General features: G+C 47.0%; 3 protein-coding genes; 1 reads left to right on the top strand and 2 right to left on the bottom strand.

Moving 5' to 3' along the window:
* Positions 1-27205: 27205 nt before the first annotated feature.
* Positions 27206-28985, bottom strand: GSTUM_00012129001 (uncharacterized protein). XM_002842369.2 has 7 exons: positions 28849-28985; positions 28720-28782; positions 28597-28668; positions 28358-28534; positions 27783-28278; positions 27637-27719; positions 27206-27581 (listed from the first exon to the last, which is right to left on the bottom strand). Exons 1-7 carry the CDS (start codon positions 28938-28940, stop codon positions 27527-27529), a joined length of 1038 nt encoding a protein of 345 aa, XP_002842415.1. The 5' UTR covers positions 28941-28985; the 3' UTR covers positions 27206-27526.
* A 7915-nt stretch (positions 28986-36900) lies between these two features.
* GSTUM_00012128001 (uncharacterized protein) lies at positions 36901-38736 on the bottom strand. XM_002842368.2 has 2 exons: positions 37596-38736; positions 36901-37525 (listed from the first exon to the last, which is right to left on the bottom strand). Exons 1-2 carry the CDS (start codon positions 37804-37806, stop codon positions 37326-37328), a joined length of 411 nt encoding a protein of 136 aa, XP_002842414.1. The 5' UTR covers positions 37807-38736; the 3' UTR covers positions 36901-37325.
* A 3336-nt stretch (positions 38737-42072) lies between these two features.
* Positions 42073-43987, top strand: GSTUM_00012127001 (uncharacterized protein). XM_002842367.2 has 2 exons: positions 42073-42365; positions 42427-43987. The coding sequence occupies exons 1-2, from the start codon at positions 42105-42107 to the stop codon at positions 43660-43662; spliced, it is 1497 nt and encodes a 498-aa protein (XP_002842413.1). The 5' UTR covers positions 42073-42104; the 3' UTR covers positions 43663-43987.
* Positions 43988-71848: the final 27861 nt, after the last annotated feature.

The following is a 71848-nucleotide window of genomic DNA, read 5'->3' as shown; positions in this document are numbered from 1 at the left end:
TTCTCTCTCTGGAATGAAATGGTGTAAGATTGGGACCCAAGTAAATCATCTCTTATATCCTGAAAGGCCTTTTCCTGTTCCAGTCTCTACTGAAACCTCTTGAGGTCACCCTTCAATGTTTCTGTACTTGGAGTGAAAAAATCTTGGAGAAGTTTTCTATAAAATGCCTGTAGAGGTTCATGAATCCTTAGAATATTTGAACCTCCTTGACCAACATTGCTGACTTCCAGTTTAATACTGAATCCACCATTCAGGTACTCATAGATACCTTATCGACTGCTATCATATAGCCTTAGAATTCCACGTCTTTAACATGCAAGAAAGATTTCTTTATCGAAATTGTGAGCTGAAAATCTGCTAATCTTTGTAATTCTTTTGTTCTTAGCTCGATATGTTCCTTCTCATTTTTAAAACAGATGAGAATGTTGTCCAAATAACATACGACTCGCTGGTCTAGAAATTCTGAAACGACCTCATTCATCATGTCCTGAAATGTAGCTGAAGGGTTACCTAATCGGAAAGGCATTAATTTATATTCGTAATGTCCATAACATAATCAGAAGGCCATTTTCCATTCATCTTCTTCCTTGATTCTGACCAGGTTGTAACTATCTTTTAAATAAATTTTGGAAAAGATGCTAGCTCCTGCTACGTGATTACATAATTCCAACATTAGTAGTAGTGAATACTTCTTTAAGATCATTATCTTATTTAGGTTTCTGTAGTCTACTACCAGTCATAGTCTTCTATCTGCTTTTAGTGTAAAAAGAATCAGAGCACCAGAAGGCAATTGACTTCTCGTGATATTTCCTTCTCATAGTATATTGTCAAGGTATAATAACTAGATGTATTTGTAAATCTTGGTGCACATCTACTACATGCCCTACAGCTCAATACCAGATTCACCTCAATGCCAGTTTTTTGATTAACACTAACAAAAATATCAATACCAATCAATCCAACTCTTCCAAAATCAGTGAGCACTATGTGGAGATTGAAGCTAGGATTGAACTCACCTGTCAGAAACTTTTAGAAAGTAAAAAGCCAAACATTGTAGCTATGGCACATGAACTTGAAATGCTGAATATACAGCTTCATAGAAGATGGAAGAGACATCAAGTAAGGACTAAATGTCTTCCTGTAATCAGAAAGCTCATAGAGAATGAGGGACTTACTGTTAGTCTATATCTACAATGCTTAGATGAAATTGGAACCTCTACTCGACTTTCTCTAATTACCAACTATGCAAACAGTATTCTCTATCAAAATTACACAGACGCTACACTCAACATTCTACCTCCTACTGTTAGCTTTGTTTGGACTAGTCGCTTTCTTCAACAACCTCGCAAATTTCATGTAAGAAAACAAAAAACTCTTGATCAAGAAAGAAAAAGTGTCCACAATCCTGCAGACATTTTGGATTAGTTTCTGCACTTTAAAGCATTGTTTGAAAATAACAGTATCTAAATGAAGAACATCTATAACTTCGATGACATTGGCTTTTATATCAACATCAGAAGAGATCAACAGATTGTAACTCTTAATCCTGATCGGGAATTATATTTGGCAAGTTTGACAAGCTGTCAGCTCGTTATCTCTATTGTTATTATCAGTGGTAACAGTTTTGTACTTTCTCCAATTGTCATACTTCCAGGAGACTTACACATAGAGGATTTAGCTACTAAAACAGATCTCGAGGATAATGTTTTGACGACTGTATCTGATACAGGCTACTCAAATGATGTGCTATGTTTGGAATAGCTATACCACTTCAACACTTTTTCTGCATAATATCAGGTTGGGTATATCGGCTTCTCCTCCATGATGGCTATGGCTGTCACTATACCCAGGATTTTATTTCCTTCTATGATGAGAAGAAAATCAAAGCCTTGTGCCTCTCCCCGCACACCATGCATCTGCTCTAAGCTTTTGATATGTAAATTGACTCCACGGAGTACTATTACAGTTGACCAAACCTATACCCATACCGGTATCATGAGAGGACTGTGGTAGGAATAGTGGTAGACTAGTCTCTACCGGCTAGAGGTACTGTTGGTTAGCTACCTCGGTTGGACATACTATACTATACTAAGAAGTATATAGGTACTAGTAAGGAGCGGTAGTTACCCTACTCAGTAGGGTAACCTAAGTAGTCAATTTGGGAGTTACCCTGAATTACTCAATGGTGAGTCCGGGTAGAGTTACCCTATCTTTGGACTAAAGTTATCCTGCCTTGAACTATGGTTTACCATGGTATGGAGCCAAGTTACCCTACCTTGAAAGTAACTTGTTACACAGAACTTTGGGAGAAGTTACTAGATTGTTTGTCACGCAAAACTAGATAGGGTGTTCGAATCTCAGGTTGTGCGGATTACTCCCACACAACAAGTTGAGCTCCGAACAAGCTGTAACTTCGAGGTGTGGAGGCTAACATCCCCCTCCAGCCCCGTTATAAGTCCCTGGCATCATGGGCTACAGCCTGGAGAGTTGCTGTAAGCCTAGTCAATATCTTCAGGTGGAGATACTCCTGTAATACCGGATACGTTCCCGCCGTCAATTGGACTGAAAGCTGTCCGCAGGATATATAAGGGGGTAGAGGTGAACCTGGAGAATAGTCTCCAAGTGGCTTTGTGTAACGATCCCCTTCTAGATAGTTAGTTCTTGGCGATGGGGAACGATACTTATCTTTTCTATCTTCTTCTTTCTTTATCTAACAATAGCTATAGGCCTCTTCCTACGTTACCGATAGTACAAGACCTTTGTCTTCTATCGGAAACACCTATCGTAAGCTTTCTCTAACTTGTTTTCTTGAAGGACTTCCTTGGCGCAACGATAACGTTGCAATAAAGATAAAGATTGTAAAGATGTTTTATATTCGTTAAAGTAATAAGTAGGAAAAGTACTTAGAATTCAATCTAATTTTATTTATACTAGTACCGCCGACACCGGCATACGCCCAGTCTCCTCCTCGCCCCATAAAACAAACTATCTAAAATACACTACTGCGAACCATTTCGCCTCGCAACCACTCCCCCCAAGCATAAATCCAAAACTCACTACCTAAGTGGGCTCACGGGTACTCACAGCAACTAGTACTGCCCCAGATTAACGCGTCTTCCTACCTCACTTCCCAGCCACCGTCTCATACCATCACCCCTATTCGCTTCCAACACAATCTGTCCCACGTACTCTACAAAGGAAACATACAGTCTATTCCAACATCCCTCCGTCCTCTTATAATGTAGTCCCAGGTCCACGTACCCCTCGGCTAGAACCATCCCCTAAAATGAACAACGCACCTCTTTTAACAACCCTTTTGTCTTAGCCCACTGCAAAACCACCGACGCCCAAGTCGCAAGGTCCAGCTCGTCCCATTGCTGGTGCCGAGAATGCCAAAACCAATTGTGACACGTTCGTAAACAGCGGGGCTTTTTTTCTAAGTGTTCGGCGAAGGTGACTCGTTTCTGGGTGGCCGTCGCTGAAATCGCAGTCCCACAGCAGGGACAGTCACAGCCTCGTTGGTCGGGCAAGAAAAACCATTTCTTCGGCATGGTTAACAATCCTGGTAGAATGCATCCACTGCCATCGTGTCTTTTCTTGCACCGGGTGCAGGTCGTAGGATCCCCCACTGTCGTCAACCGACCACTTCTTTCCACCATCAGTGTGCCGTCAAAGGGGTTACCTGCCACTACCAACTCCCCATCCACCGTTTCAATATGCCGGGGAATCCCTAGGCCTAACCACCTGTAACTCACCCACCAGGACTTCCACCGCAATATCGCGGAATCCTTGTACAAGTCCTCATCAGCAGGGCGTCCTATAGCATAGCGGGGGCACTTAGTCCAGTAGTGTCTGTCATCCTTCCCTTCACAGCTGTCATGCCTGACCAAACCGGTCCCGCTGCGAATTCTCAGTAAAACATAGGAGTCTATACGGGTAAGGCCTCGAAGATGTCGAGGTGCCCTAGGTTCGCAAGCATAATACCCGTGTCCCTCCCTGTCGTGCCATGAACCCCACTCTGCTTTTTACAATTCTCGGGCCAATGCCGCATGCCTGATCCCAAAGCTAACCCCTTCCCAAAGCAGAGGCCGCAATGGACGACCTACGCAGGCCTTAGCCTTTTGGTCCACCGTCTCATTGCCGCTAATGCCCATGTGCCCCAGAACCCAGCTGATGTTGACCTGGCTAAACGTATTAAGCAATGGTGCCAAAACTTCCCACATTTCAGCCGAATCGCCTTCCGAAAACATTCCGTCTACCCGGGTGAGGGCAGGAATGCAGTCCAGAAACACATGGACCGGACGCCTCTTGGCCATCCCTTGGGCATATCGGAGTGCACCGACAACTGCAAACAGCTCGCATTCAACAATCCTCCACGACTGGGGAACCGAGCACCCGTCAACACAGGTCAGGGCCCCTTTCTCAAATACTGCACATGCCACACCAGCCCCTTCAGAGGTATTGGACCCGTCCGTGTATATGACCACGCCCGAGGAATTGCACAGATCTGCGTACAGCGAATAGTGGCGTGCAGCCATTATCGCCTTGCCTTTTCCGATCGTAATCGTGGGGCGGCAGGTGATTCCTTTGTCGGAGTTCTGCCGGTGTGCCACCATCCCCTCCTCCTTCCAATCGTGCCGTATCTCGCCGAACTACGGATGTCGATCACAGTACCGGTAGTTAATAAATCGGCTGTAGCACCTCCTCTGCAGATACCTTCCTTGGATGGTAACAGGCGGTGTTCCGAACTCAGCCAGCAGTATATTGTTTGCCAGCCTCAAAGGGGTCCGAAAGACCGATCGAAGGCAGTCGTTGATGTGGACCTGAATCTGTTTCACATACGACCCATGGTCGGTTACAAACTCAAGCCCATAATACACGGTCGGAAGGTAGGCTACCTGCACCAAGCAGTAAGTCTCCCATGCCCCAAGCCCTCCAACACTCCCAAACCTCCTCCCCAACGCCGAAATCCTTCTCCTAACACCCAACCCCCTGTCCAACTAATACTTTACATGAGAAGAAAAGTTAAGAAATACATTAAACCTATAACCAAGAACCCGCAAATCCTCAGAAGGTAAAACCATTTCTCCTAACAACTCCATTCCTCCCCACGCCCTGTCCCCAAACCCGATCCACTGGGTCTTGAGGGCACTAAACCCCATCTCCTGAGCCCTTGCTATGCGATCGCAGTCTGCAAAGATTTCTCTCGCATGGTACCAGGCAGCGTTGCAAGAATCTGCAGCCACCATGATGACCCCATCATCAAAGGATGAGATCACCAATTGTCGGACCCCGGGGGAGTAACATATTCGCGGCGTGAATATATCCGCTACGTAGGCCCCGAAGAGAAACGGGGAGAGAGGCGAGCCCTGAGGCACCCCTTTGCTGACATAGTAGGTCTTAGAGATGCATCCATTAAACCGGAAGCGAATTGACTGACAGGAAGTCCACCTTCGCACCCACTGACACAGGTTCGATGGACACCCCCGGGCGACCAGGAAGTCTGACAGGAGGTCAACATCAATGTTATCGAATCCTCCTTCGACGTCCATGGACAAAATCAGCCGTATATACCCCTCATTATGCCGTAGGAACTCAAAGACCACTGCCATGGCGTCGTGAACTCCCCTCTTCCGGCGAGAACCAAACTGTGTCTCCCCCAGATCAAGACACACAGCCAGTCTCAGCAGGACCACGCGTTTTGCCACCTTTGCAGGTGTGAGGAGGAGGTGTATTATTCTCCATGACTTGACGATACCGTATCTGGGTTTGTCAATTTTCTGTATGAGCACTACCTCTGCCTGATGCCAATCCTGAATATCGTGACTTAACCCATAGTCAATCAAACATCTCAGAGTTGTTGTATCCCTTCGCTTTCAGAATCGTATGAAAGGATACCCAACATCCTCCTCAGCTGGAGCGGTATTCGTAGGGGACCTAGCAAGGGCGATCTCCATTTTCTGAGTACTGTCCACATCAATCATGGAGTCCTTCCAAGGGGCAGCATCGCCAGGGGATAGCTGTTGTGCAACCAGGTCGCTGATGTCAGAATGTGTTGTAGCGTAGGACCCGTCTAGTCTGGCCATGGAGGGAAGCGTTCGCTTGGCTTCCAATTTTTGCGCTAGCCGAAAAATGTCCGGGTCCTTGCTCTCAGCTATCTTGGTCCTGATGTGTTCGAACATGGCCCTCAACAGGCAAGCCCGGTAAATGCTCCTGACCAGTTTGTAGTCCTCCATCCGCTCCGCCATGTGCTTGAAGTATCGTCGTAGCCGAGCCACATCTAACCTCATCATTTCCAGTTTCAGTGTCCACCACTCGCACTCACCTCTGCCAATAGAGGCTTGCGGGAGGGCGTCCACTACACACCTCACCCCTTCCCATAACCTCTCATCTCCCACGTCTTTAAGGGCATCCAGCTGCTTCCCAACTTTTTCCCAAACTGCTTTCTTCCAAGCCGGCCTCCGAGGCATAATGTTGTCAGGAAGGTCCACCTTCAGCTTACGGGCTAGAGCACTATGCTCACAGCCAGCAGCATCGATGTATCGATGTCGGACATACGGTGTAATGTGTTCGCAAGGTGCTAATCATGTTAACGGTAATAGGTTCGATAGTTGGCATGAGGCCTGCTCTTCCAGAGAGGAGGCGAGAGCTGAGAACTAAAGGAGGCTTCGAGGGTGTACTGAGGAACAAAGAAGTAACCGTTCAACCAAGTATATTGATATACTGTCTGTCGAAGTCTGTCCTTTCTATCGTAGAAACAGGCGGTCTTTAAATACACAAATCTGTTCATGTCTTAACATGAATGAAACTAATCAAAGGTATCAATTGATACACTTTAGTAAAACTCCTTAAGTATCAAAGCGATACTTAAAATAAAACATAAAACAAAACCAAGTATCAAACAATACTTAAAACTAATCAAGTATCAAAGCGATACTTAAAACAAAACGTAAAACAAAACCAAGTATCAAACGATACTTAAAACTAACCAAGTATCAAAGCGATACTTAAAACAAAACATAAAACAAAACCAAGTATCAAAGCGATACTTAAAACAAAACGTAAAACAAAACCAAGTATCAAACGATACTTAAAACTAACCAAGTATCAAAGCGATGCTTAAAACAAAACATAAAACAAAACCAAGTATCAAACGATACTTAAAACTAACCAAGTATCCGTACCGGTTACATTCCCCAAAACAAAACAACTGTTTAAACAAACAAAACCTAATAATCATCAAAAGCGGAGTCTGAGAAACTTAAGGCTTCAGTTTCCACTAAAAGCTCTTCATCATAAGTGTCACACCAGGGACAAGAGGAAACTCTAAGGAAACACTTAGACTGGAAGAAATCTAAATCACAGTAGTCATGAATACCAGATTCGTGCTGTACATCAACCCAAGCATGATCGCAATCAGGACAGTAGTCTATCCAGAGGATTTAGAAGTTGTCTTCAAGTTGGATAATATCGCAGTTCAACAACAGTGCAACAATCTGTTGTCGCAGCCTCACATTGAGTTCCACATAGTCTAACATCGTTATGGTATTCGGATGGTGATCGGGATCAGATAAGGTTGTCGAGAACCTGCTCTATAGTATGATTTTCATCATCACTACTTTCGAATTCCGACTCAAAGTATGGTGCCCAAAATCCATCTCTAGTTTCGAGTTCTGCATGCCATCGCTCAGTTTCAGGCATTGTGGGTGTCCAGCACATAGTGATGTAGTTGATTGTTGGGGGAAGGGGTCCATTTGGCATATTGTCTTTCCACCATTCATTCACCATATCCATAGCGTGCTCTAGTCCTTCCAGTGGTTCCCAACTGTTTTCGCTCGTTGGGTATCCTTTCCATTTGACTAAGAACTGATCATTTCCATGCCAAAGGCAGTGGTCTCGGATTTCTTCAACTTTCCATTCATCTTTCTTCTCAATGATGATAGGTGCAGGTCGAGAGTGGGTTTTTCCAGGGAACTTAGAGTCGTCATTTGGGTGGAATCGTTTGACAGCAGAGGCGTGGAATACTGCAGTACTGCGGCGGTACATGCATCGATCCATCTGGACAGTGTAGTTCTCTGTATGTTCGTCAAAGGATAAGACCTTGAAAGGTCCTCACCATCAGGGTTGCAGTTTCTTGCTGCGTCCAACATTGGTGATGAACATGTTTCCAAGTACCATGAGCATATCACCTGGTGAAATAGGGACATGTTTGCGTCGTCGCTTCTGAGCAGTAGTGGCGCTTCGGAATTGGGCAGCCTTAACAGCTTGGAAAGCGTCATTCCAAATCGCTTGATGGTGGTTTAAGTGGTCATCGGAGGCAGGGACTGCGGAGTTCTTGAATAGAGTTGTAGGTAGGAGAGGGTATTGGCGGCCAAAGACTGCCTTGTATGGCGACATCCCCAAGGTGTCTGAAAATCCGGCATTGATATATGAAGCGAGTTCGACAAGGGCTGGTTCCCAGTTGGTTTGTCGTTCATTGATCATGTTTCTAATTCCAGTCTTAACCTCGCAGATTTTTCATTCTGCTTGGCCATTAGTCTCATGGTGTCCTGGAGCAGCCATAATGTGGTTTATTCCGAGGGAGGTCCAGGTTTGCTTCCAGAATCTGGCGGTAAAGCGGCGATCAGCATCACTGACAATAGATAAGGGGTACCCGTGGGGGGTAAACAAGTATCGTTGGAGGTTATTCCAGGTGTCTTTGGAGGAATCGGTAACCTTCATTGGTATTAGCCAGGTGTATCCGGAAAGTCGATCCACAGCTACCAGGATGGTGTCATATCTGGCGGACTTGTTCAATGGTCCTGCGAAATCGATGGCATAGGATTCAAATATTTCACATGGTAGTTGGAGGGTCTGAGCTTTTCCTTCAGGAAGTTGTGTTCGCTCCTTATTTGCCAGACAGAGTTCGCATTGCTTGACAAAATCGGGGAGGTCCTTTTGCATTTCAGGCCAGTAAACATATTCTGAGGCATATTGGAGGTTGCGATCCGCACTATGGTGTCCTTTGTTGTGGATTTCGGTAATAACATATTCCCTAATAGTCATTCCATTGAACATATGGCCTTTCGGGATATATAGGCAATGTTCACCATAACGGGTGCTAGTGTAGACCATTCCATTGGATATGTTGTAGGGGGCGAGGTCTCCATGCGTGGAGCTATCCATGGCTTTGAAGTAAACCGGGTCATGGCGGTATCCTGTTATCATTTCACTTCGGAATGAGGAGGTTAATTCTGCTGTAGTTGATCTAACATCTCGTGCAACCTCGATTAGGGATCCTCTTGTTGGTTCGATAGGGGTTTCCTCTTCCGCTAAGGTTTCATAAAGTTGTCGACAGTGTTCGGGAATAGTAGGGGTTATGACCGAGACGATGGTTTCATTGTTGTATACTCGTAAGGGTCCACTATACAGTGGTCGTGAATCAATTATGGAAGCAGAGGATGGCGGGGCTGACTGTGGGGGGTGTAGATAGGTTATTGCATCCACGTAGGCTGCTGCTTGTTCGAGTTCTTCAAGACCTTGGTATCGTGTTGGAACAGGATTGAGGGTATGATGGAGAGTTGGGTCGATTCATCTTCATCGATCATCTCTTCTGCTCCTTCTACGGTGTCGAAGCTGGTGTCTTTGGAATCGTCAGCAGGCATAGAGTACGGTCGCTGGTATCTGTTGCCGAACTTGATCTCAGTCTGGTGAAAAGGGCAGGTGTCATGATAACAGTGGGACCAGTGGAGTCTGCTTTGTTCAAGTTCATGAGGAGGTGTTCTGCGGAGCGTGTAATTGTCTTTCCATTCTTCATCAAAGTCCTTTCCTCATTCTGTTTCGGCAGCACTGTACATGGTGTAAGAGAAAGGATTGGAGGGAGTGGCAGAGCCGGTGGTAGCCATCGATGGTTCTTGTTCATAGGAGGTGTCGTCAAGGCTGTCCCCGCTTTGTCTTGTATGGTCGTGAACAAGAGGAGGATTTGCAAGGTTTTGATTCTCATATAGGCGGGAGAGAGTATCAGCTAAATAGTTCGTTCTTCCAGGGGTGTAGATGATTTTTGCATCGTATTTGCTGATTTCGCCTATCCATCTTGTTCTTGTTCTTCCAGGTATTCTGTCAGTTTTAAGATTAGTGAGAGGTTGGTGGTCGGTAACAATAGTGAAAGTATTGCCCATGAGGATGTGGTTGAAAGCGGCGAGGGCATCAATCACAGCAAGGGCTTCTTTGTCTGTTGTTCCATAGTTCATCTGTGAATTAGTGAACTTTCTGCTGTGTAAAGCGGCCGGTCTTGCCGTTTCATGGGAGGCTCCTGGTCCAACCCATGCTCCAACTCCAATATCCGATGCATCAGTAATCAGCCGTATTGGTTCTGGTCTACTGTAGTCGATAGGTTGTATAACGTTGGCGTTTTTTATCACTTCCTTGATGTTGGTAAAGGCTTGGTCATGAGTGTGGGTCCTGACAAATTCTGCACTGCCGGTAAGGTCTGTGAGCGGCACTGTCACAGTGGCATGGTGTGGTAGGAACGGGGCAATATAGTTGACTAGTCCTAGGAATCGCATGAGTTCCTTTTGATTCCGGGGTGTTGACCATTCCGTTAAACAGGCTATTTTTCCTGGGGCTCCATGTATTCCTTCATCATCTATACCATGTCCTAGAATATCGAGTCTGTCGGCAAACAGGATTGATTTGTTTCTGCTAGCGTAGAATTTAGCTTCTCTAAGTTTGGTACAAACCAAACCTATGTGGTAGGCGTGTTCTGTTGCAGTATTCGAGAAGATGAGAATATCATCAATGTAGACCCAAACAAAATGGTGGAGGTATTCGCTCAGGAGGTTTTCCATAATTCGCATAAAGGTGGTGGGGGCATTCATATCACCTTGTAACATAACTTGGCTAATGAAACTTCCGAAGGGTGTTTTGAAACTGTTGTAGCGTTCGCTTTCTGGATCTAACCTTGTTTGGAAGTAGGCATCGCTTAGGTCAATCTTACTTCAGAATCTAGCCTGTCCAACTGCATTTAGAATCTGGGTTTGCTTTGAGATAGTGGAGCTGTCCATGACTGTGTTTTCGTTCCATAGTTTAAGGTCAACCAAGGGGCGGATTCTTTTGCCATCTGCTTTGGGTTGAACAAACATAGGAGTGACACCTGGGGCCTTTCTGCCTTCGGTAGTATGACTCCTCTTCTTTGTTGTTGGTTTATCCAATCACAAAGTGGGCTTTTGTATGCGTCAGGAATAGAGTAAGTAGATTGGTTCTTGAGATTGGAGGGGTCTCGGAGGCGGATGTGGTGGTTTACCTCTCTCATAGGCGGTAGTTCTTCGGGTATTTGATCAGGGAAAACATCAGAGTATTCATCCAATAGTTTTTGGGTAGTTGCTTCACAGACTGCGGCTCGGTACTCTCCGCTTGTTGGCTTGCATGAGACTCTGACCTTCTGATCTGGGAAATCGATGGTTGATTCCCCACACCTGATTATAGCTTTGTGGCGGTTCAAGAATGGCATGCCTATTAGGGCATCGTATTTGCCTAAGTTTCCAACCAGCATTTCCTGGGGGGGTAGGACTGCAGAACCAAGTCGAATGGTCGCACTACAGGTTTTATAGCTTGTGGATCGTGATCCTTTTACTGCCATATTGACTGGTATGGGTTGGTTAAGGTCTCCAGTTGGGAGTCCATGGACAGAGACAAAGGCATTACTGATCATATCTCTTCCGATTGCGCCAGTGTCGAATAGGACTCGAGCCCTTTTGTCATTGATCAGGATAGTACCTTCCAGGGCGTTGTGTGCTTTGAATGTAGCCGGAGGTCGAACACTGTTGCATTCCACATCGATATACCCGATATGGATTTCTTCATATTCACTGGATTGGGTATTATCGCTTTCCACATTGTTGGCCGATGCCTCTTGCTTAATTGCCTTTCCTTTCCCTTTCTTCATAGGACAGTTCTTTGCCATGTGTCCTGTTTTTCCATATTCAAAACACTCTCCTTTCTGCCGTCTTGATTCTTTGGAGTATTTTGTTGTCCTTTTGAAAACCCGTGGGGTATCTTCTTCAGAGTTGCTGTAGGCTTTGTGCCGTGGCTGGCTATTCCTACTAGAGGATGTCTGTGTTTTGTAGGCCTTGGTTTCATGGAGAATGGCGTCCTTTCGTTCTGCTCTTGCACTTATTACTGCAATATCATCCCTGCCTTCCTCGATTGGTTCTACTTCTCTCCGGAGTGTAGGGTGCATAGTGTCAGAGAATCATCACTTCAGGATGTATTTGGAGATACTTCCTCTCTCCATTCGGTCCTTGTACATCATCAGGTCCGTAGCCACATCGGTGATTCGCTTGACGTACGTTCCGTTAACTTGCTGGAGCTAGTTCAATTTGTTGTATAGGAGGTCGTTGGTTATAGCGGATTGGAATCGTCCTTTCAGGTAATCGAGAACTGTAGTTCCTCTTAATCTTACATTTCCGCCGAAATCCTTATAGCATTGGTGGTATGCGTCGGTTGCCTTTCCTTCGCAAAATGATCCAATGATAAGTCCGGTTGTAGGATCTTCCACATCTTTTTCTTGTAAGAGTAGGAAGTGTGAGAGTTCTGTCGCCCATCGTTCAAAGGCTTCAGGTTTGAGGTCTTTTCCTTCTCCTGTGAACTTTGCTGGGAGGTGGAGTTTAAATTTAGGGGGTTCAAATACTGCAGGTACCTCCTCTTCTTCAGGCCTAGCCCGAGATTTTCCTCCTCCAGAAGGCCCTCCTCCTGTGCTAGCCATATCTGATTCGCTACTGGTTTCAGGGTCGATTGGAGGATCAAAGGAAGGTTTCTTTGCTGGAGTAGAAGGGAAGTCTCCTGGAGGTTGTGTATCTTCCGTGTTTGCAGGATTGCCTGGCTCTTTAGCAGAGCGCCGGAGTTGTTTCTTTCTTGTAAGGTCTTGCCGTGGAATTTGCTTCCCACTCCTGGTCGTCAAAGACTCTATCTTGGGTTTGAGATGAAGCCGAATATGCCGTGATTCTGCGGCTTCTCTCCACTAGCGTTCTGAGGTGGATATCGATAGGTGGATCAGGCCTAAATCTGGGGACAGGTTCTTAACCACTTGCTAAGGTTAAAAAAATGTAACGTGTTCGCAAGGTGCTAATCACGTTAACGGTAATAGGTACGATAGTTGGCATGTGGCCTGCTCTTCCAGAGTGGAGGCGAGAGCTGAGAGCTAAAGGAGGCTTCGAGGGTGTACTGAGGAACAAAGAAGTAACCGTTCAACCAAGTATATTGATATACTGTCTGTCGAAGTCTGCCCTTTCTATCGTAGAAACAGGCTGTCTTTAAATACACAAATCTGTTCATGTCTTAACATGAACGAAACTAATCAAAGGTATCAATCGATACACTTTGGTAAAACTCCTTAAGTATCAAAGCGATACTTAAAATAAAACATAAAACAAAACCAAGTATCAAACAATACTTAAAACTAACCAAGTATCAAAGCGATACTTAAAACAAAACATAAAACAAAACCAAGTATCAAACGATACTTAAAACTAACCAAGTATCAAAGCGATACTTAAAACAAAACATAAAACAAAACCATGTATTAAACGATACTTAAAACTAACCAAGTATCAAAGCGATACTTAAAACAAAACGTAAAGCAAAACCAAGTATCAAACGATACTTAAAACTAACCAAGTATCAAAGCGATACTTAAAACAAAACATAAAACAAAACCAAGTATCAAATGATACTTAAAACTAATCAAGTATCCGTACCAGTTACATACAGTGCCCGGTGCAGGCAAAGGTCGATTCTGAAAATATCTCGAAAGGTTGGCACTGTTGGCGGTACCATATTCATATCCTGAGCCAGTGCCGTGAACCACTGTTTCAGCCACCCTCCGCCTGTATTATTATGGTCCGCATTGGGGTCCCAGTCTTCATGTCTGGCGTTGAAATCTCCAAACGCGATGTCAGGTTCCCCAAGCTCATCTAACCATCGGAGAAACTGGTCTTTGGTATAGCCAGGTCGGAAGTAAACTCCAGCGAGTACCTTCTTTGTCCCTTTCTCCCAATACCCAATCTGAGCACTGCCTTCCCCATGCCCCACCACCTCAAACAGCCCACAAATGTGAGACCGAACAAATACCTCCACACCTGACCCCTTAACAAAGGAAAACAAATCCCATCCATTAACATCCACTGGTACATGTTGTCCCTCTCAATCAACAGGAGGTTCAATAATAAAAAACAAATCAACAAAGGAAAACAAATCAAACGCCAGCACCCTATTCTGACTACTCCTCCCAACATTTAATGCCATTATCATAATAAGCATTAAAAGGGGGCTTCGACTGATCCACTCGGGCCACAAGGGCCAGAGGCATAGGTGGAGCCAGTATCCCGATTCCGGGCAACCCAACTCATTTCCTCATTACGGGGCTTGGTGGCGGTACCAGCCTTAGTTTTTAGAATCCCATGTGCCAGGGTGGGAGAAGGCCATTCCAATTCCTTACCTTTAGCCTTTTCCGACTTACGGCGGGGAGTTTCCTCTTCCTCGTCGCTGCTGATCTCGGCCAGCCTGGGTGTCGGGGACCTTCCACGGCTGCGGCCTTTTCCCCTTCTATTTCTTTCTGCCCTCTTGCCCTGCTGTTCCAGTTTTCTGATGGGTTCCTTCACGGGTCTTGTCGGTGTGGCTGTTCCTTGTCCAGCAGGCGAGGAAGGTGGAGTCGGCGATGACGATTTGATACCTGGGCATCGCTCGTATCCTGTGAAGTGGTCCATCTGGTCGCACAACCAGCACTGTCTCCTGGTATGTCTACACACCTGACCCACACCTCCGGGACAAGCTACTTTGCTACACATGTGCTCCCAAGAGAGGTGTTCTCTGATGCAGAATCGGCACCGAGGGGGGCTGCCACATGTCCCCTCGAAGTGGCCAGTTTCCAGGCACCTACCACATACCTTAAGAGGGCGATGCTCTTTAAAGACTCTGACATTGCGGGCTCCTCCTTGCAACCAAATCTTTCCCTCTGCCAGTCTTTCCTTGATGGCCTCATTGTTCTCCACCATGAAGCGAATGCCACAACTTGCAGCATTGGCCTGCCTCATGGCATGTATGGACCCCATAATATCAGGCCGGGAAACAGTAACTACACCAGTATTGGATTGCTCCAGATCAGTGCGAAGGCCATCAAAGGCCGCGCTTCGAGTCCATCCTTTCACCCTCCAAATCGATCCCCGTCCTGTGTCAGCAAGCGGAACACCAGAAACAAAAATCTTCACCTTTTCCAGATTCCTCTGGAATTCAAACTCCGGGAGTGACAATTCCCTAAGCAGATCGAGCCTGGCCTTGTCCAACCTGTTGCCTAGCTCTGTCACGGAGTGTGCCGCCAAAGGCAGGAAGATGCATCCAATTTCCGGCCGGACATGCCCTGCATGAATATAAGAAGCATTTCCCCGAATCTTTCCCTGATTGGAAAAGGTCGTATTAATCCGATTTCGGATTGCCTCAATATCGACACCCTCTGGCAGGGCAACCTTCTTTCAAGTGGCGAAGCACATGGTGATGTGCCTCCCTCTAGCATTTGGGGTTGGCGACGAGCGCGGTGGTAGTGGTACCGAGTTTAGTGGGTCTGGGGGTCCCATTGGTACCCGTCGGTATTCCTGTTGTGTCTAAGCCACACCTACCTTGACGCTGGCCAGGGCTGCTAGCCCGGATTGAGCCGCCGTAGTAACAGGTGTCACAACCTTCGGAGCTGATTCCTGTTCATCAGCCTTTCCCTGAGTCTTAGCCGGGGTCGCCGTCTCCTTTTCTTCACCAGATCCTCTGACAGCCTTTCTCCTCCTTCTAGCAGCACCACTCAGGCGTTTGCCACGTTTCTTTCGTTCTTTCCTTTTTTTTTTTTCTTTTTTTTCTTTTTTCTTCCTCCTCCCCCTCCTCTTCTTCCCCGTGAACAGACTTGCCTTCACCTCCACGGGCTACTCGCAAGACTACCCCTCCTTCACTGGAGGAGCTGCCGCTACTGCTGGATTGGTGGGATGAGGCCACTGATGCGGGCCGAGCAGGACGTACCCGTTCCTGTGGGCCCATGGGGGGCTTGGCTATGTATGCCATTCGTTTTACTACCTCTGTAAAAGAGGCTTTAGCAGTAGGAGACTCCGTAGAGGCTTCTTTTCTCTCAGGGGTAGGGGATGGTGTGGTCGGCTCCGAAGAAACAGTGGAGGTGCTGCGAGGTAGAGCAGGGGGGGGGCGGCAGCGGGGGGACAACTTTATGTGAAGGGCTTCAATTTCCTCTCCTTGCCTGCCCACAATGTCGGTCAGTGCTTTTACTGCCCAGTCCAAGACATGAACTCGACTCCAGTAGTTTATCCCGTTCCTTGGACCTTCATCGTCAAAGGTGGGGCCACTGTTCATCCAAGTTCGTACGTCCTGTACCGTATTATCTTCAATCGACCCAGATTCCGACGAGAGCAGAGGTTGAGTATTGCCAGACCGAATGTCCTCTAGGCCTTCCAACATGGACCCAATTACACTACCTGAGCGGGATCCAGGAGAGGGGGTCCTACCAGCATCCAGCATCTCACAAACACCAGCCATGATTGAGTCCGCCTGGGCCACTACAGTGTCGGCGTCCTCAGGTTGGGTCTCTGGGAGTTGGACTTCCAGTGGGGTTGAATCGCCACTGGGGGCTTCTGAGGGACCCTCTAGTTGGCCTCAGGGAGGTGACACCCATCGTCCAATAATAGGTAGAGGTGATGAACCCATAGCTGGTGAATGGGCGTGTATGCTGTCACCCAAACCAGTCGCTTCTGAGTTGCGTCCATCATCCAGTTCCAAAGGGGTGTCCCTGGCCAGCACCTCAGAGGTGGGTAGGACATCCTCAGTCATTAGAGGGGATGGAGAAGGGGGTGTGACCTCGATTGTTGGTGGGAGCACCACAGGCGGAGGGATGGCCAGGCGCCCCTGGTGAACGCCTAGAGGTAGGCGGGGAAGAGTGGGGACAATCTGTTTTTTCCGTCCCTCATCAATGTTGATAGCCCATAAAAATTGGGGTCCAAGGAAAGGAGCAGCAGATCGCTTAGTGGGAGATGCCGACCGTGTCCGGCGGCGTGTTCCTGAGGCAGGAGGATTGTAATCCTCGTCATTAGGGTCGTCCAGTTTGAACTTCGGGATTTTGGATAGAGCCCTTTCTCCTGAAGACATGCCTGCCAGAAAGGAGGGAGTCGAGGAACCGGTCCCGGCATTGTGGGCCTGGTGGAGGAAGCTGGGCATCTTGCTTTAGACAGCCCTAGCGAGGGGAGGAGTAGCGGACCAAGAGCTAGCCTCAACCGTGGTGGCAGTCGAGTTGTCCTTGGCGGGGGGGATGGAGAATTCAGGGACTACAGCCTGAGAACCTTTGGGAGGAGAAGGTGTGGGGGCTGGAGAATATTCCGAACCATGGTCCGAATTGAACCGAACGAAGAGTCCTGTGGTAGTGTCTTTGTTCAAGCCACACGTGGCTGAACAGCCTCTCCCGATCAGGAAACCTCTCACCAAAACCTCGACTTCTTTCATGATCGTGGCAACGGTCGTGTAAGCAACCGTTTGCTGGACCAAATCATCAAACTGCGGGTTAACCGCGTTCTGACACCCGTGGTAGTGGTGGAACTGTAGAAACTTAAAGTTTCCTCTGGGTGCAATATAAGACCGTATAGTTGTAGGAATGAGGCCACGGTCAGCCTCAGTAGCGGGAGCGAGAGACAAGGCCGTACGGGCTGTCTCAAGCGAGGAGGAGGGGTTGGAGGCGTTCTGAACAGGGGACGACATCCTCGAAGGGGGGGGGGAATCCATGGATGAGGAGGCTGTTGAAGACGCCATCCTCGCCCAAACTATACTCAGTGATTACCTGGACCAGGCCACAGATATCTCACACTGAAGTATCTTCTAAGCGAGAACAACAACTTCTAACCGACCGCCCGAAACAAAAAACACAAACAAGTAACAGCAGATGAAGTATTTATCGCGAGCGAGATAAGGTCAAGTATTGGTTATGCTCACTTCCGACACGGAGTGCAAGAAGTAGGGAATGTACTTAGAAGTCAATCTAATTTTATTTAAACTCGTACCGCCAACACTGGCATATGACGAGCCCCCGCCGGCACAGGGATACCACTAACCGGTATACCACTAATCCTAAGCTAACTAAGTCTACGGTCCCGCACCTGCCATCCCCGAGTCATGCCTGCACGGAAACTAATTACAAGACCATTAAACAACCCAGCGCCCGCCCCGGTCCAAGTCCATAGCCCCTCTGGTATGAGGCCAACCAGCACTAAGTGTAGCCGAAGTCGAGCAAAAGACCAACCCAACCAGGTTCCTCGTCCAACAAATATAAAATCACTACCACTCGGTCTAAACAACATCCCGCAACACCTCCACCACAGTAGAAAACCAACAAAACCAAAACAAATATAAACTACAGGCGACACGATGGCAGAGAGGAGGTGACCAACATGTCCACCTCTCGCATCCGCATGCCAGGCCGTCGACCCCATGAACCCACTTTGCCAAGTGCCTCCGGAGAGCGTAATGGTGAGGAGGACCTGCACCTGCTGCCCGTCCCCCAAAACAAACATATAAACAAAAGAAATATATACAGGTGGTGACAGACCTAAATGGTCAGTGGGACCTATCTCCCACCCATGGTGCCTTGCCCCCGCCAGCCATACCCATTGCCAAACCAAAGAAACCAAACAATCCCCACGAAACCCAGCACGCAAGACCCAAACAAGTCCAACCAGGTGGTCGCAACCCACTATCCGCACAGGTGGCCATCAGCCAACCAGTCCATCGGGGAGCTTTGCAGCACTCAGCAGCTTCGCCCAACAGCCCAAGCCAGACCAGAAACACTTAATTAGACATCGCCCAACCTGACGCATGTCCGACCGGTGCTTGCTGGTGCCTCCCCCCCCCCAATCAGCCTCCCCAAGCCCCTCACACTAGGTGCCACAGAGCCCATCCGGCCCCCTCAGCCCCTCAGACAGATTAACCATCCGACAGCCCCAGGACAGCTATACACAACCCCATCAGGCAGCCATTGGTCTTGGCCACACGAACAGAGCCCCAACCCCCAGCACCGTATAGCCGAGGGGGGCCCACCAGCCAGAGCCGGGAGCCTCGAAGGAGGCAGCACCAATACCAGAAGGCACTAGCACCAGCCACACCATCCAACCCAGCTGAACAGAAGTCAAACCGAGTGAGGAGAAAGGTTAGCAGAGCTAGCCAAAGCTAGCCCCACAGGTCCGGCAACAGGCGCGGACCGAACGATGGGCAAGAGGCATCCCCAACCAACGCGACAAGAAGGGGAAGGGCGAACGAACAGAAGCAGACAAACAGAAGGTAGGCCCCACTTGTAATTGGTGAAGCTGCCAACCACAGACCACAACCGAACCACCCAAACACACAGACAACACGAGTGTCTGGCAGCCAATCGTCCCACACCACCCCAGGTAGCCATGTAAACCACACCAGGGGGTAAGATTTTTAGGGTCAAAGCCATCCCCACAGGTGCAAGGAGGAGACGCCTGACTGAATCACCGTAAATGCCGTAAGGACAAAACTCGAAGGGAACAGCGATAAACAATATCATAGGATTCTGACCGTAGAAACGTAAAGTAACAAGGCAGGGGGGGGCCGGCGAGGCCCCCTCCCTTGAGGAAGTGATGCGGCCGGTACGACGTGTTGATACTTGGGAAGGTCATCAGTCTAACCCAAGGGCGTTTTGTATCACGAGAACTAAGAACTCCGTTAAAACCCAACAAGAGACATGAGCTGGTCCAAAGAACGACACGGGTGATCCCCCTAAACACAATGTTCAATCTCCACAATCGAACGCGAAACCTGCAAGTAGACGATTGATAGGAAGCCGTAGACATTTTTCCAAAAGGGGCTCGTATGCGACCGTGATGAAGTGCCCGAAGTGCTAGTATCGTGAGATAACCAACCCAACCCAAACGAGACACAAACAAGTTGTCCGCCATGTAACACCTAACAAACCTCAACACCAAAGACCCCAGGAACTACTGAGCGAACTCAGATATCTCCCCCAGAATCAAAGGCATCAAGGCCCATCATGATGGCGAAAGAAACGCTTGGGGCGAAGCCACAGCAAGGACGAAGAAAAGTACTTAGAACAAAGCGTGAAGAACCTACCTTCCTCAGCCGCATCGACCTCCTTATATAGTCTTCTTCCCGCCTTTAGTCATGTGACCTAAAGTGGTCACATGTGCGAAACCAAATCATCATAAACTAATCATGTGACCAAAGTGATCACATGCTCAAAACCCATGACCTCATAGCGAGGTCATGTGCAAAACTCATAAACCAATCATAACACAATAAATAAGTCATATGACTCGACTGAGTCATATGCATGAAACCCATGACCTCATAATGAGGTCATGTGCGAAACATAAATCATATGCACAAGGCTTACCCGCAAGGCACTCTCGCAAGGCATACTCGTCAGGCACATGTCCCATGACTCATCCTTGAGCCATGTGCGAAAGCATCACAAATCCCACACGTAACAAATCATATAACCCGCATAGGTCATATGCATAAAACAATAACATACCTGTGACTCATAACTATATGTCATGTGAAAACCTTTTTCATGCTAAGCCACGTTCATGACACTTCATGTAAAACAGACCAGAACTGACAGAGTAATACTACTTTGAAATCTAAGGTAGTATGTGAGGTTACCGAAGGCTAGTAGGCGAGGTAACCGAAGTCTGTTGCCCCGAAAGTGTAATAGTATTGGAGAATCATTAGGGACTCTGAGACACTAGTCTAAGGTCACAATAAGACCTATTTCTACGAGGATTGATTGTGGGTAGCGCCTATTGGTAGTCAACATCCGAAGCAGTCTATCGGGGGAGCTACGTGGCTATTCTTTATAATAATATGGAATAGAGTAGAACCGGATAGATGTTCAGGGGCTGTGGATGCTTGTAGAAGACTAAGTGTATATGGGTAGAGAGTTCTATAGTTGGTATCGCATCTACTCGGGCATGACAGCTCGCCACTGACATGTCCACGATATGAAGAGTTTTTACTCCTGTAGTTACATTGTAGATACAGCGGCTAAAATACTTCTATTGGGTAGGTATTAGAAAACCACAAGAGAAGTCTAGTTCACTACAGGGGATCTTTGGTCCGACCTGTGGACATTAGCTAGGTACCCCAAGGGAGTTGGGTACTAGTGAATACAGAGTAGTGATGGGGAGCAACTCGCAGTATATGAAATCTACTTAAGTATATGCAAGTTCTCCTCTACTCTGGCAATCAACTATCTCTCGAGATCAGAACTTAATTGAGTAAAGGCTGTGGCTTAACGATATTAAGTTTTACTGTTTTGTTTCTTCAAACTCTACTGTTGAGACTTTTGACATTTATTATATTTGTTCACTTTGCGGAAGAATTCATTTCGGTGCAGTCACAACCTTGGGATCCATCTTCCCCGAGGGAGCCCCCTTTACCTGATATTGTAGTATTCCTACCTTTAAAGTACTATCACGTAGAGGCAATCAATAGAGCAACAAGGACTAGCTGTTCTGACTTTAATAAAGTCAAGATTTTCTCTGCACTTACCTCAGTTTAAACCCAAGCATTTAAGAAAATAACAATTACCTCTATATCTTAAAACACCATTCTAATACCCTACGATCCCAACATTGACTTATCCCGCCTGCTCAAAAACTGCATCAATTCTGCTTACAATACCAAACCATCTACTCCACCACCAAATCTGTATACTTCGCTTTCGATACCATATACTATTTGATCTCTAAGGTAATAGGCCTGAGACCTACAGACAGCTAATCGAGTCTCCCTACTTTTAAGATTAATTTATCAAGGAAGTCTTGTACAGTCACAAACTGGTGCCCATGCTTTGGAAGAGTTGGTGAACACAAGAGCAGTCAAACAAGCCCAAGCATCTCATCAAAATTGTTCATGGTACTTCGTTCAGAAAGAGGGGATTCTTTATGCACATCAGGTACAAGTAAATATATGTAAGAAGAAGGAAGATGACATGTAGAAGAAGGTTGAGCAGGTGGAGAGACAAACTTGGATGTGTGAAAAAAGAGACTCTCCTTATGTGGGGAGACTAAGCATGCGCACACTCCATTCAATGTAGCATGCAATGCCCGGGAGTAACAACACCGCAGCAAAAACAATATAATAAGATAAGGCTGGAAGGAAAGAGGAGTGAAGGCACAAAGGAAACAGGGGTAATTTGTATAATCAAGACAACAACTAGCAATTTATCGGTATAACTTCGAGTTATTCAAAGATAATGCTAGGCGAAACTCCCCTTTTTAAATCTCTTTCTTTCAAAAGATCTTTGCATAATGTCAAGTGCTCTGATTCCTGTTCCAGCAAATCACTATGACTGGATTTAGCAGTTGTTCATTGTGAAGGAAGCTTTTACACTTATTAATATCGAGTTTGATAAGTACTGACCCTTAGTTAATGGTTTTTGGGCAACTGATGGAACCAGTAATGGCATGAACTTGAACTCGCACTATTTCACCTGTCAGTTGCAGAAACCAAAAACCTCTTAAGCAAAGCGGAATGGCAATGGTATTAAAACAAGTAAGAGCAACCTGCAAAAACTCTGAGCCTATTCTATACATATCAAAATTATAGAAACGAAGGCTCAACTACCTGTATTTCACATCCAGCAAACCAAGCCCAAGGAATTACAGAAGCATGATTACCAGATAGATCTGTCATGAAAGGAAAAGACGTCAGCTTTTTCTATGAGAAATTATCCTGCGTAAACTAGAAAAAGGCTACTCAGCAGCTATAGTATTAAAAGAACTTAAAGGTTCTGGACATGATGGGGGAAGAAGTTTATGCACCTCTATCGGAGGAGAACTTTTAGACATGCAAGTATCTTATATTATTATTATAAACCATTACCTTTTAAAGAAAATAAATTGCAAATAATAAAGTATTTCATATTACCTTCATTATAAAAAATATGTAGGCAATATTAAGCGAGTATTATGAGAAGAATATAAGCGGAACAATGTATGGAAACTTGAGCATAGAAGCTCACTCGCAAGCGATTGGGAAAAGGCAGCTACATTTTTAAGTGATAAGGGTTATTTGTAGGAGACAATTACAGCTACAATTACAACACAGTTAGCGAAAAAGGCCATAATCAACTAGGATTAGTTTTTGCACATCCAGAACTAGAAATATTGGCCAATCGTGGCTATCTTATCCTTTTTGACTCTTGTCACAAGTTGAATTTTTTCAACTATAATTTGTTTTCTTTCCTATGCCATGATGAGTATGATGTATGAGTTTCAGGTGCACATTGCCTGGTAGAGTCTGACCAGAAGATAAACGGAGGACAAGGTCAATAGAAGGGAGATGGAAAATATTATGCTATTTATAGATGTGTGAAAAATATAGATGATTGTAGACATGATGTTATGGCACAAGTAAAAAAACATATCATTGAATCAACTACTCATATATCTACCCTTTCAACCATATATCCTCTCCTAATGCGCTTTACTTTTAAAATTCAAAAGCTTATCGCATCTGAGGAGAGTGAGGTATCAGCTAGACTCCAACAGCAAAGGTCAGTACCGCAGTTGGAGTTTATTGATGGCTTACCATTTTGTTCTTGTATCTTCTTCCTCCGCTATACTCTCTCTTGTTGACAAATCTCTCACTTGGACCAAGCAGAGGGACTTTTGACTGGTGAGGTGTAGGAGAAGTTTATTGATTTTTTTGGAGAAAGAGGTATGAAGGTTTATAAGGATTGCAGATCTAGGAAGAGAGGACGAAGACAATTGGAAGTGGTAGCTTCTGGTGATAATAGTAGAAGAATGGACAGTGTTCTGTGAATGCACAAGGTTAGCGAACAGATTCAGGCAATATTTTATTAGCTTGAAGACACCTCTACCGATAATTCTCATAGTTTTCTTAATAAAGTTGAGCAACAGATACAGGAACTTACCTTGACCTTTTCCTCTTACCAAGATAATCCTTTACAATCTGTCCCTCTCTCTTCCTCCTCCTCCACTACTCCATTGCTTTCCTCCTTGCATCCTACAATTTCCATATCCTCATTTGAAGATATCCAACTCCCATGATTCTTTCTCTTAGTTGCAGACTTTCCAAGTCCTGCTCCGAGCACAGAACCCTCCTTGTAACCGGTACGGGTACTCGGTTACTGGTTTTGTTTTATGTTTTGTTTTAAGTATCACCTTGATACTTGGTTTGTTTTAAGTATCGTTTGATACTTGGTTTTGTTTTATACTTTGTTTTAAGTATCGTTTGATACTTGGTTTTGTTTTATACTTTGTTTTAAGTATCGTTTGATACTTGGTTTTGTTTTATACTTTGTTTTAAGTATCGTTTGATACTTGGTTTTGTTTTATGCTTTGTTTTAAGTATCGTTTGATACTTGGTTTTGTTTTATGCTTTGTTTTAAGTATCATTTGATACTTGGTTTTGTTTTATGCTTTGTTTTAAGTATCGTTTGATACTTGGTTTTGTTTTATACTTTATTTTAAGTATCGTTTGATACTTGGTTTTGTTTTATGTTTTGTTTTAAGTATTGTTTGATACTTGGTTTTGTTTTATGTTTTGTTTTAAGTAACGCCTTGATACTTGATTTGTTTTAAGTATCGTTTGATACTTAGTTTTGTTTTATGTTTTGTTTTAAGTATCGTTTGATACTTGGTTTTGTTTTATGTTTTGTTTTAAGTATCGCTTTGATACTTATTTAGTTTCACAAGAGTGTATCGATTGATACCTTTGATTAGTTTCGTTCATGCTAGACATGAACAGATTTGTGTATTTAAAAACCGCCTATTTCTACGATAGAAAAGGCAGACTTCGACAGACAGTATTTCAATATACTTGGTTGAACGGTTACTTCTTTGTTCCCCAGTACACCCTTGAAGCCTCCTTTAGTTCTCAGCTCTCGTCTCCTCTCTGGAAGAGCAGGCCACCTGCCAACTATCGTATCGTTTACCGATAACGTGATTAGCACCTTGTGAACACGTTACACTCTGCTTGCTACTCTGGAAGTAATGTTGATGAGGAACATATTGCAAGTTCCATGCCCGAGTTATGGGACTTTTCCAATCCATCACTAAATCTTCCTAGCTGGTCACATACCCTATTTCCCCATTCACCAAATATTTGTAAGTATCATTCAGTTTCTTATTTCTCACCTACTTCTTTAATATATTAACTAACCTTTAACATCACTCTCAGCCAAGTAGTTCTTCTCCTTCTCTCAACCCTCTCTCCTAAATTACTGTTCTCATGTGGTGACCACTGTGACATATGCATATACTTGTTTTTGACCAGTTTCTCCGATAATATTATCTTGAATTTCAGCCGGTTAGGGATTTGCATTTTATAGAGGGAACGATCTGAACCTATCTTTCTATTTTATTTTCACTTTTTTTTCAATATTATCTTTCATCTTTCTCTCATGCCTCATGTTTTGTGGTCTCATTTTCTGTTATTGGTTTTGGTTGATTATGGAAAAGGGGGAGCGTACATGAATTACCCTCAGGTCTTTTGAGTTACAGCAATCAAACTATTCTGCTGTGGTTGGGCATTGCTATGGCACTTCACTAGGAGCGTGCATACGCTCAGTCTCCCCGCCTGAGGAGTCTCCGAAAAAAGATGAAATCCGAAACCGAAAAAAAAATAAAAATAAAAAAATGAAAGCCTATACTTCAGGAGCTTAAAAGGTCTACTAGGAATCAAAGAGCAAAGGAGAAGCAGATTGGAAGGCGTGGTTGAAATCTTGTATTTTAAGCTCAGTAGTTTTATAAAACCTGGTGTTGAGGTGAATCTGGCGTTGAGCTGTAGGGCACGTTATAGACGTGCCGCAAGATTTGCAAATGCGTGCAGTTACACAATCGGTGGGAACCTTGGCACGGTTAGCTAGAGTTGTTGGCACTTGGTGAAGAGAATTTGTGCCATGGCACAAGCCTCCACATCAATGTTCCCGGCACGGCACTATCTTATAGTGCCCAGGCAAAACGCGAACATATAAACCGGTTCTTCAACAAGAAGAGAAAAAGTAATAGGTGAAAGGAGCACCTATCCGCAAGATGGATTTTAATATTAGAAAGTGTTGAAGTGAGCAAAAGTTGTGAATCCATTCTTGACAATTGAATTGTGCCAAATGGTTGATTTCACCATCCTCTGGTATTACTTTGTGCCGTGCCGGGCACATTGGCACGGCACAAGGCACTTCAAGTGCCAACAATGCTACCGGTAGGTGTAGTCTCAAAACTAGAATCTGGCGGTGAGCGGTTCGGCACGTCGTTGTTATGTTGCGAGATTTGGAGCTGCTCCCGTGACATTGTTATTACACATACTGTACTCTATAGAAGACTACTTGTAGAAACAGTTGCGCTCTGGTAGTTAGAGAACTCACCCCCCCACACACTTCTTACCTAACCGGGCCGTCTGTCAAACCGTCAAGTGAACTTTTCAGGGCATACCGAACAGTGCCAGTCATATCCCATGGATCGTTATGATACTCACACGGTCGCGTCTCAGGGGGTGTTTTGCAGCGAGTTTTTGGAAAGGTATGATATGATAGAGCTTTCAGACCTTATGAATTGCGGTTCTGAAAACACAGTAATGTAGGGTTTCCAGTAAGAAATAATTGGACTGTTTCTATGATGCCACTTAATTTTATTATCGCTTTTAGGGGCACAGTACAGTACTTGGCAACGCATACCATACCATAATAATACTATGATACCTTATAATACAAACTGCGGTTTGGCACCTTATATACCTTAAGTTATCGTACAATCGTTGATTTGCCAAACACCCCCTGATACGGCTCCATACCCTTTGGCAACTCCAGTAGCCCAATACCAGTATGCTGTCAGCGCAGATAACGAAATAAAGGCCCAACCAAAAAAAAAAAAGTACCTATCATATATATGGACAATTAAGATAATTTTTCCTCCTGTTATCATACCATAATTACCTTACTTGATGGCAATGGAACCCAGAGAAATCAAACACGGAAGACATGAAATACTTGAGCTCATTCAAGGTTTGATTTTCAACATTCTTAAAGGTTTCTACCGATATAAATTAAGTCTCTCCTAAAGTGCAAAGTATGCTGAAACGGGATAACTCAAAGGGGGTAATTATTATGCCAATGAATTTTAGTGGTGCTGGGTTGCTGTGAACTCCACTTATTCCTGTGACTGCGACTCCACAGAAGCCATAACATACAATTATCCTTTCTATTACCGTATCGTTTTCCTAAAAGTAGTACTGGAACCACGGACAACCGGCCAACGAGAGGGCTCCCGAATCGCCACAATTCAAGCAAATACCACGAGGTGATTAGACAAACCCCGCACTAGCATTAACCTGACTTTTACGAAATGAAACTTTTACGGGAGAAGGACACGCACAACACAATTGATCCAGGCGGCCGACTATTGGGCTTGTAAATGGGAGCGTCATAAACATTTCTCATTCAAAGAAGGCTAGCGCTAAATCAACCCCCCTCCTCCTGCTCAGTGATTTCAGGCTTTTGACCATATGCAACGTACCTATTCCGTCAAATCAGCGAATATACACTAGGAAAGAAAAGCGAATGGAACAAACATCTTGAAGTAAAAGTGATTCCGTTTGTCGGTGAGCTCAGTCCTCACCTGCGCGAGGATGACCTGAGTTTCCATCAGACTCCACTAAACCCTCATCAGTATGATATATAACCAACACCCCCAAAAACCATCCGGACGGCGACAAACCCCAAGAACACGAGTGAAAAGCGCAATAGTAAACCCCTCAATTGCCTCCAACATATTCAGCAGATTGTACTTTCCGATATCCTTCATGTGTGCATCTCTCGGCCAAGCCCCTGTAGGAACTTTATACTCCTTCTGCGTGACATTTATGAAGCCAACATCCTCCAACCACCCATCAACTTTCCCGGCAACATCAAACGGCTTCCCAATCCTCTCCGCAGCCTCAAGGCCAAGCCGGCACCATTTGTAAACCGGGTTATCTTTGGGAATTAATTGTCCCTCGCCACGGGGACCATCGTCATGATAGTATCCAACTGTAGTCTCCACAGATTCGAACCATCCACCAGGCTTAATTCTGGAGTATGCTTCGCGAAGAAGGATAGGCCATGACCCCACAGAGCCATAAATCCCACGGGCGTGGATAAAGTCGAATGAATCGCGGGAGTATGTCCAGGGTTTTGTGAAATCGTCTACTTCGAACTGACAATTTGCAGGGACCCTTTACAAACAACACAGCCAAAGTTAGCAAGCCGTAGAAAGAGGCACGGGGAGTAGTTCAGGTTATTTAGGGGAACCACCAGCTCGGTTGAATGGGAGATAAATCATTTCCGATTATTTGAGCGCTGGGATAAGCGTCTGCCATATCAATTGCCCAGATCCCAGTTCCGGTTCCGATATCCAGGATTTTTTGAGGATGTTCTCCTATAGGAGCGAGATGGAGATTTCCGTCCAGCACGAGCGAATAAACGTGGTGGCTAGTGAACGTTAGTTTGGCTGTCGCCTTCCGGGAACCAAAAGGTGGAAAAGATTGACAAACAAGATATCTAATTGCTCATTTTGTTTCCCGTCGTTGGGAGCCCAATAGTGACCTTGGCTGTATGCATGGTATCTGAAATATATGTTAGACTTTAGTCAGGTCCGGTGAAAGGAAGAAGCCTACTGGCGGCCATTCTCATATACGTATGCCCGTACCTCCGATGCAAGGGAAGTGGTGTCGCTTGGCCTGGCAAACCGGGCGAAGTTAATCTCCAAGCAAACAAACACATGCACAAAATGTAAGGGGACTTACACTCCAGATCCGTAAGCCGACTCATCGTCACTGCCCGACCCAGGATCGTCAGCTTCGATGATTTGCGGTGCATCAGGTTGAGTCTCTGCCATTTCAGTTCGAGGTTGGTGAATGTGGTTGGGCTGGGGTGGTTGTGGTGAGGAAGAAATGGAGAGAGGAAAGGGTGTGGTAGTTATTCCTCCCTCCTGATATGCGTATGGCGTGAGAAGTGGTAGAATGGTATTACTGATAGCAACTCGCAGGGAACATTTCCGTAAGGGGTGTATGTGGTGCATAGGAATGCAGGCGTCAATTCTACAGTACAGTACTCGTACAGTAATCATTCAATAATGGCCGTCTACTAACTGGCATATCTATCATAATATCGAAACACACAGGGGCGGAAATTCATCTGGTACAGTACAATACTATACGGTACTTTCCTCAGATCACGGAGCTCTCGATCCCCCAATCCTGTACATACTTGTATCAACTTAAAGTCTACCCTTTTTTGCTATTCCCATAATTCTAGATGTTTCCAGACTAGGGAAGCTCGCCCCATCCCATACCGCTACTATCTACAGTTTCCAAATTCCATCCCATCGATCCACATTCCGTTCCCTCCCATCCCCACGACCCGAATCGCCCCAACCTCATTCCCGGGGGCACATAAGGAACAATAGCTACTCGCAGCGATCAGAGGATGAGGGGAGAGGTTTTCCCAAAAACAAGCCAAGCCCACCACCACCACGCCCACACTTAGAAGAAAAAATGGGGGGTATTTCGGGGAGGGAGGAAGCAATCTTCCCATTTCGGTCACTCGAGCACAGTACTGTACTGTACTCGTACAAGTATGGTTTATAACAACATCATATCCGCCCACTTCTTTGGCAGGTTCCGATTTACCATCGATAGCGGCGAAACCCGATTGAGTGGGAACAGGGATTTTGGCGCAATTTACATGTGTTTGTGGAAATTGTGATCTCCTTTTTGAGACCCTCCCAAGAGAAGTCAGACTCGACAGGTCAATTTTTGATAACCACCTGTACGAGTACTGTACCGGTATGCTCAGTCAATCATGCGGTTGGTTTGGACTCTCGCTAAGTGTTTGCTCGGTAATCTATCCTGGTGATTACTCGAGTTGGGGACGGGGGATGCGAGGGTGCGGGAATGGCAGCGGTGGCGTTTTACCCAAACATTTAATACCGGCTCGTGATCCTTCTGAATCCGATTCGAGCGGCGATCCAACTCCTACTAGACGTTACTCTACCTCACCGTTTGCAGGGCTCAAGCTCTAAACGCTATTACCGATACCCGCATTGTGCTCTTGTACCAGTATTCCCTGAGGATCGCCCCCCGACCAGCGTTATCAATCAGACCTTCCACACCCGAATCCTTGAAGTATTATTTACAAGCCCGCACGGACTATTACACCCATCCTTGAGCAAAGGTTTCTCTCCAACAGCGGATTGAAATATACGAAACCAGTATAACATCTACACTTGGCTGCCTATTATCAGCATACAATAGTATCATCCCATAGGTTGCCTCCTCGATTCGCCTCAATCGGCCACACAGCCACAGCTACCAGACCCAATGCACATCGACTGCTCTATCAACAGGGGAAAGAATCCTACTACCGTACCGACAAACACCAATTTCCTCGGGGTATTTCCAGACAAGCAAGATGATCAGGGCCGGGAATACCTTGTAATTTCAGGCAAATCCAGACTTTTGTTCCCTTCCCCGGACATTGGAAGCACACATCTTTAGCACAAGCGCCACGCATAGACAAGAACAGCGCTAGCGCAGGAAGGAAGGAAGGACCACAGGAAAACTAGTAAATCACATTAGGTCACTCGATATCCCTAAGCGAATTTATTGCTTATTTTTTCTCTCCTTCAACCTCAGCAAATATTGCTGTTTTCATCTTGGTTGTTCCAATTTTGGAAAACAGCCGTTGTCGTTTTGTTGATTCTTTTCTCCCGCAATTTTAAATGCGCCACTGGGAGGGGAATCCTTGAGAACTGAGGGTGACACTTCTTGCCTCTCCTCAGCAAATATTAGATCTTTTTGTTTGGGCACGGCCTTAACGCTAGCTCGGGAAATTAATTTGAGAAGAAACCACCATCTGTCGGAAAAAAAAACTGCGTCCCCAGTTTTCCAAAGTTGCGACAACCAAGGTGAAAACAGCAATATAGACTCTACAGATAGATTGGCTGACTGTCTTAAGGAGTTCCGAATACTTGTATCACAACACTATTGCCAACAAGCAGGAAAAACAAATAAGCAAACAAAGTACCGGTATCCCACGCACTTCGATACAGGGGGGGCCGGCCGAATTGGTTTTCCTGCCTGGCCTGGCTTAACCAATAATCGATAGTACAGTACAGGACCGGTACTAGTACACCTCCTTCATGGGCGAACTTTCTAACATTGCCACCATAGTGCCACAATATTATGATCTTGTGCACCCCTTGTCCAACAATCCACCCATTGGACCCAAAATAAGCGACCACAGTCATACCTACCGACCAACTCCGACACCAAAACCCCGCAAGTACTACTGTACGAGTACCGTAGTTGAGTACCGATACTCCGTGCGTTACTATACACTGCCTTTTCGTTAAATCCCCCGATGTGCCACGGCGAAATCATCGTACACAACCGCTAGGTTACCAGACGACATATGAGAAAAACCAACCAAGGGAAAGCATCCCAATCATGCCCAATGGCCCCAACCCTTCCGGTCCCTCTGATTTCTAGTCAACCCCGCAATCCCCTCCCAAAACTTAACTCGGTGCCTGAAAAGGAACACACAACCATTAGGGTAGACACCAGCAAAAAAAAATCTGACACAGTCCCAACGCTCACCATCCCATCCCCTTAGGATAGTGAGGGGATCCGTAGGGCAACCCCAGTGTTGATCAGGAATTCTTTGGTATGATACTAAGGTCAGAGGAGGCTCACCCAGCATATTGCCCTCCAGAGGGTCTCCCGCACAACTGGCCGGACAAGCTTTCACGTCAGCCGGAGGCAGTGTACTCGTAATACCAACGCTACTCGCTACCGAATTCGGCTGATGGGCTTTTGTCTGGTCCCACAATGAGTTCCCGCAAGCCCACGAAACTTCAGGCTCGGTCTTGGATGGAGGGATCGTGAGAGTTAGCTTGGTGTTTTACCCCACAACCGCCCCCCTAGCTAGCAGGGCGAAAAGCGGGGTAGGAAGGCAATTGTAAGGATCGATTTATATTCATGCCAGGGAGGCGATGCAGCGGCTGGTAAAGTGCCGATAGTTTGATGTTACTTGGCGCTGCAAACCACTCTGTCAAATCCGGTGCTCGAGTGCACCATGCAAAAGAAAAATGAAAACAGAGAAGAAGCACCGCGCCCTAAAGGCGCAGCACAAGTGTCCGTACGACCTTCCTAATAGGATACCGGTACTCGGCAGATCGGGTGGGGCGCGTCCAGCGGCTCATCTCTCTCAGCGGTTTGCAGATGTGACCGACCGGAGATTTGGGATTGGGGATTGGGGATTAGGCAGCTACTCGAGTACGTGGTGGTGACTGTTGAGCGCTCATCTGCCGTTGGCTACTGTATTCGATGGGCGATGTAGTGTCACCGCGCGAGTCCTGTGCCCATCAAGTACAGTACGGTATACGTGCCTCACGAGAGATACTTGAACCAAACGGGCCGGCTTCGGGAGGGTATAATCATGTCCGAGCTCTGGTAGGCTGCCTTTCGGGTGGGGGTTTGGATGCGCAATCAGGCGCAGCGGTATTATATGTTCTCGTACGGCATAGTGCGAGCAGAAGTCCCATTCCTGCGATCGTGCTCGGAAATCGGGGCTTCCTACCATAAGTGGGCGACAGTGCGTATGTAAGAGGCGTGTTAGTTAGCCCCTGGTTAGAACGATAAGTAACATCGGAAGCTTGCCGGCTAGCTGAATTCTATCTTTCCAAGTAATAAGGATAGTCAACTGACCAACATGGAGCACAATACGGTTGGTCTTCAGACCATTCATATAATAACTGCCGCTGGTAAGACCGGACGGCCAAGGACACCAGGCGGGAAGTAGACATGGAGGATGTCATGCGAACCAACCCAACTTTAGAAAGCAGCCACAATTAACCAGTACAAAACGAGCAAAAGTCCTTAACCTGAAACCCCAACATTTCTCTCCGATTAAAAACCCTCTTTCGAAGGGGGACCGCAAACAAGCCATTTGGTTACCTTCAGAACCACTTCCATATAAACCCACATGCGCTTACGTGGTCAGCAATGCCAACGGCCAGGGAATCGTAGAGATAAACCTTGCGGTCATTCCGTGCTATGGCTCGGTGGGAAGGACTTTGCGGGCAATAGCCGGAGGGCTCTTTGCGTTGGGTAGTCGGAGGTGGCTTTGGGGTCATAGTGCAATACTCGCTGCTGCGAACCCAGTGAGGTGGAGTAGTCCCTCGTGGTTCTTGCTTTCCTAGTTCCAGGCTAACCTAGTCGCGAAGCGCGGGATGGTAATGTAGAATTAACTTTGCGAATGAAATAAATTCCCCTCGGGGGGGTTTGAGCTTTTTCCACTTCAGATATACTGCAGTTGCGACCGGAGTTTACTACGAGCTAAGCTTGTTAGGATAACTATCATAGCTAAACCGCACCCGCCCACGTATGATCACTCGCTTGCCCCAACCGAGGAGTCTTAAGAAGGTCTGTGCTCGGTGGTTCCTTTGAAGTATACCGAATGATACTTCCCGGCATAGTGATGCATAAATCAGACCAGGTTAATCTCCTTCTCTCGACACCAACCCCGAGACACCATAAGCCCCAACCATTCCATTGCCCGTGCGCATGGAACCTCGGTCGAGAGGCTACATCAACTTTACGATATGCGATCTCTCCTTTCTTCTCTCCCACCCCCCGCCCCCCCAGTACCTCTCACGCTACCCACCACATCGCAAGCAGGATGCCCCCTACGCCCGTTGTGGCCGGTCCTTCCCTTGGGTCTCGAATTTGTAATTTGGTGCTGAAAAAACACAGGTCCATCGGGGGGGGGGGGGGGTTATGTTGAAAAATGTGTGAAATGGCAATTATGAGAAGGGCGGTTTTACGGTGTGAGGCGGATAAAGGAGAAGAGAGTAGCCGAACACAAGAATTATGACACGAAGTGTAGAGTCAAACCAGATGAGAGCTAGATGAGAGACAGGGAAGAAGCGAAGCGAGCAGAGAGTTCAATTGAGTAAGCAAGGTTATGACAGAAGGGAGAAGGAAAGGAAATAAAACAAGATGTAAGGAAAAACTTTTTAGCGCTCTAGTGCCCAATCGTCTACGTATGATATCTTCAACAGGTTAAATTTTGTGCCTTGCGAGTGACGGCTCGTGAAGCCCAACCCTGTAGACATTGGTGGTCCTCACCAGCTAGCGTATTTCGCAAGAAGGAGTTTATTTGGCTCCGGTTTTCCCTGAACCGTAGTCGTCCTGGGAGGTGCGGCGAAGATCCTCTCTCGCGGGTGGTTTTCAGCTACGATATCCTGCAACTCTCATCCCTTCGAGTCACCCGTCCTCGACCAAACTCACCGAGATATTGCGCCCTTTTTGAAGTTGGTTCATAGGGACTTCCCCGCCCGCCAGGAGCGAATCAGGGGTTCGGTCAGTGTTTTGATGCTGCGTAACGTTGACAATATTGATGTCTCGGTTTGCGGTAGTGAAGACATATCGAAACAGTCAAGGAAAGATCCAATCGCCTCCCTTGCGTATCTCCCCCAGTAGATCGCCTGGGGAGACACCGCCGTGGACGGAGTGCTGCAGACTCCAGATCTCCAAGCTTGGCGAGGTGGGAGGAATGAGGGAGTGATGAAAGGATCTTTTTTCTGCAGTAGGGTTTCAGCGGTCGGAAAGACTTTTGTTAAATGGTTTCTACCATTCTGGAAAATAGTGGAATCCTACAAGGGTTTATTAAGAGTTACTACTAACTTAATAATATGATACTAATACACAACCTCCTCCTCCCAAACCCCCTTAGAAAACACCCCAGCCTCTACTCTCTACTCTACCCCGCCCTACTTTACCTTTTCTTGTAAGGCCCCTTTGGTGAATATACAGTGCGGTATGGAAGGTAAGCCATCATAACCAAAAAATAAAGGCCTAGCACAGCCAGAGTGAAGCAAGCACACAAGCGGTCCACTCCTCCAAAACAGACATTCACGAGCCGCACGGTCAATACCCAACCACCCACCCACCCACCAGCCGTGCTACGTACGTACGAACTTCCTCAGTTATAGCACCGTAAAGCAAGTACCAGTACACACAACACCCACGACCAAGTAATTTAATCCGCGCACGCCGCCGCATTCCTGAGTGCCAGCCCACCCCGGTAAATGTGACATTGGCATGACCATGCAGACAAAACGCTAGAAGGAAGGAAAGGTGTAGTGAGAGTGCGATAGAACGGTACTTTCTTGGCTTGTTCAGTTGGACGTGCGGTTTATTCGCTGGCGTGGGTGGTATTTTTGGGGCGTTATCTATTATAGCGTCAATACTCTATGGTGATGTATGGTACTGTACAGGTTTGTGAGCGGAGATGCACTTTCAGGGTTCCGTTCTAGTTCTTGCTGCCGAGGGGCCCGGCGGTCAGAATTTCTGGTCTACTGTAATATTTGCCCCTGAGAAGGAGGGGCTAGCACAGCACTACCCGGCGGAGAGGATATTCCAGGTTAATTCCCTGCTGACAGTCGCAGTATTCCGTGATTATTCCTCAATGCTATTGTAAAGTGCATACATACTCACGAAAGATGAGAATTGTTCAAACAAGCCTCGCTAGCTCAATCGGTAGAGCGTGAGACTCTTAATCTCAAGGTTGCGGGTTCGACCCCCGCGTGGGGCTTTATTTTTCTTCTTTCCCTTTCTCGCCCCTCCTCACCTCCGTAATTCAACTCCATACCTCCTTTTGCTCTTCCGCCGGGTTGTATCATAGTTCTCGTAATACGAGTAAGTGTTCACACCACACCACGGAGAGATTTCCGGGGAGGTGGACTCCCGAATGTCTCACAAATCTATTCTCACGGATCGATCTGCGCTGCACGTCGGCCGATTGACTACGATACCCGTGGATAAAAGCGCAACGGGCAAGCAAACGGGTGAGCCAGGATGTGCGTGCGATCTAAGGCACCGGTATCGTCCCACCACGCCAGAGCACCAGTACGAGTACTGTACTCGTATCATACAGTGGGTTAAATAAAAACTACCGTCATAGAACACTGTATCATATTCCAGCACCACAGCCTCAGAGAACAAAACCCCCCCAAGCAAAGCCAGCTCCTAAACGACCCCGAAGCAACCACACAAACAAAACAAAACGACAAAATCCACTCCAGCCACATACACCATAACGATCGGATCACACACGCGAGGATGGAAAAGTCACCTCTCCCCAGTAAGGTCTGATTTTTAAATTTAAATTTAAATTATACATCCGTCCAGGGAAGCAGCTACTTAGTCGCACTTTTCCCTAGGAGGGAATTCCGGACGACACAGCTCGTGCTCCGTGTATTCGAGTTTCCACGGTACGGTACTGAAATACGTATGATATCATCCCGGCCAAATCTCCCATAACTCGATTTCCCACTTGGCACCGTGGGAAATTCTCTGTATGCTCTGTAGTGTGCGGTACTCTAAATTCCGGTGGGGGTTTGTCAGTCTATCGGAAGGCGCGAGTTGGTATCATGGGGAGAGGTTGTTTGTGTGTACTGTACTGTACTGTACTGGGAGGGTGTTAGGATTGTGTGATTGTGTTGACTTGCACAAGTATTATTGTGAGCTCCACGCGCCCGCTCCTGTATTTCCGGTGATAGATCAGCCCAATGCATAAGGGTGAAGAGATAGGATTGATATTGGGAATTACCGGTAGCTAAAAGATAGATGGCCCAATCGACCAAGGCCTAAGGGGAGGAAAAGAAAGAAGAAGAAAAAATACCCAGAGCAAGTATACGTGAACCAAGCGACTGAGTGACTATATAGCAACATTATTGCAATTAAAATAATGCACAAATTCCGAAAAGCAAAATAAAGAAAAGCTCAAATGAATGCAATGAATGGAAGAAAGAAAATATATGTATATACCACTTCCCAAGTCTTATGCTATATATGAATACAAAATGAAAAGAAAAAAACCCCCCCCCGAAGTGTACTGTACAGTGTGCACTACGATTACCACTCCCAACAGACCTCCTTACTCCTCCCTCTCCTTCCCCCAATATATCCACCCAAAGACATATGAAAAAAATGAAACCCGGAAAATCCCTTAAAAAACGCCAGTATGCAAGTATGCTTTCTATGCAGTACCCATCCCTCCCCACCTCATGACTTCGTAAATGAGAGTCTGTTCTCTTTTGGGGAAAAAGAAATTTTTGAAAAGGAAAGGAAAGAAATTGAGAAGAAAACTAGTGTCTATCTGCTGGCAATATCTAGACCATCCATCCTTCAACCGTAGATACGTAGCGCGGCTGCAACTACCTAACAATCGCAGCAGGCTCGACCGGCCTCAACCCGTTTAAATTCTGGCTCGTATCCGAGGCACTGGAATGCCTAGACATCGCTACCTGCGGGGCCTCCACATTCTGCCCCCCTCCACGCCCACCCTCCAAACTCCCCTCCTCCAAACTCCCCTCGCTGGAACCGGTGGCTGTCGACGGGGCCTTCTCATTCCAACCTACCCATTCATTAAACCTCAGCACTCCAAGCACTAATGCACAGTAAAAAATAAAATAAGGGGAACATACCAGCAATGGCAGTGGTTGAGGAAGGAATAAATGTCCTGGTAGACTCCACGTCGCGCGGGTATAAGGCGTCAATTTGCGAGCCGGGTTTCGCACGGAAGTAGCACCACAGCATCACTCCCAGGCCGACAAGAAAGAGGAAGACAATGACGCCCGCAATGGCGAGTGCAGCAATTAGGGATTTTTTGGAGGTGGTTCCATAAAGGTCCGACATCTTTTTTTCTCTCTCTCTATGAGGGTGGGCGGGTGGTTGGCTCTAATTGTTTGGTAGCGAATGGTATAGGGAATGTGTGTAGTAGCCGCTTTCTTTGTGCGGTGGACGTATCGTGGGCAAAGACCTAACTGCAAAATGAAACGAACAGACTCGGTGGATGGAAGGAATTTGTCAAGTGTTTGTGTGTGTGTGTGTGGAGGGGAAGAGGAGAGGGGAGGAGGTTATCAATCCTTCTGCATACTACCCAGAACCCCAAGAAGTCAAGACCAGGGAACGAGTGGGAAAAGAATTGAATTTCAAGAAAGAGGCAAACAAAAGGGAGACAAGAAGGACAAGAGCCATGGAAATAAAAGGTAGACACGGGGAATAAGGGCGTAATGTGCCATTTCTATAGTGTCATAGATGGCTTACACCACTCAACCCTTACCACACACCCACTAACCCGGATCCACAAGCGGACAAGAAAGAAACCCCCTGCCCCCTCCCCCCATCATTCATCGCCCACCCGCTCATCCATAGAGCCAAATCATTTCTAGGAACAAGGCAAGGACGGAAGTATAAGGTATCATACCGGTACTACAGGGGTCCAGCCACAGTAAAGTAAACCATCCTCCAAATTGTTCACGGCGGGCGGTCCTTCTCACTTACCATACAGTGTCCGTATACCGATCTCGAGTTCAAACACGACACAATACCGGTACTCGAGCAGAGTGCGAGTACCTTCCTGACCCTTAACCCAGCCCCCAAGAAACAAAGACTGATCACATCATCATCAACTTCCGCACCCCCAAGCCAACCCAAGGGGAGAGAGAAGAGGCGAAAAAGTAAAACGGGCCCGATTCTCACTATAACAAGTACGAGCACACAGAATGGTACTCGGGCCTGCCTCCGTCTCCAGCTCAGTCCGCCTGGCCATGCTCGAGGCGGAAGTGAAAGGGTGAGTAAAGTTAAAATGTATGTAAGAAAAGGAACGTCGGACGGAAGGACGTTATGCCCGACAAATCCCCCGGATCAGTGGGTCGCCGTCTTGGCAAGTGATTTATTACGTAGGGTCCTGCGACTCAGCTGTCCTATTTGGGGTTAGGCTAGAGGCTGAAAATACCACAAGGGGAAATAATGAATGGTTTACTGAACTGGATAGGGTATTTGTATGATACAAGTACTGTATCATGGGGACTTTGAGTACTCGAGCACTGTAAGCGCGCGCATTCGGATACAAGGGGAGCAGTTGTCTTGTTTTCGGGGGCGAGTGGGGTGAGCGCTGGTACAGTACCAGTACAGTACTGTACTCGTACCGGTACGGCAGACGGTATGATACTATAACTATCGTGGGGACTATTGTAACTATAAGTTACGATGGGGCACGACACTGTACAGTACTGGTATCATATATACCCGTATAACTCGGGGGAAGGCGGATCAGATCTACAGCGACATAAATTATCGTGTTGTGGATTCAACATCCTTTGCCAGCTGCACTTGAGCGTTGCAGTGCCAGGGCTGGGGTTAACGCATGTTACAGGTTCCCGAAATAGACGGGTTGGCTAGGTTGGCGGGCTCGCTTGGTGCCGGTTACAGATTCCCGCTAAGGGGGCTGCCTCTTATAATCTCCTACGCCTATTAAAAGATTATTTACTGCGATTCTATTTCCATTCTGTTACACTCTTACTATCCGCTTTTATCCATTGGTTTGTTTGTTTGTTCATTCGTTCATTCGCCCGTTGGTTAATTTGACACTTCCTTCTACAAGCAGTTTTGCATTATGGCGCAGTGCCCTACCTGCCCCGCCTATCCTATGACACCTTCTTGCTGCCTGTAATAATTTCCCATCTCCTCGAGTACGAGTACTGTACTACCGGTAGTACAGGTACAGTACAGTATTCATCCATTCCTCAATTGAGCCTCTCAATTGAGCCCAACTGCAACGATCTACAATCCCGTGACATCCCACTGCAACATGCCCCCCTCCCCGCCTCCAACACCAACCTCAACATCAATCCCCTTTCACGAAATCGCTGTTACATTTCCAACGAAATTGAACCCGCGCCCATCTTTAGGGTTGATCATTGAGCAATTGACCCTGGCGATGCTAAAATCGACACTCAGGGCCCATGGCACAAGTCCTTTCGCTACCTTCGCCAGCCGCATGGAAAAGTGCATAAGCTTAGCTAACCGCCCGCGACGAGCTGCCAGATAGGTTTATAACCTAATGAAGGGGTATACCTGTATGTATACTCGAGTCTATACCTTCACGTAAACTCTTGCTCCAGTGCTATCACCACGGCCGATGCAAGGATTAAAGCCCTTCTTTGGATTTGGAATGGGTAATGTCTCCGTCCCTTTGAACCCGGAGGGCGTCTGCTGCCGGTAACAACTCCCATTGTTGTCGGCTTTGCCATTTCACTCCTCACCAAAACGTCCGAGATACTTGGGGGCCGTGGCTCTTTCGCGTCCAGGGGGGCTTTCTGCCCATTTTCGGCGTCGCTGGAGCTGTCTCCGGAGAATTGTGGAGTTCTGATACCGGTAGTGGTCCCTTGCGGGCGGCAATTCCCATCGAGAGTCGAGCATACCCCCTCACGTGATATTTCGATATTCGGGTAAGCAGTCTATAGAACCCCCAAGAACGCTGGTCAGCGCAAGTATCATAGTAAATAACTATCGCTGAGGCAACCTTCGTTACGCCTTTAACGAATGCCCTGCTGAAGTGCTCAGGGTGTCCATGTTTGGCGAGGAATTGAACCTAACTAACCCATCCCGGATATCCCCCTGCTCCTACCCAAAATTTGACCCACTTCTAAACCCCAATATCTCCATGAAAGCTTGAGATATTCCTATTCTCTCTGTTAGCTTCCGGGCACTTTGCGAATTGGCAAGTAGAGAATCATCCACTCTATCACCTACTGGACCCGTATTCTCATCGGGCTGGTGGCTGAAAATTCTTTGGGGATTGAATTTGGGCGATATTTTCTTGGCAAAGTACTCGTACAAGTACCTTGGCTCCCAGCATCCCTTGTCGTAGGGGATCTCTAACGAGGGATCAAAGGGATGTCCCGCCCCCGGAAACTCGAGACAACTTACTGGTAGGCTGTTACGATCATTAGTTACAGCAAAGCTCCAAAAATTCCCATACCGGTAGTCAACCAAGAGCGCACAAACCCATCGGTGTTACAGTAGCGCTTGTCCAAAAATCTCTTTTGGGATCCCACCAACCCAAACTACATGTCTTCCTGACCTGTCCATCAATGGTCCGACATTTTTCTTCTATTGCTGTCTTGTGTCAACGCTCAACCTTTCAAGACTATTACCTCCTCCTGGAAATCCGGGGAGCTTTGCTTTGAAATCATGCAAGACTAGTGCTAAATCCTTCCGTAGACCCTCAGGCCGGTCCTTGTATGCAGGCCAAAACCGGTCCAAAGTAGAATGCCTGTCCAGCAGCTTCCCCAACATCAAAGGATATAGCGAATGTATTGTTTGCTGCTGTTGTGTCGTTTGGAGCTATGATGTTAAAAGTGTCAACGGAGGTAAACTACCGTACGGTAGGTGTAGCTATGCGCAGGGAGACCCCCACTAATTGGGACCCGAGATGTCTTCGGTGATATTCAACCGGAGTGAAACAGTCATTCCATCTGCATTACCCGCGCAGAGAGCGAAGGTAGGCTTTACAAATCATAGGAGGTGGCGCTGCAGGGCTGTCCACGTCGATTATTAATTTCCCCGGGCGCCATTCGACCTGTATACGGCTTGACGACTGCTCCTCACCAGCCCTCATTCGGGTACGGTACTCCACTCCTCCCGTTACAGGAGTATCTACTCGTCCGAATATTCTCAGGGCATCCGAAAGACGATTCACGACATTCGGGGAGAGAATTCCGCCGCCAATGGATCGATACCTTGTCAGTGCAGGCGCCCAATGAATACCTTCATCCTCCGCTTTGACAATTCTTGCACCTCTCGAGCCTGGAACAGTGACACATATCCCGCCCTGGGGTCTGAGCATTGTCGGTTACCTGTGGACTGCGGATTGCTGAGTTACTCAGATACCTTCCTTGAAACGTTCTATTCCTGATTAGCTGCTTTAATAAAGCGGTGTCACACGTTAAAACCACATTAAGGTAGGAAGAAAGGATCAATTCCATATTTCGCCCCATCCTACACTTTTGGATGCCTGGCGGATGGTCAATGTACCGAATGCCATACTATAGGCCTTCCTATAATATGGGTTGGGTTTGGGGAAGTTCGAAAATGTTTCAAAATTACGATTCCCGAGTGAGAAAACGTGATCGCATGTTTAGGACCAAATGAGATGGCTCGCCAAGAATGAGGCTCAAATTTCAGGAACACGTCGACAGCTTCTCTTTCCCCCAAGAGTTGGTCTTGTCTTCTTTCTGCCACAAAAGGCTCCCCTACCCAACGATTTAACCTACAACATGGCACCTTCGATAACTTCTGAGAAGCTCACACTTTCATACCCACTGTTCGGCGCATCCTTTATCGATGCTGACCGCTTGCTTGTTGCTGGTGGGGGGGGCGAAGGGCGTAGCGGTGTTGGTAACAAAATTGTTGGCTCTCTTCTCGCCTCCGACAAATTGGCCTCTTGTGAGCGAAGCTGACTAGATACAGACGGTGCTAGATACCTTGACGAAGCCGGGAAAACCTTTAACGGTGACGTCGGAAATCGAACTTAGTAAAGATGAAGACGCCGTCATGTCGCTCTCAGCTCTGAGCACCTCGTCGGGAGTCAAAGCACTCGCTGGAATTAACTCTTCTCAAAAAGCCAAGTCGAACGAACATTTCCGGGTCTTTGATGTTCCGAAAGAAGGCGAGATCAGTCTTGCTTCCAAGCACGCATTGTTCAGTCACCCAGATGCAGAGACGTATCAGCGACTGGTCCGTGTCGACGGGGAGGGAAAAGCGGCGGTTATCGCGAGCGGGAGTGGGCTGGCGCCGGCTTCGGCGTCGGAGGTTGTGATTATTGATGTTTCCTCCTTGAGCGTGAAGCGGCGGATACGATTGCCTGGGAAGGAAGAGGTTGGGGACGTGGATATATCGAGGGACGGGAAACGAGTGGCATATTGCTCACCGGGGGACATCTACATCGCATCTACGGAGAAGGAGGAGCAGCGCTTAGAACCTATCGCCTTGAAATGGAAGAGCTCAGACAGGCCGAAGGGCAGCTTCCGGTCCGTTCGGTTCTCCAACAACGGTGGACTGGCGGTAGTGTACAATCTTTTCGGACGCTCGGGTGCCATTATACTACTCATCGATCCTTCGGGGGAAGTCATTTCAAGACGAAACGTACACTGCGGGGTAAAAGCAGTTACTAGCGTGGACTCCTTAATGCTCTCGCCAACTAGCACACTTCTGGCCGTCGCTGGTGCAGACAGAAGCGTCCAACTATTCCTTGTCGGAGGACAAATTAAGGCAGTCAAAACTTTCAAAGATGTGCATCCCTTTCAAATTACCAAACTTGCCTTCTCACCTCTCCCATCCTCCGGCACGACTGTCAAATTGGCAACTACATCGATGGGCAACACTGTCGTTGTATTTTATATTCCAGTGTTCGAAACCGAGGGTAAATGGCAGCTCCGACAAACCTCCGTGAAACTAACCGCCTTCCTGGTGTTGATCTCACTGGTTGGCGTGGTTGTATTCGCGATCGCCCTACAGCTAATGTTTAACGCGCGGGCAGGATTTGAAACGGAGCAAGAGCGCACGCAGGAGCTAGAACGCCCGGGCAAGAGTGGCCTAGAGGCAGCTGAAGCAGCCGGCGAGTGGGTGCTCGGCGAAGGGATGGAAGTTGATGTAGGCGGCATGGAGGACACGCTCGAAGAAGCCATTCAAGGCGTCGTCGGATAATCTGCTAATTCGGAAGCGCAGATGTTTGGACAATTTGTTGGCGGGAGCATACGGGGTTTACGGAATGAAAATTCTTTGTCTTTTTTATTCTATTCTTGTTTTATCTGTGTTCTCTTGTAGTCCTTTTTTCTTTACCTGTTTGGTGATAGATGGCAGTAGTAGTTGTATGTGGAGTATGCTTAGTTTTGTATGATCATGGCATGCCACTCGGTTGGTGCTTTCTCTTGGTACTGATTTATGATGCTGTACTGTACATGCGGCCCATGCGAGATACCTGTTGCGGTAATGACAACATGGATTTAAATAAAAGAGATGGTCTGTGTTAGGGATGGCGATGGTTTACTGCTGCTTTTAGTGATTTCAGATACCGGTGGTGTGAAGAGATAAGTGCGAGAACCGAACTTGGTATGAGAATAGGGCTGAATTCGCAATAGAATCGATGATAGTCACCCTCTGCCTCAGTCTGTCATCATTAGTATCCCATGATCTCCCAGCCAAAAAATGTCGAGCCTTTTTTCTTAATTGCCCTTCGGCCAACATATACTGTGTTTAAGCTCTTCCCCCGCTGGAAAAAAAAAAAAAGTCGCGCAAACCCCCCAAAGGAGTGACAAGGGTGAGAGTAAGAGTACTATAAAAGACCACCGAGCCATCTCGAGAAAGTCATTCCGCTTCCTCATTGGCCGGGCAGGTGGCTCTTCAATTTCCGTCGACTCACGTGGCAGGTTGGGTATACGGATTGCAATTTTGGCAGTTTGTGCATGAATCACCCGACTGGCGCAATGGTAGCGCGTCAGACTTCTAATTCACTGGTTTTGGATCTGCTATCTGAAGGCTGTGGGTTCGACCCCCACGTTGGGTTCTAATTCTCTTTTGTTTTTTATTTTTATTTTTTATCTTTGTTTACTGATAATATCACCGGGTTCTGTGCCTTGATGGTGGGTTTTCTTCCCTTTCCTTTCCTGGTCAGAATGTTGGTTGCGGATGGTGTGGGCGAGTATGATACCGGTGGTTGGATCGTTCGCCTTTTTTGGTCGCTTCAATCTTGTGCCGCGAAAAGTGGCTAAAACGTGGAGTGAGAGAAAAGGTTGCTTTTAGGCCTCCGTCGAGACGGGAAAAGTGAGTGTATCATACGGTGGCAATGAGACCTTATTAAGAGCAACAACTCCAATGTCCTCGCATGATTCCAGTTTTTAGGGTATCACTTGGGCAGTTGAGATATCATGAAGAATTTTATGTTCTCATATCCCCACCAATGACTCAGACACAGGTTTACGAATATGCAGGTGTCATATGTAAACTTCCCACAATAGCTAATACCAACATGGGGGGGGGGAAGTGAAAATAAAGATAATAACTTGGCAAGTGGTGTTGAAAAATCCTGTAGTATGATAGGCATGATAACATTCAAGTTGCGGACATGCGATGACGTGCTAGTAGTCAACAAGAGAGATGAAGGAAAAAGGTGGTTGGGAAGAAGAGAGATTCTTAGTAAGTATCATAACCTGGAAAGTAAGTTGGAGAGAATATGATGGTAAAAGTAGAAACTTTTGAAAGAAAAAAAAAAAAAGAAAAAAAAAAAGTCACGGTGGAAAAATGTAGCCGGAATGGGTAAATATTGCGTTTTCGCCTTTTATTGCAACCCTTTTTTTTAAATTGGTATGGATATCATATATACAAGCCGAACAGGGCACTCAAAAAGAGAAAAGATAAAGGGAAGAGAGGAGGGGGGGGAAACCGATTGCCCAGGAGGTTGTATCGTACTGGGTATCGCAAATGGGCACATGAGTTGATTTTCTGAGGGGTTTAGAGAACTATGGTATCATAACCAAGAGATCAAGCTCGACTGATAGATGATGGTAGTATGTGATATACATGTCTTCTGTGCAAGTGTCTTGCATCCCGTGTCTCTTTTATATCTCTAGTAATTGAAATTTATCACCACCACTCTGTACAGTACTCGTGAGGCCGGGTCAATGCCGTACACTCCGTCCGTAAATGTCCTATTTAAGTGTCCGGTTTCAACTCGGCCGCGGGGCGGGGGAATGTGTCCAAGTTAGTATGGGGAGGTGCGACACATTGCTGAAGGTAGATATATGGTATTATAAATAATGATGGCTGTTGACTGGTAACAATGAGAGGAGCAGAGGCAAAGGAAAGTAATAGGGTGTGACGAGTTTTAATCAAGAACTTAGAAACAGTTCAACTATCCGTCGGGGTCTGCTGTTGCTCTTTTTTTTTTTTTTTTTTACTAGAGCTGTACTGCAATAAGTTCCTGATCCTATAAAGCCGGACCGGCAAAGATAGGATTTTCGATTTGTAACGCTAGATGTTTTATGGCGTGAGGTAACTTGAAGGGTTTCATCCACCAAGACAACTAAAGCAGTATGATACTTTACGCCATCAAGTGCGGAACGGCCCTCTGAGAATAAGTGCTTCCTTCAACTGCGTCGCCTTGGTGGTTCCCTTGCCGGAATAACCAGCGCCATACAAACGGGTGTAGGTGATATTCGACAGAGAGGCCAAAGCGGCGAACTCCGCAGGTCCTTTCGCGGTGGTAATATACACGTCATGAGGGTCAGCTGTTCCAGGCAGGATCTTCGCATTGGAGGGTACTTGACGACTGGGACATGGCGATTGCGTGTGGTTGTGAGATACGGCGCGGGGGGAGTATCGGGGGGTCTGTGCTGTTGGGGTTATTGGTGATTTAGAGACCCGGGAGGTTCTGTCGGGCAAGTTTTGGGGTCTTCTTTAGGGTAGGATTTGATATGGGGTGCTAAGGGTGTCCTGGGTATTGGCTGGGTGATGCCGAGTTCGAGGGAGATGGGCACTGGGAAGAGGCCTTCGAACTAGGGAGGTTTAAAATGGGAAGGGAAGCAAATTATTTATGATACCTGCCAGGTGATTATCTGCTGTCCTGCCTCTGGGGTAAAGGATTGCAGGAGAAACTGTGCGGCAGTTTGCCAATCCGGATGTTGGACGAACCCGTAAACACCACTCCCACCCCATCTGGTTGGTTTCTGTGAAAAGTCGATAAGTTCCTGTATTATACTTGTGCCTCTTCTCTTGCGATCCCTGAGCGTGGCCAAGCCCCGACCATCCAATGTCAATCCGCACACTTCGAAATTCTCCGCGGAAAACCGTTCGAGTCCCATGTAGAAAAAAGTCCCATTCGGCCCATTCCTGGTCAAGTGCGGGGTTTTCTCGACTGCCAGATAAAATCACCCAGCGCCCATTATACCGGTGGGGTGTAATTCGTGTTGAGACCTCCCGCTGGGGTGTAGTCTACGGTTTCCATTTTTCCGGCGTTTGGGTAAAGGTTTGTGGCCTCTGGTGGGCTTTTGGTGGGAGTCTGACCTGGTGTGCCGGCCGCCTGATGAGGGTCTATTGCTGTTGGTGTCGCTGTTACGGTTTCTTGGGTGGAATAGGATGCCGCAAGCTCTGGGAAGTTCCCGGCCATGAGGATGGATTAGGGAATGCTTTTGAGGAGATGGCGTAGTGAAGAATTCGCGCTCACACACCCTTTGTAGGAACTCTGGGGAACTGGGAATGTTTATCCTTCACCTAAACTCCTGAAGTAGTTCGTCATCATGAAATTCATCGTGAGGATTTTTCTGAACCCTGTGGTGGGAGATCACTGGGCTCAGTGCTGTTCAGGACGGTTAAGTGGGAGGGGATATGTCCCAACTCCAGTTGGTAATGAGCTTCAATGGCTCGTCTGTCTGGTTCAGAACGAGATCGGTGGATACGCTGGACTGAGGGGCTGGAGAGGCCTTTGGATCCGTCGGTTCGGTTAGTTGCCTGAGGCTAGTAGCAGAGGTCTCGAAAAATCGTAGGGACACTTCTGATATAGGTAGCGGGGAGCTTAGACACCGTACTCCCGAATTTAGTGAAGATGGTGTATTGATCGAGCGAGTTTGTACCAGCGTTTGGGTGATATGCTGAGGCCTTGTGCTGGGATCTTTTTCAGCACTGGAGGCAGGATAGAAAACAATGCTTGAACCCGCGATAGGAATATCCAGGATTGTAAAGGAGCTCGAGATTCAAGGGTCGAGAGGCCCTCTGCTGTGACTCTTGTGAAAGACTAAAGACCAGGCATTCCCGCGCGTGATATCCAAGATGGATCGTCTCATAGGCTTTGTCTCATGAACCAAATTCGGATACCACCCCAGGGTGAGTTGAGAAAGGGGGGGAAGGGCCATTACAAGAGAATTATGTGATGTCAATTAATTAATTAATCGGTTTTTTTTTTTTTGCTGAATACACCCAAGTAAGTGCAATACCAGCTCTGCGCTGTCCTGCCCTGTACGGTACACCCTCGAGCTCAGAAGGTTTGCACTATAGCATGGCTCGACCAGGACAACGATCGTTCACGTATAGTCACTCGTGCCAACAATCCTCCAGCTGATAGGTAACTTGATCGTCGTCCAACCTACCGCAAGTCCATAAAACGGGCGCCGATATGTCGTAATGTGACACATATAAGAGAGCTTTCACGAATTTAATAGATTTGTTTCCCTCTTTGAAAGTCAAGTAAGTCACTTCTCCCACTCCTATCCGTTATACTACAGTCTCCTGTTTACCACAATTTAAAGCACGATCTTGGCGCCAAAAGCCATGAGTAGTTCACCTGAATTTCCACCAGTGCAACCGCCTTTTCCTCAATCCCCCCACCACGGTACATTCACCATGGATATGTTGGGGATACATCCCGATGGCATGGAACTAAAGGAGTCTTGATTGAGCTAGGTAAAGAGCCGGGTATTCCTCCTCACCGGAGACCTGGCTCATCACAAGACCTCAACCTTGTCGAGAACGTATGGCATGCGTCCAGCCGCGCAAGGGGAATTGGATAAACTGGAAGTCACGAACTGGAATCCGCTTCATACTATGCCGGATAAATTCCAGGAGTGTAAGGATTAAAATGGCTTGCAGACTTGGTATTAATTCCTACACTACCCATCCTCTCCCTCGCATTTAGAAGAACACTCCTCTTGTTGTGGTTTCTGAGAACGGGAGTGTTTTGTGGTTGGTGTTGCTATTCTACTCGTGACCTTCTTCTCCCAGATCGTACCAGACCAAAACACCCGGCCAGACACCAGTTTCCTCACCAGACCTGGTCGAAAACGGTCATTTTCAATGGGAAAACCCCCAACACTACCTTGTTGGAAACGATTTGGGTTTTGACCTCAACTAGAAAACCTCTTTTTGCCGGATACTTTGAGAGCATAGATAGATATGATAGAACGAAACAGGGTCGGGGTTATTATTTTCGGTGGTATCAACTAGCGTGAAAGTGACTTGAAATGTTGTATGGTGCTCTATATAAAAAGGAGAGTGATACATGGCCACCGTATATCTCCCACCTGACCAATATAGAATTATAATTTCTTACAGCTAAGAGTCCCGTAAAAAAAATTTGTTATCTATGGATTTGATAATGCACCGTGAAGCTTGGGTAGATCCCGATAGGCGGCGATGTTCTTAGAGTGGGGGTGAAAATGGGTGCTTTTTGGTGTAAAAAGATCATCAAACCAAACACATCGGTGGCCCATAGTCGAGAAGCCTGCGCTCTGCAGGCGAAGAGCTTGGCACAGCACCTTCCCTCCAATCAAATCGGAGGAAACATAACCCCTCATGGTGTCATACCTTCTTGGGGAATAACCAAGCGTCCTCCAATATGTGTCAAGTGAATTATGCATGTGTTGTTTCAAGAGAGTTAATTTCTGATTTCTCCTACATCTTACGCTGGACATCGACGGGCTCAGGGGACTGGGATGAGAGACGTCACCGGAGTAGTTGGTGCATCGCTAATACGCCAACGCCTGATATGTTTATCTACCAGTGCTCTGCCTTCCAGAAGGCGAGAGGCTATCGTACTGTATCTCTCGTCGGGAAGACAGCTATAATTAACTCACGGCTAAGCTCCAGCGAGCTCCTCGAGTGTCCGCTTTCGCACCGTAGGAAGTTCTTGGAAAAATTAGGCTCAGCGAAAAGGTCCGTACTGAGGCCTTTCACGCCACACAAGGGGGATTTATGTGGCCCGTGCGCATAAATTGGCACTGTGCTGTCCTGCTTTTGACGTGATGGATGCATTACTAACGGCCGTTGAGCATGACAATGCTTCCCCGATTCCGAGAGTGTCCGAAAATCTTGGCATGCTTTGGGCCTAGTAGACGCCAATATTCCCGGATACTCTTGGAATCGGTAGGTACCTAGTTGACTTGGCTAAGATAGCCGACTAAATCTAACCATTCAAACCAGAGATGGGATTCGATGATGAGGGGTAGAATTGCCCCAACTCTCCCGGGTACACCTAGTATTAGCACAGTTTGGAATTTGAGGCTTGCAGCTCCCCTATGAGAGGGGGCCCTAACATCCTTTGGCTCTACTCGAGTATTTCTCCATAAAGCCTCCATATGGAATGAGGAAATTAACGCATCTATCTCGTGGGACTAGTTGCAACAGAAAAACCAGGCAGTAATCTTCACTCCGCAAAAGTGCTTTATATTGGCTGAGAATACAAAGTTTGCAAGGACTGTGTCCTCCTGATCAATAGACCATGAAGCAGCTCATGCAGGAGAACACGCTAGATAAAGTGACTCGAGACACAACTGCGCGCTCTTCTATCCCATAGTAGAATTTCTCTTCTCCACTCCATCATTCTAAACCCATACCAGGACTTGAAAGCGGATACAGTAATCCCTCTAGTCCAATCCACAGGCCGTCTTCACATAAGTAGCTCTCTGGTGACCAGAGCCCACCATGAAAGTGCAATTTACGAGCTTCCTGACTGGTGGTATTACCGGGGGGGGGTCGAAAATTGAACACCTGCTAACCTTCCCGGATGAAGGAGAAGACCGAGATCACCCCGATAACGGTGTATCGTAAGCCTGCTCACACCCGTATCAAAGTGCGCATCGCCAAGGCATGGCATGTTGATTCCCAGAAGACAGTCACTTGCACTTTAAGTTTTTTCTTCCCTTTCAGCTGAAGCCCTCAAAGTATTTCTTCGTGCCCCTTCAAAAATCAAATTTCCCATACCCCTACCTATTCCCCCGATCTCCCTCCTCCTATAGAGCTATCAAACTGCCGAAACTAAAACTTGGTCATATCCCGCCGGTGAGATTCCTCCAACTGGTAACCAGCAAAGCAAACTACCGATATCACCTCCCCCGAGCGTGTCCATTGCTCCATTAATCCAACTCCTCTCTTAAAAAGATTTTTTTGTGCGCAATATATGGATCCGGGCTGCGTTATATTACCAATTTGTGGCAGCTGGTGATTGAACAAGGGGCTAGTGGCGTAAGGATAGAGTTTGTTGTATTTGGCGCTCCGGATATCGTAGTTTTGATTCTTGCGAATACCCTCAAGGCATATATATCTGCCGCAATCTGGGGCTCGTGCTAGAGAGCGCCTGGACAGCACACTTTAGGGGCATAAATTGGTTCCAACCCATTGGTTCGAGTTCCCGTACAACCTGAGAAGAATTGGCCCTTTCCCTTGCACATCTCTCAAGAATTAAAACCAAACAAGGTTCTGAAGTGTGTCAGTGGTTGCATCAATAATTTCTGCGTGGGCTGATGTGAATATCGGCGAAGGCCTTGAAAACACCTGCAGGACGACGCACAAAGCACCCCACCCTCTTGGTATGCGGTTATATCTAGGTGAATTATCTTCCATGCTGTCCACGATACCTCACCTTCAAGTGAGGAGATGTGTGGTGGAAGGGTTTGCTGCAACACAACTCTGCTTGTTGGTAGGTGGTGGGTATGAGAGGTGGTGGCGTCGGGAGCCAAAAAAAAAACAAAGGCGGGATAGTCTATCGCAATAAACAGGAGAGGTAAGATACCCTGAGTAAGTTTGGATGTGTGGCCTTGGGCGTTATATGTCTCTTACCCCGGTTTGAATGGAGAAAGGTGTTCAATCATTGAATGCCACAACTTTGCCTGCACTCCATGACATCGGAACTTCCGCTACTGCACTGCCCCGCTCCATTCAGGACCAGGTAGGGTTAAGTCGGGACGTGTTGGGCTAATAACAGGGTAGGTGCAAAAGGAAGGGGAAACAATATGTAGCCCCACGCGGGGGCCGAACCCGCAAGCTGGAGATTAATAGTCCCATGCTCTACCGATTGAGCTAGCGAGGCTTATCAAGCAATAGAAAGTCAAGAATAATAGGAATGAATAATAATGATGCTAGTAACAGACGCAGAAATCCATCATCTACCAGAGCGGGGATCAAGAATTCTCAATGAAACCAGCATTGCCAAAGAAAATTAATGGAACAAAAACAAATAAAGAGTCGAAGACACGCGTATCCACCTCGCCGAAGGATCAAAGCCAGTTGTCCCAACACATCTTCTTCCCATGATAACTAAACCCAACAACTAACTCGCATATCCATCGCTCATCAGTGCGGCGCAGGAGCCAAGTCGGCCACCGGCGGCCCCGAGGCTGTTTGCGAAACCGGTGGGATGAAAGCGGGGTTATTTTGCTTTCGTATCGTATACTTGTCGAGTCGCACCTTTACCTTACGACCTTTGAAGAATTGCTGATCGAACATATAGCAGGCCCGCTGCGCTCCTTCCGCTGATGAGAATAAAGCCGTGCCATACCCCCGACCTCGCCCATCGGTCTGCGGCACATCACACCTCTCCAAATGTCCCGCTGGGTCTAAAAATCCTTTCAACTCCTGCCATTGGGTGTCATAGGCCAGGTTACCCACGAACACCCCGCGGGATTCAGTTATTAATGCCCCGTTGGTAAGATTTACCGGAAGTCCTCGATCAGGAGTGACAAAAATGGGAGCGGGCTCGATAGTAGAATAATATGGGTTTATCGCTACCATAAACTGTTCGTTCCCAGGAATCGGTGGGTGATACCCGAAACCAGGTGCTGACATCAGTACCCCGGAGGGAGGCCCATACACTGGGGGCTGGAATACTGGTAGCGGGAAGGCTGGCGCTTGTCTTTCGTTGCTTTTTTTTCGTTTATAGGAGGCATCAACATGCCCCTTAGACGAAAGATAAGCAACGAAAGCCTGGTTCTGGGCCCTGACCCTATCCTCATTATGTGCTTGTTCTGCCCATTGATGCTCAACCACCAGCGGGTAGTAATCTCCACCCCACGTACGTACGGTGTCAGCCTGGATCCGATGGTGCTCAGCCTGAATCCCGTGGTTCACAGAACGTGCCTCATAGTGAAGATATGCCCGCGCCGCGACACCCTGGCGGTAGAAGGCAGCCTCGGCAGGAGGTATACCTGGGGGGAACATAGATTCCATCCCTGTCTGATCTAGGTATTCCGGCGGGAGTTCTGGTTCCATTACGAATGGTGGTCCGGGTATCGGCACGTTTGTGACTGGCCACGGAGCTACTGGAGCCACCGGAGGACTTGCAGCTGGTAGGGCGCCCGGGTTACCCGAACCCTCAGCCGTCGGACACATGTCGTGTTCATTGCCCAATTTCACCATGAGTGCCCTAGCTTCCCACTCATATCCGTCTAAATTGGCTGTATGTTCGACACCCGCTCGTTAGTGATCCATAGTCTTGGGCTCGCCTCGCAACACAATCGATGGAGTCACTAACCCACTACTTTCATTGCTTCTTCCCTCCCTCTAACCCTTGCGTACCCAAACCCTCTAGATCGTCCGTCAGGGGTGAGATAAATCTCAGCCCTCTCAATGCTCGCGGTGTGTTTCCGAACGAGGTCCTTCAGATCTTGCCACCTAGCTTTCCAGGGCAGCTATTGATGCGATAGTCAGCTCATCAAAAATATATATTGTAATGCTAAAGAGGATGTACATTGCCGAAAAGAACTATATATCCCTCGTGTGTGCTCTCTGCCCGCCTCTGCATTACAATATTTCCCATAGTTGTTGAATTATCGGTAGTCGCGTTTTCGTCTTGAGGGTGCGGGAATCGATCGACTATCTCCATGTAGTAACTCGAAGGGTAAACCGTCGAAGGTATTCGGGTCGGTTGAGATCTCCGATGAAAATTGACTAGCAATTTTACTAGGAGAGTGCTGGTATGCCCATACTAAAGCGCCCAGGGTGGTTCCTTGCTGTATATAACGTTCCCACGAAGACTGCAGAGTCTAGAGAGAAAAAGAAAGGAAAAAGAAAAAGGCTCTTGTGCTCAACCAAAAACTGCGCTGTGAAAAATACAGCGTGAACTATCCAGGAAGTGTGATACAACAGCTCCGGCCGAAGCATGCGGAGGGAAGGATTAGTGAATGGATGCACTAACCTTCCCGCCACCGCATAGCTGCGGTTTTCGCCGCGGCCTAGCTCTTGGACGCGAAATAGGGAAGACAATTCCTTTCTGTACAGTACTTGCTCTAATTTTAGCTACGATCTTTTCCCAGTGAGTGGGATGCGGTAGTCGTCAGGACCAGGCTCATTCACTACCGGTATCATACCGTTCCCACTTACTATACTCGAGTACTTGCTTCACCCACACAGTCGATTGAATAAGCGTATCGAGAATTTGTTGGTTTTGTCTGGGTTTTGTCTCAGTTCGTGTGATACTACAGCGTTGCCAGCCTCTACCTCTGCAAGTGATTCGCAAGGGTTCTATGGTGTCTGTATGATAGCACATGGAATGTTTGCTTCAACGGATTCATATTCAGGTAAAAGGGCTATAAGTTACTCTTTTAGGTTCTATTTATACAATACCGTAGGTCGCAAAAACTTGAAAATCTCCCGATCCTAAGGCACATCAAGCGGGGATATTGATCGAACGTCCTTCCCGCCAGATATTAAATCCCATTTCGTTACATGCGTTGTCTCGCCGATAGCCTAGAAATTGAAGGCAAATCACAAACAAGCGCTGAGACTCTGACGTTCACACCCGTGTAGACCTAACAGTGGCTTGTGTGTTCCCTCCTTTCAATGCCTGTGTGCGCAGGGAACAAGTATGGCATCGGATGGCATCTAGAGGGTAGAGCCTAACTTGGCTGCAGCAGAGCGTTCATGTCACTAGCTCCGAGCTACCGTACCACTGCCTATCGTACTCTAAAGCTCTGTAAACCGCCAGCAGATATCTGGCGTTCTGGTCAGGCGTACAACTATACATGTCAATCCCTGAACACTATTCTGGATCCCAAGATATTGAAGTATTACGGAAATTATTTAGTAGGAGGATATTCCTGCATGCTTAGCAATTACCCAGTATTCTGGTACAGGTACTACAAAGTACGAGAACCGTGGTACCTTGTTGCTATACAAATGGAAATTTAGTGCACTTTGTACAGTACCCCTACTCGGTAATCTGATGGTGAGTTACCTGGTAGTGCGCGGGAGTTACGGCTATTTCAACAAACTTAGGTTACGTGTTGAGGCATGGGTTATACTATAACCATGTCACTTGCTTTTTCCGCTTCGAAATGCCAGCACCGAAGCCAAATAATCGCCCAGCGCAAGACTCGTATCTCTACGACCCTGCATCAACCAGCCTATCCTACTCGTAAAGCACAAGTAATAAGTGAGATAATTTGTCTAGCTTCTCCACTTTTTCCCAGTGAACAAGCGAGACAGATACCGGTGAATGGGCCGTGCGGCTGCATCCTTCCGATAATCTTCCCAGCTACAGATAACTTAAGCATGGAATTCCAAGGTTTTCCTGCGTCCGAGGGTCTAGGCACGGGTATTGCCGTGAGACATCCGGAGGGCTCGTACTTGTAGACATAGGTAGGGGCCTAAGTATTCACTCTTGATTGGCTTCTCGTACCGGGATTTGGTGGGATGTCAAAGAACTTCTTGGAACGAGCTGGCGGGAGCTTAAACCAGGGTCAAGGCCGAGTGTATCTAGGTTCTGCAAGCCATCAGAACTTTTGGATTCTGGGCTGGTCAATTAACTCTAATTCTCGTCTCCAGATACCCTACTTATTAGGTTGTCACAGTTAAATACCCGTCATATGTGAAAGCGTCTCTACGAATAACACCCAGCAATCTTTTTGGGTGGCCGGTCGATTCCAGGTAGCACAATACGCAAGGGGGTCATTTAATTTAAAAGGGTACAGTACAGTGCGGTTCTTACAGTGCCGGTATGCTATGGAGAAATTTAGGAACAGGCCAGTAGATGATGACTGAAGGACCATGGCTCAATTGAATGGACTGTAAGGTCTATACTTGAGTAATGGTATTGCCGGGCCTCATGTACAGTACAGTACAGTACTGGCGTACCGGTATTCCCCAAGGAATTTGCCACGATCCACCCTTATCCACGACCGAGGAGCACACTTCTCGCTTAATTTAACTACTCGAGTAATGAACCATGCCCCGAAACCTTGGTTCGAACTAGACCATTGCTCGCTGCCGGGTCGGCCGTAAATAAAACCTTCAAAGGCAGGAGGGCCCCACAAAAAATCTTCGCCCAATCGATAACAGCCAGGTAATAAATAACCTTGCCACAAATAAGGCTTCTGACACAATCACTCTGCCCTCAGTGGATTCCAGCATCATATTTTCCATGTTTCAGCATCTATCTGATGGGGTCGAGTTCAGGATCGTACTGCCACTGTGAGACACCGCAAAGTCACATCTCCAGTGAGACGCCCTGCTGTTCACCTTTTTACGATTTGCACTAAAAGGATATGCGCAACAAGCCAATCGGAGTTTCGCGGGATCAGAGGCAAACTTTGCAGCTACCATCCATCTTTAGCCCAACAACCGCCAACATTTGATACAGTACGAATTAAGAGTTTTCTCAAACACATACGGTAGTCTTTTAAATATTAACCGTGTACACCCGCAATCGAGATATGGGAATCTATGTATAAAAAGTTAAGTTATACCATGCCCAATACCCGACTCGAGTAGTCTACGATAATGCCGAAAGGCGAAAGGAATAAACTAGAGCACGCAAGCACTACGTCCCACTGTCTTGGGAAATAATCAAGACTCACCTATGTAACATTTAGTTCTCTCTCGTGGGGACCTACTTGGCCTCGATAACACAGTGCTGGAGTGCCCCAACAAGCAACCACGGGAAGTAGTCATGGTCCGTCACTCGTGGGATTAGGGGTTTGCTTGTCGTAACCACGTCTCTCTCCCTACCCCAACTATTTCGTCCTATTACTCAAGACTAATCCGTCGATTTTCTGTAGTCAGCCCTGCGTGCATAGCATTCGTGATCAAGGGGAAAGTATACCGATGGCCAGCTAAGGACACCGGCCTGGCCGTTCCCCTCTCCCTAGCATATGCAGCAACCGATCCGACTCCACTACCGGTTTCGTATTCTCGAGGAGATAAGGTTACCGCTACGAGCGAGATATTCGAACTTTTGCTTATCTTCATGAGAATATTTAGAGGGGCAATTCCAGACAGACTGAATAGTGGCCCAATTAAATGGCCGCCCTGATGTTTTGCATCCCACTTAATATCGGACTACCTTACAGATGAACCAAATGCCAAGTTTTGAGATTGTAGCCCACGGCCACACCCCAACTGGAACTTCTCAACAGGGTGATGGTGACAACTTCCTGTGTCCAAAACGCCGCTTAACCGTTTAAGCTAGCCAGAAAGAGGCTAGAGAGTTTAAGGGTAATCAGAATGGGGAAAGAAATCAAAAGGACCAGATCCTCGGTTGGGGGAAACGTCAACGAAGATTTCTTGTGAGAATCTCCGGATGAGGGTTATCTGGGTAAATCTTTGATCTATCGCATTGGGGCAATAGAGTGGTATCATATCAAGTATTATTCTCCTGGCATTATATGACTGATCTCCAGTATACTTGTATGCTTGTGGTTAGTTGAATGGCCTGGGAGAGCGTGGCCATCATGGATGGGATGACTGGATTGGAGAATTTTTCAAAAATAATAATAATTAAAACCGAAATTCCGCACCGCATACACATACCAGGCCGCGCGAACCAAACGGAGAGTTATTCCCGAAACGGAATATATCAAGAAATGCTGCGTGGTTGACTGTCGCCCTCCGGTGGAGCAGGGTGGCGGCCTGAGGGGAAGGTCTTCTAGCTGAGCTATGTGCGGTTGCACAACCCCATTCGCGGTAGGGGAGGTGCAGAATATGAGATACTCCACGTCAGTTTATCCAATTTCTGACGGGGCCCACTAAACGCGTGGGAAGGCATATCTGGGCAAGACCCGCTTGCCGAGAAAGGGCTCTGTTGACCCCTTCCGAGTGATCTTCCATGATTTTTCGAGGGTCCTTATTCACCAGGATAGTGAGCTGGCCAAATTTCTCGCATGATCACTTGCAGTCCTCTGTCCGACCTTCTGGTGCATCCTAGCGCTCTCCACGATATGGTTTTTTCGCGGAACCACGCCATGATGCAACCCCTTTCCCGTATCCTTGGTAAGGGAATTAGGAGTGGCGATTGCCACCATCCCCCCTTCCCAATTGCCGAAAAGTTGCTCCATGCATAAAGGCCCCCTACCGGGAGTATGGGCTTTTGCTATGCTGTCTCTTGGACAGCCATCCATCTCACCTTGAGACTCCGGGGCCTCCCGAGGAACCCCCAGAACTGCCGGCCATCTTGCTCTGCCTATGAGATCCCTGCACCACTCTGCAGAGGTGCGATACCCTGCCATCAGGTGGTCTCGTGATATAACATATATGTTCCGGCCTTGGCCTATGTATAAAAGTGCTATGCACAGCTTGTGTCGAAGGCCGTGGCCACCTGAGGTGGAATCGGGACGATACGTCCTGCTTAACAGTCTTCCCACATCTATACTTTCGCCTAGAATCGCACGCTACGGTGTCTAATCTCGCGAGAAACCAGGTCTTTTAAACTTACATGCCATGCAGTCCAGTTGTTCAAATTTTCTTACGTACTCTTCCCCTCTTCAGTACTCCAGTCAATTCCTCTCTGCCCTCTAGACTCGAGGAACCCCGGATTCTCTACGCTATTCGGCCTCTTCGGTTTCTTTCTCTGATCTTGTGGCTTTCCTGTCCATAGCATAACAGCATCCTAACAAAGTCTTGGAATATCGGTGTGTCACTATTCCTATGGCCCCGACTCCACTCCACCGACCCGCCACCAACATCTTGGCCATCCTATAACAACCGAGAAAATAGCAAGTTTAAAATTGGGAATTGGGGTAACCAAATTGGGCTCGCCTACCCGGCAAACTCTTACTGGTAAGTTCCTGTCACCTGTCAGGATTAGCCCTAAGAAGCCCGTGCACGCAGAAAATATGAGCCGATACTCCTGGGACGTTACCAGGACATGACTTTAAACATACCGGGCTTTTTGAAGAATGATTTTCTTGTGAAGGAGATTAGGTAATATTCTCTAAAATCAATTCAATAGCCATCGAAACTCTCTCCTAGCAAGCTCGTGATCCAGCAACCGTGTACCCATCATAGCCAGTGCCATCGCATCGTGCGCAGTGCCCAGGCATAGATGTTTCGAGTTAAGCAGCTAACCTCCTGAAGGAACGGCAGAACACGATAGATTCAGTACCCCTTGCTTTTACATCTCATACCCCCCCCCACAGTCTGACAGCCGAAACAGCCGGATTCCGTTTTTAAGTCGCCAATAACCCCGGAATACTCTCATCCGCAATTTGTGGAAATATCCCCCGCCCTCCACACATGGCTTCCTAATAGACTCTCAGTCGAACGGATTGGCCAGGGATTCACCTTACCTCGAACCTGGCACCTAAAGTGTAAAACCTCTTCTCAATATGCTATAGTAGCTGCACCAACCGCAGAGAAATACGAAGCTCGGGGTGCAACACTACCGATATATTGCAGACCTGTAGTCTAAATCAAGTATGTCGCCTTCAACCAACAAAATCCGGCTCCTGCCAAGAAAACTAACACGAAAAAAGAGGGAAGACGAGCAGAAATTTCGCCCATGCTGTGCCCCAAGGGATACCTTTCTTTCTTTTTTCTTTTTCGTCATGTGAACTTGTTCGTAAATGTAGGAAAACCCATAGCAAGCACCCTAAGGTGTGGTCTAGGAAACCTAACAATAAGGGAACTTCTCAAACAACCCTAGGTAACAAATAAATAACTTCATCAAATCAGCATCCATCGATCATTCTCAATCAAGATCGCGAATCATACTCCCCTGTAAAAGGAAAAAACTCTCCACCCGTTGAGGAAAATTCACCTTGTTATCGCTGATAGCGAAAGACAAGGTTTTAGCCAATTACTTTCCACTTTGCTGTTCTTCCATAGCTCCGAGTCCGGTTCCATGTTGAGCCGCTATGGGTCCTTCCCAGCCCTTGCGTCTGCTAGCGCCTAGCATCCTGATATTATATGGCGGAACGTCTATGGTGCTTCCCCACAGCGATCGCATGGTGGGTTTCTGTCTTGGTTATGTCAATACACTCGAGAATTTAGGCGCATTCTCCAAGCATGGAAGGTGACAGGGAGTTTCTAGTGGCCCTCCGGGGTGACCCTAAACCCCAATACATATCCAGCTCCCTCTCGGAAAGACACTGCCAGCAGCATGCCAAAATAAGGAATCCCGTCACGTCCAATACAGCCTCCCGGTGAAGGCCCGGAGGTTCTAGCCTGATTCTCCGCCCAGTTTTGATTGGCGATTTGTAAAACGGCCGTGCGTCGCGACGCCGAGTTTGTCATGCAGATCTGCTTTGAGGAGGGCGAGAGAAGGGGGGGAACGAGAACTGTAGGAGCACCCCCGTACCCCAACATTGAATTCCCCTAGTGGTGAATTCACCCCGTGCACGTGGCTTCTGACAACACACATGGCACTTCGTTGGTGCGTGTAATTGGCTTTCGGCGATCGTGTGCTAAATGAAAGTGTTAGAATGCTCATCCACCATGGCACAGGAAATGCTCTCATAATAACTAACTAGTGCAGGGTGAGACATGACCGCATCAAGCGTCGCTAGGCCATGCCTCACCCGCCAATGAAATTGTTTGGGGACATTGTTAGTGGCATGAAAGCTATGCTAGGTGGTAAAATATTTCACAAGATCGCTATTAAGAGCTCTCTTGCGATATTAGAAATATCTTTGTATCGCAGAATAGGAATACTCTCTACCTTATCTGATTATCCTAGATTATATCTTTTTGTGGCACGTTGATTCATTCGCGTTCCGACCAAGGCGTGTTCAGCATGTAACGCCACAATAACAATTTTAACAGATCCGATATCCACCTCAAACCTAGGGATGGGCGGTCTTGCATGACATGCCCTGAAGAAGTCATTAAGTCCAGAGTCAATTAATTCATGAACGCACACAATCCCTTCTCTCCCCTATCACTATCACCACCCATCACCGCTACCACCACGCCCAGCCTTTCCAATTGTCTAAGGTATTCCTAACTTAGGCCCGGAAGAGATTAGTAGTGTCCCCGCAGTGTAGATAAAACCCAACCTAATGCTGACAAAACCTCCACCCCAACTTGAAGATTTACAGGTACACCCAGGTGCCCGGTGAGCCACCTATTATTGCGCTTTACATATCTTGGGAAATATATAATATTTCACCATTCCAATGAGGCCCAAAAAGCAAGGCTATGGGGCTCCTGTGATGTCCGAAACCCAAAAAGAAAGCCCCACGCGGGGGTCGAACCCGCAACCTTGAGATTAAGAGTCTCACGCTCTACCGATTGAGCTAGCGAGGCTTATTACAAAAATTGTTTTGAGGATTTCAATTTAAGGTCCTGTGGCTGGGCTTTCGATCATTCTTCCACCCAACTAAGTCACCACAATAGTCTCCAACACCCCTCATCCAGGACCCGGCACCGGGGTGTCTTAGAGTAGTTCAGGGATGCAAGTATGCAAGAAAACTGAGACTCTGGGAGAAGGATCTCCATGATTATTAGAGGTGTTTTACTTATAGCTCTTTTGATGGGTCCCATAAAAGGTGGTGGAACTCATTCCTTAAGAACTGGGTTCGGGCTTCGAGCCTAGCGCACTCGAGATTTCGTTAAGGTTGGATGTAAGATTGGGCGAATCGAGTGATGTGAGATGACTGCCTCCTGTGGCCTGGAACTGTCATCTAGTGTTGGGGGCCAACAGGCGCCGAGATAAACCAATTTCCGAGCCATGATATCCTGGAACACCGCAGCATTACCAACCCGAATAGGTTAATAAAGTGCAGATGTTGAGCCATTCCCCTCGTCAAGATGATTAAGTAGACGCTAGCATTGGTATCTAAGATTACTAGTGCGAATGCACTCAGATATCGAAGTTAATAATGAGATAGACAGGGTACAGGTGGTAGGAGACATACCGGTATGTACTAGTACTAGTACATGGCACAGGAATGTGTAGATGTGTCCTCAGCCACCCATACCCTGTCCGTCTCATCCCAAGCCTCCATACCCGAGTAACAGTTTGAAAGAAAAATTCCACTTATGAACCATATTAGCCTGCCGCACAGACAGCCGGCAAATAAATAAGCTTTAAGAATCATAGATATCCAGATCCCTTCTTGGTCTAGTGGGCACACCCGACCCCTGATTCTGACTCTCGGCCCAGCAAAGTACGGGACGGGACAAGCCATTGGCACATGATCAAAGCTATGCACCGCCGATACGAATTGTCGAAGAGTTTGATTGCTGTAGGGGTTTATCCTGGCTGTAGCCATGGCCGTATTCGAGGCTGTGGAGTTAACGCATTACTTGTATCGCATAAAATCTCACTTGATAGACCTTGAAGCCAAGCATAATTTGATGAGGGGCTTAGGTTGAAGTAATATAGGCATGCCGTGGGAGATTTTGATTCCTTGTCCATTCCGGCTGAAAGTCACATGAGGGCGAGTTTGGTCTTTTCCATGTTCTCTCCTTCAGTTCCTAAACTAAAGTGAACCCCAGGCTTCATGACTGCTGATTGTTTTTCTATTAGGCTCTGGTGCACACTCTATGAAGATAGATGATAAAGTGCTGAACTTGGCTAATATATCTGCTTTTCAGGGCTTATGCCTTATATTGAGGCGTTGTGTACCAGTCTACTTCCTCTAACTAATGGTAGGAGGCTTGGGAGAACAAAGCCCACCTCCGATTACAAGTGGCTGGCTTAATCCGTATTCACGAGGAATGTAGCATACATATTTTAGAGATATCCTACCGGGTCAAGACGGGGTGGATTGAGTTCGACTTTGGGCGATTAGAAATGGCCAATGCACCAAGTTAGACACACTAGTACCACAAGAATTTAAGATAAAAATAAAGGCAGGGCCCTGCTCGGCATGTCCCACTTTAGAAGTGTCGCGGTAGAAGCTGAAAATGGAATATATTCCGAAAAACTTAAATAGCGTTTTTCCAGAACAATTCATCTTCGGCAACGCTATAAAATTTCTCCGCTCTTGGGGCAGATCTCATCTAATTCATGAACACTTCCTACCTGCCCTAAATCTAGACTGGTGTGGATTGCTTGGAAATGTCGTAGGTGATGGATAGAAGATTTACTGAAAGATGATCGTATGTATCAACCTGTTTTCAAGACATTTCACAAACTTGATTTGTCTCACCCTTTACCCTACGTCATTGAAGAGAAAAAATTGCCATACATCATACTTTAAAAAAAAGCATATTTCCCAATATCTAAGGGGTCTAACTTCAAAGAGAAATTTTATATAATAGACAGATAGCAGATACTCTTCTTCTCATCCTGTACAAAGAAAAAAGGTAGCCAGGGGTCTAAACATTGAGGAGTAAGGAAAATTGCGCTGCTGCGAAAGATTGTATGGAGGTGGGTGCATATTGGATACCAGTGGTGAGCCCTTGCTATTTTGTAAGTGACTTAAAATACAGATATGTTGAGTGATGCTCAGTGGAACTAGACTTATACCCCGCTGCTAAAGTTTCCCCACCATCCCAGTGGCTAAGGAGATATGATACACTGTTGACCGGACAAGTCCCTTTGTGTGCCGGATGTCCGAGCTCTACTTACGTAGTAAATTGGGAGTTATTTCCTCTGGCAAGCGGTTACAATTGCGGGCCATGACGATTTTTCTACTCACAAATTGAAGAGAAGTACACTTGATTATTGCTTGTAGGGCCATGTGTCTTAGTTAAAATACTGTTTGAATGAGGAAGAAGAGACCTGCTATTTTCTCAGTACTAACTCAGCACTGACTAGAGAATGTTTTCTAAAGATTTTAGTGACGAAGATAAATAAAGCCGGTGGTTCACCAGTGAGATATCGCATCCGGCAGGTGAAGCTCCTCCTTACGGGGATAGAATATATGTATTATAACGCTTTTATTGAGGGGATAAGTTAAGTTAGATTGTCCCGCTCCCTCTTAATTTCCAATTAGTTATAGGGGTTCCGCCATATTCACACCAGATCACTCAATATAGGAAGCACAATGCTGAAGCCCGTGACTTAGGCCATTCAGCGTTACAACGCGTGCCTGACTCCATCATAATAATAATTATATCAGAAGATCACGATAGTCTATCTGTCAATCACCGTCACAGTAGTCACGGTGGCCTCAACCTTGGCGTGAGGCATTCGTAACCTCCAAGGGGCCAGTGATTTTTCAATGCTTGGTCAGCCCTTACATATATTTTCGTGTTCCCTCCCTGTCTGGCTTCTCCCTCTCTTTGAAACATCCATCTCCCGCCGGAGCATTGCCTACAGGAGTATTGCCTTTTCCTTCTCTCGTGAGTCACATTTACCAAATATCTATTAGGATCACCTCAACTCACAATCCTCCCATATAACTCACTCTAACACTGGGGAAATTTACCGTGGTCAACACTGATTTACCAGCTATTTCTAGAGCTGAGCGGTAGGCCCTGCCCCGAACTCGATGGCCACCAACATGCCCTTCTACACCCACACTACAAGCAAACCCACTCTACAGGAAGCGCCGGCCCCTCTACCGATCCACAGGAGCAAGAGCAAATCTCTCAGGCAAACAACATGAGCCAAAAGGAACAACACCAGCAACCTACGCAGCCTTTGTTAACTGAAGACAGCGTGATTGGCTTCAGTGTTTTTTCTTCGTTTTGACACACAAGCTGGACCCCCACATCCCCCTCGTTCTGAATCAAGCCATTAAGGGGGGATATTACATTTGATTAAACCACCTAACCAGAACAAAATAGCACATCACGAAATTATCATGCGAACCATTCTCCAGCCAGATCGGTTTAACACACAAAGGCAAACAGGCGGTCAGTCACCTATGGTGAATAGTGGTCCTGACGTGGATGAACAGTCCCCCCTGTTTACCCTCACCGCCTTCGAAACTATTGATTCCGCCTTCAAAGAGAAACAAAACGCCTCTCCCCACCAAAAAAAAAGATTCAATAAAATGATTATGAGTGACAAAGTATGACCCATATCATCATCTGTCCGGATTTTGGTTTAGAAGCACCATCCCTCGGCAACGGAGCAGGCAGTTGTCTATGGTAAGTTAGCGCTTCTCTATAATATGGAATGTTAGGGGGGATATACTCTTGCGTGTCGAAGCATGTGCAGGTACGAAAGTGTCCCAACAATATCACTAGCAAAGCGGATATGGGACGATGAACCACCGAAGCTACCCTCAGCCACAAATACCGCAGTTATTCTAGTACAGCCAGCAACCGCCTCCAAATTCAAGGAATTACAGATCACTTATGAAAGTTCGCTAAGTTCGCCGAAGCACTAACAGCTCCCGTTAATTCCCAACTTACGCATAGCTCAGACCCAAGAAGCACCAAGAGGAGGAACTTACTGGTCATCACATCCGTACCCACGCCTATCCGTAATAGGCAACAAACTTCTGTACGCCGGCGCCAGCCTCGCGAGAGTTGTCAAACAAGATCACATAGACTGCGGGGTGGGGGGGGGGTTGTTCAGCGAGTACCAGATTATGTCCTGGTTCGGAACCGCGTGGATACTACTTCCAGAAGAGTGGTGTTACTAGAGATGGTACGGGACATCAGGAAGCCACCTTCCTCACTGACGTAAGAGGAACCCGGGGGTACTCTTCGGGGAGGATCCAGAGTTTGCTAGGGCTCATAGGGCTACTAGGATTGCGGCACTAGTAGAAGTGTTGTCGTCGGTTCCTAGGGACCGGCCGGTAGTGGTGCTACCAGCGCTGTCGAGGTGGGTGCTAATTACGGCGAGTGGTTGTAGGATGGAATTGGGTGAAAGCGAGGAGGGGATGGTACTGTACCGGTAGCAGCTCTAGTCCCAAGAATTTGGTAATAAACGCTAGGTGGTTGAATCCCAATGCTGGATACGAGAACTACATTTCCGCAATAATAGATCCCACAGCAGCAACAGACTTGACAGCTGACGGTATTAAGCAGGCATGTCGCAACTATTGCTCCGGTTTTGGTGTAGTAAGTTAGCGAGTGTGGCAACTGCTTCGATTAATTGACCAATTCATTAGTAAGTAACAGCTCCCGACAAAAGCGGTAACAGCTGTAGCAACGAGCCACAAGTACTCGAGCACGATAAGGATACTGTATTGAACCAACTCCGCTTACTACTCGAGTACTAGTCCCTAACTACACTAGTAACGGAGTAGCCCCAGGTCTGCGTGCGCATAGGCCCTGACAGAAAACTAGTATGTCAAAGTTAGCTTCGAGTCCCGCCGTGGTAGCTAGTTCTTCCGATTACTATCACTCATTCTCATTATTAACCCCTCCCTATTGATCCACTCACATGAGAAAGGGCGAAACGGACCCAAGTTATGTATCAGCAACCTCAACAAACGAATCTCTTCGGGATGAACTTGTTAAACCTCTCGTCCTCGATAACTAATGCGCCCAGATCGTCCTCGGATGTCTTGACAAGCCTCAGTCCTTCATTTGGAGGAACGTGAGCGCCGGGTAGTGATGCCACGAGCCCGGCAAGAGTTACTATGATATCAAAGATTTCAATAACGCTTTATATGGAGTACAAGAGAAGACTCCGAGATAAGGTCGGGCGAGGGTGAAGACGAGCTTGAGGGGAGGGAGGAGGGAGGGTTGGCATATTCATAATGTTTCCCGGAGAAAAATGGTGGAATTTGGTACCCTTGATGCCACCTAACTTGCCAATCGAATGACTGATCGGTCATTAATTGGTTTGACATAATCGCCCTGGCCTATCTCCTCTTCTATTATCTGCTCTTGTCCTTCACGATTCTAGGTCGCGCTATGCTGCTGTACTCTACGCTACCGACAGAGTCCCCCATAGCGAGAAAAGGCTCTTGAACAAGTTGTTCATTTACTCTTGAGGAAGTTATCAGGTACCCGACTCAAGAGATTCCTTGGCGATATCACCAACCGGCTAAAGTGGTATCGAAAGCGAAACGATTTAGCGATGGCTAGACGCTTAATACGGTACCGGTACGTTAGTTAATGGCAGTGGAGCTTAATAGTATCGGCAGTATCTGCAGGTACGAACAAAGGGTTGTGAGGTCGGTTTCGGCTATTGGCGAGCCAGCAAAATATTTTTTTCTTTCTCTCGGCAAGCCGCCGATCTTTCCCTCGAATACAATTCGCCATGCCAAGAAGGTCTCAATGTTTCCTTTGGAGCTGAGCTTATGGCGTTCCTCCAGAACTATTGCGGTATTCAAGAGCGCGAGGTCCATTTTGAGTGGATTGGTGAAGTGAAACGACACCTAATGTCTCGGGGCAAAAAAAGCGAGACCGTGGGGTGTCTCCGCACAAAAGCTGACGGTTCCACCTCGTGCTCAAACATGTTTAGCCCATGGCTAGTGGGGCTTGTGTCTATGTTTCTTTTCTTGTCAGGGCCTCCCCAATAGAGGGTGATGATCTGACTTGACGAATCAATTGTCGTCGCAGCGAGATATCATGTCAGGCAACGTTTTCGCTCCACCTCGACAAAAGGAGAATTCGATAGGTTTTCCATCGATCGGGGTCGCAGTAGGGCTGCATTCTGCTGATTGCAAATTCTAGCGAGTGCTGTATGGGCGGCTTTCTCCGTGTCATTCTAGATAAGTGAAAGCCGGCGCAATACAGCCGATACAAAAAAGCAAGTTTGGAAAGTAGTTCCTATTATCAGGCCCCTTCTTCGGGGGAAATAACCTGAGATATCATTTATCGCACTGCCTCTGTAGCATCAGCAAGCTAGTAAATCCGCCGCGTGTCAATTTGTGAGTTGATTGGTAACTAGAGGATATGAAGACCAACCACACATGCTTTTCCAGTTCTACCAACCAGCAATTTGCCATTCCCCGATCCAAGAAGATCCCCCCCCACAGCACGGATACGATGAATCGTCTTACGGATGTGAGCAAAAGGGAGGAGATAGTTTGTGTTTTGCCATACTTCAGACTTGGGTGCACGGGTTCAGTGGTGAGAACTCAAGATCTATATATTATGTGAACAAGCAATATATCGGTCGACCCAACTTTGGCAGTTTATTAAACGCATCCTGTACGGTACAGTACCGTATTAATTCTTGTGACCTCTGTGGTTCGAACGGCCAACGAACGTTGTTTTAAACCCATGAAATCCTCAAAGCACTCACCTCGGGTTGGCGGGTCAGTTCGATTCAGCAGCCAACAGCCAATCTGAAGTTGAGGCAACAATGGGCTGAAATTATGATAAGAGATACATCATCTTTCCAACCCTCGTTTCCCCCAACCTACCAGTTGCCCTTATAGAACCCCTTCAAAATAGCCGTAGTGTAAAATACTTTTCAAGTCTAGCCCCTGGATTCACAAAGAGGGTGTCAATATAAAAAATCATGATTGGTGATTGTGGAAAGGGAAAATTGCAGGTCCGAGTTTAGGGGATGGCCAATGTTCCCCTCTTCTTCCAACCTTTACACATGGATATTCTGTACTGTACTTTTAAAGTATGGTACCTTACTAATACTGGTATGTTATAATAATGATAGCAGGGCAGTGCAGGAGGAAGATCCAGAGATAGTTCATGCACTCCCCCCCCCCATCCAAAGAACACGGGAGTTTATTTATCCTACGCCTTGAGCAAATGAAATAAAAAAAGAAAACACAATTTATATGTGTTGGTTTGATAGATAGGGGAAGAGATCTCTCTATATACTTTTCGCAATCTAACGTGCGCTTAAACTTGTACAAATCCAAAATTTTGCTGAGGTCACTGTTACATATTACACTGTGAAATTAAGCATGTCCCTCCTTCCGATACCATATACCTGTATATATAGAATATCGACCCGTGACATGGACGAGAAAGGGGAAAATTATTGGCATATAGAGGATTGCGTGTTGGAAGGTTAAAGTCGAATATATTGCCAGAATAGACGGATTCCCCAATCCAGGAAATGAGAATCCAACTTCAAGAGTGCTAGAAGTTGGGATAACTCGCCATTGCAAAATATACATATATATATATAATTTAATTTAGTATGGACGCTCAGACGCTCATGGATAATTTACCATCCAGATTTTTTGGCCCCTGCGTTTAGGCACTTCACACCGAATACCTTATACTGTAGTTGGGATATTTAGTGCTTCTGGGATGCAAGTTTTTTTTCACAATACGACAGGAAAAGTTTCACCTACCTCCACTAATAACAATATCATACGGACACCTCCAAACGCTGCAGTACCCGGTCCCGAATGGCCCTTATCAACAAGAGCGAGAGGAAGCAGAGGGCTTAGTCCAAACTCCGGACAGTCTGGGTGTTTAGGAGACAAGAGCACAGAGTACTGTACACGGAACAAGACGATTGGGAGAAGGCGCCGGAGGTGTGTTTCCCAAGATATATAGTGAGGGTCATTCCATCGTAGAAATAAACCACCCGACACTCCAGCCTTATATCTCTTCCATATCTGAATCAATTCTCCGCAATCTAATCAGATCCTAGCAAGAATCTGCCGGTGCACAACACATCACTCGGAATTTGTCTACTGACTTGGCTTTTCCATCGTATCATAAGGAGAAAAGCACCGTGCTTCTATTGCCCTGGGCTGATGGTGGTTTAAAAATAAGATGTCATGGTCGGGCCCCCCCTTTTTTTCCTTCCTTCCTGTTTGGCGTGTCGACGACCGCAGCGTGGTATGATATGATGGTCCTCCGGTGAAAGGGGGTTTGCAGATTTCCAGCCGCTAATTTGTCATGATAGCTCGCGCTGGGCGTGTATCTCAAGCTAAATTTCCAAATCCACACGGCGTTGCGGTTCACTCTAATCCCATCACCGCGTTGTATTGTGGGCTATGAGGCCGTTATTTTCACGAGATTCCGAGTCTGGTATGGTAGGATATCTGTAGGCTTCCTTTCGTTCCAAGACTTTTGTTGGCACGTGGCATGAAGACTACGAGGGTCGGTCGCCTTGAAAAATTGATTATCTGTAACTCGGGTGCGGTACTGTACAGTACGAGTACTGTACAACACAAGAAACCAAAAGACACCTAAATTTATGTCTCTCATAACCTCCACCCGACTCGAATACATCCGATGGGTCGTACTACGTCATACGGCACAGTTGTGACTCGATACTTCTCGCCTTGGAACAAACCAACCGACCAGCAAATGTAAATTTTTTTTTTTTTTTGCCTAGTTTTTCTGAATAATCGTGCATTTTATCACCATTCCACAGAATTCTCGACAAGGGAAAAATCCTTTCACCTTGACTCGCTGCGCTGGGGGCGAGCTTTTATCATACCTCGGGGGGCCAAGGCAGAAGGTGTGAAAAGCTGAGCACATGCAATGCAATGCAACGCGAGCACGCCACGCCGATTCTCAGCAGAACAGGTATGGATATCGTATCGGCCTCGAGTGACTGCGCCACGCCGAGGTGTCCACTCAAATTTCTCCATCCCGGCATTGCACCGTATGGGAGAGGGAGGTAGGGGAGGAAGGGGAAGGGGAGGGATAAGGGGAAATCAGGCTGGGAAAATCATAGGTGATGGATCTGGTCGGATGTGGATCTTCGTGTGGGATCCCGGCACCGGAGACCGAGGTTGAGTTGGGTTGTCGCATAGTATCATACTGTACTTGTATGATATGGGGATGGGAGCGAGTGACCTGCCTGCAGCTCAGCTCTGCTAGGTTGTGGTATGGGTTTATTATGTCACTGTAAGGTACCGGTACTGGTACTTGTACAGTGCCTTGATTCCGGGAGGTTTCTGCAATAAGGTTTATTGCTATGGTTTCAACATACTCGAGTACTCATACAGAAAATTACTACGGCACTGCAGTGGGAGCTCCCCTAGATAACGGGGGTACTTTTTCCGGGATTGTCTCTCCTACGGTCGGACTGGGATGGGAGTTTTGCGCTTCCTCACTCGAGCGAGCAGCTTGGCTTGTCTTTCGTTTAATCCAACTTATGAGAGTGCTCGTTCTGTTCACTTAGTGCTGCGGGTCTGGTCACTTCTTGGCGGGGTACCGATATCTGACTCGTAGCTTTGCTTTGAGTGGCCTTTGAGATGTTTATTTAAGATCGGGGGCGGAATTAATCCAAAATGGAAACGATGGGTTCCGCTTTGAACCTCATCGTAGCCGAATGGGAAACGTTTTTGTACCGCGAGAATGCGCGATCGTGTGGGGGGGGTGGGTGAGCGTGGCATTCGATTGGGTTTATTCGGCCTTGGATGTGATTTAGTGGGTTAATGTTGGGCTGGGTGTATGATACCGGTACTCCTTTTTCCCTATTCGCTTTTTGATGGGATATCGGTGTGAAGTACGAGGTTTTCTTTTTTACCTGGAGATTAAAATGTTTCTATTCTCGTATGGCTCGACCTTCTATCCCCACTGGCTGGTCGGGTTGAGGGTTTGCGCCCTTGACTTACAATGCTCGAGTAGTTGACGGTTAGAAAGGGCAGAAATGAAACCGAGGCGACGGACGCATGGACCATCCACATTGCGATGAACCATTGCGGAGGGGAAAGCAGAGAAAGAGGCAGGGCAAACGGAACCGAAAAAGAAGAGGAGGAAAAAACAAACCTTTTGTCTGGCTTTTTTTTTTTGTTCTTTTTGTTTCTCCCCCTCCCTCTCTCTCTCCCTTTCATCCCCTCCCGTGATCCCAGCAACGCATGAATCTGACGCTGCGAGGTGAAAAACGGCGCTTACCAAATTCAACACCCCCGCTTCCCGAACTAGGCGGCGAAGCGGTGAGGAGGTCCAAATATCGCCATATCCTAGCCGCGCCGAGGAGGGGATTTCTACTGTGTCCTGGATATGGATTGGATGAGCTTCTTGCGGTTGCAGCTGGGTGGGGATACGTATCGGGAAACGACATTCACTGGTTCATGATTTTATTTTATTTTTTTGCCTCTCGCACAACCTTGATTTCGAATTTGTCCACGCATGCTCCTGTGCATACGAGTGAGGAGAGGGTTTTGAGTTAAAGAGC

Source organism: Tuber melanosporum, assembly GCF_000151645.1.
Source record: "Tuber melanosporum whole genome shotgun sequence assembly, scaffold_96, strain Mel28".
Lineage (NCBI taxonomy): Eukaryota > Fungi > Ascomycota > Pezizomycetes > Pezizales > Tuberaceae > Tuber > Tuber melanosporum.
The sequence above is the reverse complement of the archived record's forward strand: the minus strand, read 5'-3'. Positions and strand labels throughout refer to the sequence as shown.

Excerpts from the sequence above, each read along its gene's own strand:
- GSTUM_00012129001 (XM_002842369.2), bottom strand. The coding sequence starts at position 28,940 with ATGGCAGAGACTCAACCTGATGCACCGCAAATCATCGAAGCTGACGAT. Across the intron at positions 27,720-27,782 it reads TTTTCACTCGTGTTCTTGGG|TGGAGTCTGATGGAAACTCA; the intron begins GTTTGTCGCCGT and ends ATGAGGGTTTAG. Across the intron at positions 27,582-27,636 it reads AATCACTTTTACTTCAAGAT|GTACGTTGCATATGGTCAAA; the intron begins GTTTGTTCCATT and ends TTGACGGAATAG.
- GSTUM_00012128001 (XM_002842368.2), bottom strand. The coding sequence starts at position 37,806 with ATGTCGGACCTTTATGGAACCACCTCCAAAAAATCCCTAATTGCTGCA. Across the intron at positions 37,526-37,595 it reads CTCAACCACTGCCATTGCTG|GTTGGAATGAGAAGGCCCCG; the intron begins GTATGTTCCCCT and ends ATGAATGGGTAG.
- GSTUM_00012127001 (XM_002842367.2), top strand. The coding sequence starts at position 42,105 with ATGAGATGGCTCGCCAAGAATGAGGCTCAAATTTCAGGAACACGTCGA. Across the intron at positions 42,366-42,426 it reads GCGGTGTTGGTAACAAAATT|ACGGTGCTAGATACCTTGAC; the intron begins GTTGGCTCTCTT and ends GACTAGATACAG.